The sequence below is a fragment of the Symphalangus syndactylus genome, chromosome 9, assembly GCF_028878055.3.
Source record: "Symphalangus syndactylus isolate Jambi chromosome 9, NHGRI_mSymSyn1-v2.1_pri, whole genome shotgun sequence".
NCBI classification, from domain to species: Eukaryota; Metazoa; Chordata; class Mammalia; order Primates; family Hylobatidae; genus Symphalangus; species Symphalangus syndactylus.
The window spans coordinates 18,356,897-18,425,575 of record NC_072431.2 but is presented as its reverse complement, the minus strand read 5'-3'; the positions used below and the strand labels follow the sequence as shown (position 1 = coordinate 18,425,575).

General features: G+C 38.9%; 1 pseudogene; it reads left to right on the top strand.

The window, feature by feature from the left end:
- Positions 1-7,968: 7,968 nt before the first annotated feature.
- LOC129489205 (RNA-binding protein EWS-like) lies at positions 7,969-39,283 on the top strand (annotated as a pseudogene).
- The last annotated feature ends 29,396 nt before the right edge of the window (positions 39,284-68,679 follow it).

Here is a 68,679-nt window from a genome sequence, read left to right as displayed (position 1 = left end):
TGGGATTACAGGCATGAGCCACCACACCTGGCCTAGAAAATCTTTATTTTAAAACTATGATTTAGTACATTTATTTTCAAAACTTTAGTATTTATATCTTATGTAGTATTCTACCATAATACTAAGATTCATAAAAGCATATGCTTATCTATGACTAAAATGCTATAAAATATATTTTGTTATTGGCAGTTTGCCATTACATGTCTGGTCATAAAGTTTAATTTAGGAAAATTGTTAGAAACTCCAAAATGTTGTGTAGTGGCTGCTGCTGCTCCTGTGTTTATGATCAACTTCTGTCTCAGGATCATTTCTGGACCTTTATTGTCACAGCTCCTAGTTTTTCATGTTCAATCCATCCCCTCCTGCTGTTTCCCATTTTTTAAAAAGAGATACTAAGTATCACTAATGCAATTCTTCAACTAGTAATTATTGGCAAATAGTAATGGCACATTCCTGATTTGTCCCCTTTTTCACTGTTCATATTGGTGGGCTGGACACAGTACTTTTTGCAGCCTTCTTCATGTAAAAGTTGTTCTGATGTATGCATTACTTGGAACACCAGTTGCAGAACCATGTATGCCTCATTAATAATTATTTAAAAAGAAGAAAAACTTCCAAAGATTCAGGAACAGTAGAAAGATTGAAACCTTTAATATGGCAGCACAACTAGCTGTATGTGTGTGTGTGTGTATATATATATATATACGTATATATTATATATATATACGTATATATATATAATTATATATATATATACGTATATATATAATTTTTTTTCCCATGACGCAGCCTCAAGAGGTCCTGAGGACATGTGCCCCATATTTAGGGTACAGCCAAATCACATATTTTTGATGGTCTTGTGCACTTTAATTTCTGTTACAATAAGAGTTAAGAAGATGAGGAAAAAATCTACTTCACACCTAGAGAAGTTATCTGTTTTTTCTTTTTGTTTTTGGACCTAGTAAATCCAGTACAATACAACTGAACTAAAATGAATTTCTCTTATAAGAAAATGGATGTAGGATAGGCCGGGCACGGTGTCTTACGCCTGTAATCCCAGCACTTTGGGAGGCCGAGGCGGGCGGATCACGAGGTCAAGAGATTGAGACCATCCTGGCCAACATGGTGAAACCCCATCTCTATTAAAAATACAAAAATTACCTGGGCGTGGTGGCACGCACCTGTAGTTCCAGCTACTTGGGAAGCTGAGGCAGGATAATCACTTGAACCTGGGAGGCGGAGGTTGCAGTGAGCTGAGATCATGCCACTGCATTCCAGTCTGGTGACAGAGTGAGACTCTGTCTCCAAAAAAAAATAAAATGGATGGATGTAGGATGAATTAATACATTACTTAGGATTTATGTAGTTTCTTGCTAAACTGGAATGCAAACTATTTTAGTTGCTAAAGATGAGGAAATATAAAATATTTTAAAAAGAACATGAATGCTCAGAATGGGGTTAGAGAAAAATGAATGTTCCTTATGTTGTCTATGGATGAAGTACAGGAGTTGTGGCTGGTGTGTCAGTTAGGGTTTAACAGGGGTAGTTCCCCACTGGTCATTGTGGGCCAAAGTCTTGCTTTTTATTTCATAGGTACAGAAACTTGAACTTTATATGATCTGTTACGGGCTAAACTTTGTCCCCCCAAAATTCATATATATATTTATTTTATTTTATTTATTTATTTACTTATTTATTTTTTGACACAGAGTCTCGCTCTGTTGCCCAGGCTGGAGTGCAGTGGCGTGATCTTGGCTCACTGCAACCTCCGCCTCCTGGGTTTAAGTGATTCTCCCGCCTCAGCCTCCTGAGTAGCTGGGATTACAGGTGCATGCCACCATGCCCGGCCAATTTTTGTATTTTTAATAGAGATGGGGCTTCACCATGTTGGTCAGGCTGGTCTCGAACTCCTGACCTCATGATCTGCCTGCCTCAGCCTCCCAAAGTGCTGGGATTACAGGCGTGAGCCACCACACCCGGCCCAAAATTCATATATTGAAGCTTTACCCCCCAGTACCTCAGAATATGACTATATTTGATGATAGGGGCTTGAGAGAGGTGATGAAGTTAATCATGTCTTTGATCTTAGATTTCCAGCCTGCAGAACCGTGAGAAAATAAATTTCTGTTATTTAAGCCACATAGTCTGTGGTATTTTGTTATGTCAGGCCTAGCAAACTAATACGTGCCCCAAAGTGACAATTCTGGAAACGTTAGACTGGTTAATTTACAGTGGATTAAAGTGTACACCAACTGTCAGTTTAATAATTTACATTGGGATTGCATTGGGATTATTTACTGGGATTCCAGGTGTGAGCCACTGCATTCGGCCCAAAATTTATAGTCTGGATGTTCTAAAACTGTTATGTTGCTACTCTTTGTGAAAAATATGTCTGTTTAGTGGTAGAAGGCTAAAATTTCTTTGCTGTTAAACTTGAAGCTAATTTGTTCTCTTTCAAGACACATTTTATTAAAGGAAGGTCAAGAGAAGAAGTTATGTAATAACAGTCTTTAGAGTCTATTTTTTTCTTCCTTTTCTGTTTTCCCATTTTTAATACAGGTTTGAGGTGGTGACCTTGCCAGAAGACTGTTGCATTCTCTTGAGAGAATTATCATAATTCTAGTTCAGAAGTAGGCCACATGGTTGCATTTTATCTCTGCTAGTAAAGGTTACAGAATGATGTTAAACTGCTGAGAAAACCAGACCCTTAAGCAGAGGCTAAATGACATCGGCTGTTAGAGGGATGTTGAAATAAGTATCATATTTCATTTATTATTGAAAGATTTTGAAAATGGCATTGTTAATAGCAGAGATAGTAAAGTGCTTGAACTTGTTTGAAGTTAAATGCGTGATTTCAGTGTATTATGTTTAGGTATATCTATGGTTAATTGCACTTATTAAGGAAGTTTTTTTTTTTAAGACTTCAGCTACTGTTTAGATGTTTCATTGACTAGTAGTTTTTGATTTGAACCTTACACTCCATGGTGTTAACTTATATTTTACAAATGTATTTATATATGTACATATAATAACAGATTATCCACTACACAAGGGCCAACTTGCTTTGGGTCTTTCCTGCACACATTTGAGCTACACTGTCTCTCAGGCCTAAATGCTCTATTGGGCATCTTAGGTTTCTCATAGAGAGGGGAGCCCAAGGGTGTGCACTCGCCCTTCCCTTCCTTTAGAGCTTTTCTTTCCCTCCTCCCCTGTGCACCTGCCCAAAGAAATTCTCAGTGCAGGTCATGGCTCATGCCCACTCTGTGCAAGGCTGCCAAGGGGGGAGACTCAAGAAGGTGAAGCTGCTGCCAGCCTGGTGCCTTCTGTGACCTCTCCTGGATCTCTGGATTTGCTCTTTTTGTACCTCCATTCTGAAGATTTTAAAAGATTCTGTAAGATTCTATGTTTTATATTGATTGTTTTTCTGCCAGGTAAGTAGAAAAGGGTACAGCAGGCCTATTATTTACACTAAAGGAACATTATATGTATTCTCCTATACCTCTGATATGGTTTGGCTGTATCCCCAACCAAATCACATCTTGAATTAATTTTCTTGTGTCGTGGGAGGAACCTGGTGGGAAGTGACTGAATTATGGGGGAGGGTGTTTACTACGCTATTCTCGTGATAGTGAATGAGTCTTACGAGATCTGATGGTTTTAAAAACGGGAGTTCCCCTGCACAAGCTCTCTCTTTTTGCCTGCCACCATCCATGTAAGATGTGACTTGCTCCTCTTTGCCTTCAGCCATGATTGTGAGGCCTCCCCAGCCATGTAGAACTGTAAGTCCTTAAACCCCTTTTTCCTGTATAAATTACCCAGTCTTGGGTATGTCTTTTATCAGCAGCATGAAAATGAACTAATATAACCTCTCTTTTTATTTCTTTTTAAACATATGTTGTTGGTTGTTGTTTTTTTGTGTGTGTCTTTTCCCCCCAATCACTGAATATTTCTAGTGCATGTTGATGATCTTTCCATAGAAGTTCCCAGAGATCTACTTTGTTCTTGTTAATGACCACATGGTATTTATTTTTATGGAATAACCACATAGAATTCTATGGTGTGGAATGCCAGCACAATACTAATGAGCATTGAGGTTGCTGTTTTCCTTCCTTCTTTCCTCCCTCCTTCCCTTTCTTCCTTCTTATTAAACAAGGCTGCAGTGAACACTCTTGTACATATATCTTTGATGCTAGGAAAGAGTATATTTGTAGCATAAATTTCCAGTAGAATTGCTGGGTCAAAAAATGGTAGGGAAAATTTGTATTTGATTAGATATTGCCAAACTTCCCTGCAAACAAATTGTACCAATTTGTGCTCCTACTAACAGTGTATGATGATGCCTGTTTCTCCTAATCATCAGAAACACTGGGTTAGTTAATTTCTAGGTCATTATTGAAGATCATTCTTCTACCTTCTCTTTGTTTTTCTCTGAGCTGCATGTTAGGCCATCGTTCTACTCCTTTTAGAAGATTTCATTCACTCATTGGCTTCAGCTACCAATTAGGTCCTAACAAATTCTAAATTTAAGCCTCTACCCTTACCCGAGTTATATATTCAAATTGCTCATTGGGCATTTCCATCTGTTACTCTCAACACATTTACAACTTAATATAAAGAAAACCAAATATTATCTCCTCTGCACGTTCCTCTCCCAGTCTGGAATGTACTCTATTTGTGCTTCCACCCTTGATGCACACAATGACTCACACAAATCCAGACCTTGGAGAGATTGTGGCAGGTGGCTAAACTCATGAATTTTGGAGCCAGATTAGCTGGATTTGAACTCTACCATTTATCGGCTGTATGACCTTGGGTAACTTCTTTTTTTTTTCTTTTTTTTTTGAGACGGAGTCTCGCTCATGTTGCCCAGGTTCAAGTGATTCTCCTGCCTCAGCCTCCCAAGTAGCTAGGATTACAGGTGCGCACCACCACGCCTGGCTAATTTTTGTATTTTTAGTAGAAACAGGGTTTCACCATGTTGTCCAGGCTGGTCTTGAACTCCTGACTTCAGGTGATCCACCTACCTCGGCCTCCCAAAGTGCTGGAATTACAGGCATGAGCCACTGCACCTGGTCAACCTTGGGTAACTTCTTAACCTTTTTGTGCCTCAATTTCCCCATCTGAAAATGGAAATGATACTTCATAGGGTTGTGGTGAGGACTTAATGAATATATGTCAAGTGTGTAGAACAGGGCATGTTACATGATAAATCCTGTGTAAGAGCTGTTTATGAATTTTGACTCCTCCTCATATCTATGGAATTAGCTAGTCCTGTAGATTCTAACTCTGAAACGTTTCTAACTGAAAGCATTCTCTTTTCTCTATTCCCACTGGTGCTGCCCTAGTTCAAGCCTCTGGTATATTTTACTGAAATAATTGTGATGGCCTAACTGGGTCTCTCTCTTTTTATTTTATTTTTATTTTTCTCTTTATAGCAAATATTACATTTCTAGAACCCAGGACTGATTTTTTTTTCCTCCCAGCTTTAAATCTTTTTTTCAAATCTTTTGCTTACCCAGAACTTCAATTCTACTTTTTCCAGGAAATGCTTCTTCCCTAATCTGACTGTGTGGTTCTAATGAGAACACCCCTTTCTCTAATACTCCACAATTCTTGGTCCTAGTTGAGTGCAGTAGGTGAACGTGTAACTCAGCCTGCCCCAGTTAAAACCCTTCTCTTGGATCTCTTAAACTATAACTGCAGGAAAAAGTATCAGTCTCCCTCTTATGTTGGAACTGGGACAATAAAGTTTGGAAATTATAGGCAATTACATTTCCTGCCCCGGGGAGACAGCTGAAGAGATGAGAGGTGGATGGGGAGTTCCTTGGCATTTAACCTCGTGCTATGAGCTGACTCATGGTCCATCTGCACTCCAGTCTTCCTCATGTTAACATGGGTCTTCTAATAAATTCCCTTTTTCCAAATGATTTTGAGCTGGATTTCACACCCTTGCAACATTTATGATGCATACTTAGAGCTTCATATTCTGTTGATATCCACTTTGAAAATCATAACAAACTTTTATAATTTTACCACAAATTCAAAGAATTAAAAAAAAAGGTATTCATGGAATTACAAATATATGCATGAGAAAGAGAAAAGCAGTCCCTGACAACTAGGAACTGCCTGATAGGCCTTGGTGTTCTGTTGAACGTAAACAATCTCACGGAACACCAACATCACGGCCACTCTGTGACCGTGAGGAAGTGGGGTCAACGCCCACCCCAACAACATCTTGTCTAAATGTAGACAAACACAAAGTCAGTCTGCAAACCACAAAAAATGTGAAACATTCTCCTATTCTGGCTAATGTGAATGACTTCTGCTTCTTTACCAATTATAGCATTAGCCTCACTTCATACTACCTGCTTTATAAGTAAAACTCATTAAGATACTAAATTATGAGATTGCCCCCACTTCCTGACAGCATTTTATCCAGAGCAAAGCCCACTTCCTCGAACCCTTCCAAAAATCTCCCAATAAAAGCCTAAATCCTATAAGTCCCTTTTAACACCTTCTTACTCAGACATCCACAGTTCCCTATGGTGTGGTTTCTCCCTCCCTGAAATGAGCAAGAAACCCAACTTGTGCAACTGCAGGTGTGTTCCTGGTGGCCTTTGGCTGGAAGGCATTGACACATGGAACATTTAAAACAGTTTGCTGTAAGAGTTTTTTTTTTTTTAAACTAGATTTAGACAATGATACAAAGTACATTCTGGACACAGATCTGGGAACTTCCAGTACATAATTAAAATGGCTGATAAAAAACAGACTTTAATTTTCAATTACACATTATTGAAAGAATCACAAAAGACAAAAAGACAAGGCGAAAGGCATTTCCTGAATGCATTTTGTACTGCAATCTAAATTAGATAGTACTTTGCTTCTAAAGCCAGAAAATAATATTAATATTTCTACTATATTAACCAGGGACTATCACCTGGAAATGTAAAAGCTACAGTCTCAGTGCATTTTCATTAGAACCTGAAGGTGGCAGTAAATTCCTACAAGACTTAGGTGCCTAGGTTAGAATTTGTATTTTTCCTCCTAATTATTCAAAATGGTATAGTGAGACTTCAATTGTATTTAATCCTATTGCATACTAATTAAGAGATGTTTAGGAAGAAGATAAAGTTCTACACAAGGATTATATTATTATTACTCTTTATTAGCTGAAAAAAATTCACCATGTAAAAGGCTTAGGGACATTGCAACTGATTATATGCTTTAGAGTTACTGTAGAAACAAAGCATGTAATTAAACAAAAGGGAACATGAGAGCTTGTAATACAGATCAAAGTCCTCTGAAGGGATGTGGTAATAAATATAATCATCCATCGGTATCCTCAGGGGATTGGTTCCAGGATCCCTGCAAATACCAAAATCTACAGATGCTCAAGTCCCTTATATAACATGGTATTTGCATATAACCTATGCACATCATCCTTTAATTCATCTCTAGATTACTTGTAATTCTCAATATGATGTTGTGTAAATACTTGTTATACTGTATTGTTTAGGAAATAATGACCAGAAAAAAAGGACTGTACATGTTCAGTACAGATGAAACTATTCATTTTTTTCTGAATATTTTCTATCTGTGGTTGGTTGAACCTAGCTGATGTGAAACCCACAGATATGGAGGACTAACTGCATAGTTTATATTTATCTATTAAATCAATAACCATGTTGTAGATTTTTGCCCCACATTTCTCCCAATTTTGTCCTCAAAATTCTTAAAATAGAATTTTGTATGGTTGTGTTTTTACCTAATTATCTACTATAATCAATATAATCTCTGGAATATTATTAATCAGGGAAGGCTTAGCTGATAATTTAATATAGACAATTTACAAATAGCAAATTAATAAATATTAATTCATACTAGAAAATGAGTTACTTTGTTGATCTTTTATATAAAGATCTAGAACTAGATTGTTTCATAGTTTCTTTTCTTAGAGAGTAAACATTATCATTGGTCCACTGAATTATATCCAAAGTTATAGTAATGTTTTAGTGACCTCAATGTATAGGCATGAGATTATTAGAGCTTTGAAAACTGGGAAGAAAAGGATTTCTATAATCTTTTTAGATAAAAGTTAAATGGGAGCGAGAAGGAGATGGATGTTGAGAGAACGAGGAGGAAGGAGAGAAAATGGCGTCAACGGATTACAGTACTTATAGTCAAGCTGCAGTGCAGCAGGGCTACAGTGCTTACACTGCCCAGCCCACTCAAGGACATGCACAGACCACCCAGGCATATCGGCAACAAAGCTATGGAACCTATGGACAGCCCACTGATGTCAGCTATACCCAGGCTCAGACCACTGCAACCTATGGGCTATGCAACTTCTTATGGACAGCCTCCCACTGGTTACACTACTCCAACTGGCCCCCACGCATACAGTCAGCCTGTCCAGGGGTGTGGCACTGGTGCTTATGATACCACCACTGCTACAGTCACCACCACCCAGGCCTCCACGCCGCTCAGTCTGCATATGGCACTCAGCCTGCTTACCCAGCCTATGGGCAGCAGCCAGCAGCCACTGCACCTACAAGACCATAGGATGGTAACAAGCCCATTGAGACTAGTCAACCTCATTCTAGCACAGGGGTTAACAACCAGCCCGGCCTAAGATACGGACAGAGTAACTACAGTTATCCCCAGGTGCCTGGGAGCTACCCATGCAGCCAGTCACTGCACCTCCATCCTACCCTCCTACCAGCTATGATCAGAGCAGTTACTCTCAGCAGAACACCTATGGGCAACCGAGCAGCTATGGACAGCAGAGTAGCTATGGCCAGCAAAGCAGCTATGGGTGGCAGCCTCCCACTAGTAACCTATCCCAAACTGGATCCTACAGCCAGGCTTCTACACTGGAGGAGACTTCTGCATCAAGTTTTGAATGACTGATGTGTAAGTGCTCACCAGGTGAGGAGGAGCTCAGGGAACAGCTGGTAGAAAGGCTTAGAGGTATATGGGAGTTGGGATGAGTTTGGGGAGCAGCAAATTGCCTGGGGTGCAGGAAGGAAATGGTGAGAGATGAGAGTAAAATGAAAGTTGCTAGAACTGTGAAGGGGCTGTCTTTGTTGTAGATAGTGAACTAGGTGAATTTGGATTACTGTACATGTGTTGCTGAATATTCTTGGTGATAGTTTTCTCCCCTTGTTGATGTTGAAGCTGATAGTGATTGAAAAGATTTAGTTTGTTAAACTTAGTTAATAACTTTTTAAATTTTTAAAAAATTTTTTCAGAACAATTTGAACTTTTTTTTTTTTTTTTTTTTAAAGGAACAGGATCTCACTCTGTTGCCCAGGCTGGAGTGCAGTGGCATGATCTTAGCTCGGTTGCAGCCTCTAACTCCTGGGCTTAAGCAAGTCTCCTGCCTTTGCCTCCTGAGTAGCTAGGACTATAGACAGGTGCCACCATACATGGCTAATTTAAAAAAAAAAAATAGTAGAGATGGAGTCTGGCTGTGTTGCCTAGGCTAGTCTCAAACTCCTGGGCTCAGGCGATCCTCCTGCCTCCACCTCTCCCTCCTAACGTGCTTGCTAGGATTACAGGGGTGAGCCACTGGCCAGGCAGACCTTTTTTTTTTTTTTAAATAATAGAAACGGGGTCACACTATGTTTGCCAGGCTGGTCTTGAACTCTTGGGCTCAAGTGATCTTCCAGCTTCAGCCTCTCAAAGTGCTGAAATTACGGGTGTGATCCACTGCACCTGGCCAGCAGAATATTTTTGATAAGTGTTTTATATCAAATGTTTTGCACTTATACAGTGGTGAATGAATTGAACTTATATATTCCTGGGGATTCTTGCAAAAAATTATTTTAAAGTTATACTTGCTCACAAAATGTTAGCTTTATAAATGTAGTACCCTCTACTACTACTGTTTTATTTCATTATTCTATATTTTTTAGTTTTTACCTAAAACAGCTCAATGACCAATGGCACTGGTGTGTCTATAGTGTTTGAACAACAATATAGAAGGTGGCACTTCTATGTACTTTTCCTATCATCAGGAAATTTCAATCTGAAATACATTGCACTGTAGTTGTATGTTTGTGTTTGTGTGTATGAGTATGTATGTCTATAGATGTGTTGTATTATTTTAGACATTTTAAAACATACAAAAAAGTAAAGGGACTAGAATAGTGAACGCTGTGTGGCCATCATGCTCATTCAACAATTACCAACACTTCACTATGCATGTTTCATCCATCAGCTCTCCACTTACTTATATTAGGAATATTTTAACATAACAATAGTATCAGAAAGCTGATAATATCACAAAACTAACAACAATTTTTTAATATATTCACTCCATATCAAAAATATCCTAATTTACTTAGCTCTATAAAATACTGTTTGGTAAAGTAAGGACTCAAAAGAGATTTATACCTTGAATTAAACTTTCTTTAACTAAAGTTTCTTCAAAATGGCTGCACTCCAGCCACCTGGAGTACAGTGGCATGACCTCAGCTCACTGCAACCTCCGCCTCCCAGGTTCAAGTGATTCTCCTGCCTCAGCCTCCCGAGTAGCTGGGATTACAGGTGCGAGCCATCATGCCCGGCTAATATTTTGTATTTTTAGTGGAGTGGGTTTTGCCACATTAGCCAGGCTGGTCTCAAATTCCTGGCCTCAAGTGACCCACCCACCGCGGCCTCCCAAAGTGCTGGGATTACAGGCGTGAGCCATTGTGCCCGGCCAAAACAGTTAGTTTTAATATAACAATTATTCTCAATAATTATAAATGACCAGTCCATTTCATTTTCAATTAGTGTATAGATTTGTTTTGTTTGTAATACTTAAAATCATGTAGCAAAAGCTGTCTTTTAACAGTAGATTCTGTGTAACTTAGAGCTATTCTAACTTATGGGGTGCCATTTCCATTTTGTCAGTTGGAGAACATGATAGTAAATATAGCATAACTCCCTGTGTATCAGTTTAAAACTTAGTACGTACTTGGCCGGGTGCGGTGGCTCACGCCTGTAATCCCAGCACTTTGGGAGGCCGAGGCGGGCGGATCACGAGGTCAGGAGATCGAGACCATCCTGGCTAACACGGTGAAACCCCGTCTCTACTAAAAATACAAAAAAAAAATTAGCCGGGCGAGGTGGCGGGCGCCTGTAGTCCCAGCTGCTCGGGAGGCTGAGGCAGGAGAATGGCGTGAACCCCGGGAGGCGGAGCTTGCAGTGAGCCGAGATCGCGCCACTGCACTCCAGCCTGGGCGACAGAGACTCCGTCTCAAAACAAACAAACAGACAAACAAAGAAACAAACAAACAAAAAAACTTGGTACGTACCAATGAAGTCTGCATGATTTTGTAATTACAGACTAGTGGCGGTGAACACTGGCTGCCAGCAGAGGGCACTTTGAGGTTTTATATGTTAGAATTTCACGCCAATGGTGGTCCAAGATTCTAGACTATTTGTCTCCAAACTGTTTTCCTGAGAGTAAAGACAGTTCTAACATTTATCAATTCCTCGTGATTTCCTGTCTCAATTTACAAACTCCTGTGCTCTCTGGGAAGGGATAAGGCCACCTAAAAACAAACAAACAAAAACAAAAAACCCAGCCGCAGTTCCCAGCTGTCACCATGAGCAGGTGTGAGAGATGGTCCTGTATGTTGAAATCAGAGAGGCGGCTAACTCCCTGGATTTCTTTTCCCAGCCTCATTCAACTCCAAGGCCACTGTTAGCAGTTGTGCCCTAGAGATCTGAAAGGAACCCGGGAATAAACACCTGCAGTTTTAAAATGGTCTAATTTAGTCGATGAAAAGGTCAACACCAAAGGAAAAAAAATGAAGCTGAAGAGAGCCAATCGGCACCAAGATAGCCTTCTGGATTACGTAGAGCAATACTTTTCAAAAACTTTTTGGCTGGGACATGTGTTTGAATACATACACGTGTATGTACACACACGTGCACGTGTGTGTACACACACATACACCATATATTCACATCTAAAACAAGAGTCTCTTAAAAATATTTACTCTAACGATGTATGATAAAGGTATATATAACTTTAAGTACTTAGATGAAATACAGAAAATAAATTTAAATTGTAAAAACAAAAACATTTTAATGTTCATGTGTGCATGCCTGATCACAAGTTTTATTGGGGTCTGGGACATATCAAGACAATCTATACATACATAAGTACATTATTGAGCCTATTTATTTTTTGCCCCTTTTTTTAAAAAAAAAGATGGAACTCACTGCATGAAAGTGAACTGATTAAAATCTTTGATCCAGAATGCAGTATCATTACTATTGGTATATGTGTGATTATTTATTTATTTATTTATTTAGAGACAGAATCTCGCTCTGTCGCCCAGGCAAGAGTGCAGTGGCGCGATCTCGGCTCACTGCAAGCTCCGCCTCCCGGGTTCATGCCATTCTCCTGCCTCAGCATCCTGAGTAGCTGGGACTACAGACACCCGCCACCACGCCAGGCTAATCCTCCTGCCCGGGCGCGGTGGCTCACGCCTGTCATCCCAGCACTTTGGGAGGCCGAGGCGGGCGGATCACGAGGTCAGGAGATAGAGACCACGGTGAAACCCCGTCTCTACTAAAAATACAAAAAATTAGCCGGGCGTGGTGGCGGGCGCCTGTAGTCCCAGCTACTCAGGAGGCTGAGGCAGGAGAATGGCGTGAACCCGGGAGGCGGAGTTTGCAGTGAGCCGAGATCGCGCCACTGCACTTCAGCCTTGGCGACAGAGCGAGATTCTGTCTCAAACTAACTAAATAAATAAATAAATAAATGAAAGATCACACATATACCAATGGTAATGATACTGCATTCTGGATCAAAGATTTTAATCAGTTCACTTTTATTCAGTGAGTCTCATCTTTTTTTAGAAAAAGAGGCAAAAAATAAACGGCTCAATAATGTACTTATGTATGTATAGATTGTCTTGATATGACACAGACCCCAGTGAAACTTGTGATCAGCCATACACACATGAACATTAAAATGTTTTTGTTTTTATAATTTAAATTTATTTTCTGTATTTCATTTAAGTATTTAATGTTATATTAAAAGATTAAAAGATCTTTTAAATTTACTCATAATATAATAGATTTAAAGGACACTTTTATCCAATTCAAATTTACTCATAATATAATAGATTTAAAGGAAACTTATCCAATTCAAGAATTAGAAAATTACCAGTAACCTATATCTACTTTTACTTTCTTTCCCATTCTGTCCTCCTGCCTTCTTCTGGGAGGTAAACAACCAATTTTGTCTATTATTCTCTTTCTTTTTAAAAGTGTATACACACCATAAACTGTCTATATACACACAGATTCTGCATTTATATGTACATTACATATGTATATATGTCATATATGTACATCTATACATGTATTTCTTTGTGTATATATCCATGTATATATATTTAAACGTTTAAAAATAGTTTTTGAAGTTTTCAAAAAATATATATATATATTTTTGCAACGGAATCTTGCTCTGTCACCCAGGCTGGAGTGCAGTGGCGGGATCTTGGCTCACTGTAGCCTCTGCCTCCTGGGTTCAAGTGATTCTCCTGCCTCAGCCTCCTGAGTAGCTGGGATTACAGGCACATGCCACCAAGTCTGGCTAATTTTTGTATTTTTAGTAGAGACAGGATTTCACCATGGGAAACCAGGCTGGTCTTGAACTCCTGACCTCAGATGATCTGCCCACCTCGGCCTCCCAAAGTGCTGGAGTTACAGGCATGAGCCATTGCACTCGGCCCATATTTACCTTTTTATATCATACTAATTGGCTGCCAAGAGGTAAAGTACTAAGCGAGAATATATGAACTCTTCTAGAAAAGACTATTTTCAATAATATTGCTGGTTGGGTATCTGAGCTTCTCTTCTTTTTGTAAATGATTAAAAATGCTGCAAAATTATTTTTAAAAATCTTCCCAAAATATTGAAGAGCTGGCAAGATAGTAAAGGATTTACCAAAAAATAAATTTATTTAATACAAATTTCTTCAAAAATATTTAATGGTGAAATAAAGACATATATTCAAGGTGTACAACATGATGATTTAATATACATATACACTGTATAATGATTACCACAATCAAAGTAATTAACATATCTATCACCACTCATGCTGTACATTAGATCCCCAGAACATGTTCACCTTATGTAATACATTTTATAAAGGTCTTCTAAAAATTCAAAGAAAACAAATAAATCTTCCATACAATGTATAAATAGGAAGACTCAATGTCATAATATAAACTGCAACTCAAATTGCTGAATAATTTTGATGCAGTTTCAACTAAAATTCTAACAGGGTTTTTCAAAGGTACTTAACCAACTTGATTTGGAAATGTATACGGAAGAACAAAGGACCAAACACTTCCAAAGAAGAATAAGGTAAGGAGATATTTCTTTACCAGATATTAGAATTTTAACAAAGATTCAGTTGTTAAAACAGCGAGATACTGGCACAGGAATAGGTGATTAGGCCAATGGGGAATGGAGGGTCCAGAAGCAAACCCATCACACTTGTGCATCTATGAACACTTGATGTACAACAGAGGCAGGATTGCAAAGCAATGACAGAGTAGACTTTTGGAAAAATAGTTATTATAGGGTTTTGGAAAGATAGTTATCCAGGTGGGAAAACATGGAAATTGGGCCTCTACCTTTATACAAAAATTAACTTTAGATGGAGAATTCTGGGGAGATGATGATGGCAGCAGCATAGTTTCAGTCTCTGTATTTCTCCACATAAGGTAGTTTTTCGGTCTCTTATTTTCTACATAAAAACTGTCAGATAAACTGAGAGACAGAACTAAAAACTCATGGACTCCGTTTACAGCACAATTAAATAGAAGGTTTCCCCCACAAACTCCAAACTACAAATGAGTGGGGCCCAAAACACCAGTAGCCATAAAACACAAGCAGCAACTGTGCAGGAGAAAGAAGAAGGAAGAACAGAAAAAGAGCAGAACCCTAAAGTAGCCAAAAAGCATTCACCGGAAAGCAAGGTTAGAGAAGAGCAGCTGAAACCTGGAGGGAGGGGTTTTGCTTTCTTCAGCACCAAGCGAGTGCAAGGGTTCTGCAGTAATGACGGAGAAAACTAGAGAAGTCTATCCCTGAGTAGTTCTCAAAACCGACCTGACCGTTGACCCTTCTGGGTAAGAGGTCCACACTGAGAAACTCATGGGAGCGGAATCAAAATTGAGCAGGATAGAAACAATAGAGATGGAAGGAAAGAGATGCTTCAGATTGAAGTGGAGTGTGGAAACAGAGCCAAGAAAGCTCAGAAAGCAAGCTACCATCTTACTGGGCACCAACCACACAAAGAGGGAACTCTGTGATGATAAGAGGTTTCCTGTAGCCTGCATATTCTAGGTGTCCAGAAAAACTATTTTCACATGAACTAAGCAGTTAAAAAAGGTTATGGTCAAATCTCATACAAAGTTATTATAAGAAAAAGAGGCTGGGCACGGTGGCTCACGCCTGTAATCTCAGCACTTTGGGAGGCCAAGGCAGGCAGATCACGAGGTTCAGAGATCGAGACCATCCTGGCCAACATAGTGAAACTCCGTCTCTACTAAAACTACAAAAATTGGCTGGTTATGGTAGTGCACGCCTGTAGTCCCAGCTACTCAAGAGGCTGAGGCAGGAGAATCACTTGAACCTGGGAGGCAGAGGTTGCAGTGAGCCGAGATGGCGCTACTCCAGCCTGGCGACAGAGCGAGATTCCATCTCAAAATATATAAATAAAAAAAAATAAAATAAAAAATAAAAAAAGAAAAAGAAAAAGAGGTACAGAGAATAATATTTCTATGACAGAAAGATCAAAACTATGACCTACTATTTCAAAACAACTAAAAGATATGAAGAAAATGTTAGACACGACAGAAAAAATATATCACAATTAGAAAAACTCAGAAATGAGGTGGCAGAATTCAGCAAAGAATAAGAAACAAAAGAAACAATAATTTCAAAATGAAGACTAAACTAGAAGGAACATAAAAGTGAACAAACTCTATAAATACTGCCATAAAAGAAATAGAAGGTGCAAAATAGGAAAATTAAACATAAAATATAAATGTGAAAAGACACTAAAGGGATTCAAGAGGAAGTGATAAATATTAAAGACAGGCAGAGAATATATTGACTACATGGATTATAGGGTCCCTGAAGAAAACCAAAGTAAAGGAACAGAACAAATAATAAAAACTGGAATATAGAAAACTTTGCTGAAATAAAAAAAGATTCCAAATTATGTATTGAAAGTGTAACTGAGAATATCCAATCAGAAGGACCAATAACAAGACATATTCTAGTAAAATTACTAAACTTTAAGGAAAAAGAAAAAACCGGTGAACATCTAGAAAAAAAGAGCATGTGACCTATAAGGAAAAGAAATAGAGATTGTTGAATTTTTCAACAGAATGCTTTATACTAGATAAGAATGGAGTACCCTATTTAAGATACGCAAGGAAAGAAAATGTGAGCTAAAGATTTTATATTCAGCAAAACTGAGTTTCAGAGATGAAGACCACACATCGTTGTCAGCAAACAAAAACTCAGGGGCGGTATTCCAATGAATACTACCTAAAGAATCTACAAGAGAATGAGCTTCAGACAAACAGTATGACTAGAGACATCAGAATATGGACTGGTAAGCATTAAATACATTAACTGTGTAACTAAGACTAACTGAGGGGTAAGAGCAGCACTGCGTTTTTTTTTTGTTTTGTTTTGTTTTTTTTTAGAAATGACGTACATTTTAAGTTGGAATACCTTGTTTTTCAGCCTGTACCTATAACTTTAGTGTGAGATGCTATTTTTTTGCAAAATCCACTAACAGTTTTAAAAATTATCTCTGCAATAATACTGTCACAAATATCAGACTATGAATAAATGCGTGACTATTATCTGATTCAGTAAAGAAGTTGCCCATGTCATTGATGAATGATTCCTTCTAACATGAATGTTGGTTGATATTTTTATGTTAATGAGTAAGACAAATGTGAAACAATGAAGATGTATATCAGAAGTTCACAAATTTGTCAAAGATATAAGGGACTTCTTTGATGTATTGGATAATAGTTTTTAAATATTTACTATTTTTTTGGATGCTATCTAAAATGTAATGGCTATACACACAATAGACTCAAGTTTAATTTGTATTATTAATATTTTCTTTATCACTTTCTTATGTCAAGGCAATCATGAAAAAGAATAAAACAAGTCCTGATTTGTAGCATTGGCTAATTTCTATGGTATAAATATTTCCACCATGCTAATTTCAGGATAGCAACTTGATGTCACTGAATGTTGAGTTGAGAAGTGATGCACTCATCACACCATTATATAGTAATATTTATACACCATATATAGTTATATAGTATATAATTTAATTTAAATAATGGATGTGCTTAACAACCAGCTTGCAAAGTTCCTGAAAATTTAACAATTGGCTTTCCTGAGCTGGTATGAACTGACTCCAGCACACCACTGGTTAAGAGGGAGTGAGTAAACCAGGTACAGCGGCTCACGCCTATACTCCCAGCATTTTGGGAGACTGAGGGAGGAGGATTGCTTGAGCCCAGGAGTTCGAGACCAGCCTGGGTAACATAAGGAGACCCTATTTCTATGAAAAATTTAAAAAAGTAGCCAGGTGTAGTGGTGCACACCTTCCCAGCTACTCGGGAGGCTGAGATGGGAGGATCACTTGCTTGAGTCAGGGACATCGAGGCTGCAGTGAGCCGTGATCATGCCACAGCACTCCAGCCTGGGTGACAGAGCAAAACCCTGTCTCCAAAAAAAAAAAAAAAAAAAAAAAGAGGGAGAGAGTGTAGTATATAATGGTTCTGACAAAGTAAATATAGTACAACTATTTTCTCTTTTATCGATATATAATATTTTATATATTTATGGGTTAGACATGAGTGTGTGTTAGGTACATAGAATGTATAATGATTAAGTCAGGGTAATTGCGGTATCCGTCACCTTGAGTGTTTATTATTCTTATGTGTTGGTATCACTTCAAGTCCTCTCTTCTAGTTGCTAAGTGTAATCACCCTAGTTTGCTATCAAACAGTAGAACTTATTTCTCCTATCTAACTGTGTGTTTATACCCATAACCAACCTCTCTTCATCCCCTCCTCCTTCCCCCACCTACCCTTCCCAGTTACTGACCATCTATCTATCATTTAATTCTCCATGTCCATGAGATCAAGGTTTTAACCCCCATATATGGGTGAGAACATGTAGTATGTGTTTCTGTGCTTGGTCTGTTTTCTGCAACATACTGACCAGTTCCATATATGTTGCTGCAAATGACATGGTTTCATTTTTTTTCTTTGTGATGGAGTCTCACTCTGTCAACCAGGTTGGAGTGCGGTGGTACAGTCTCACCTCACTGCATTCTTCGCCTCCTGGATTCAAGCAATTCTTGTATCTTAGCCTTCCAAGTAACTGGGATTACAGGCGGGTGCTACCACACCCAGCCAATTTTGTATTTTTAGTAGAGACAGGGTTTCACCATGTTGTCCAGGCTGGTCTCGGACTCTTGCTCCCAATTATCCACCTGCCTTGGCCTCCCAAAATGGGAGGCCAAGTGCTGAGATTACAGGCATGAGCCACCAAGCCCGGCCACGAGTTCACTCTTTTTACGGCTGAATAAGTATTCCACTGTGTATATACAGTACATTTTCTCTATCCATTCATCCATCGATGGATACTTAGGTTGATTCCGTATCTTTGCTATTTTTTATTTTGTTGTTTTTTGAGATGGAGTTTCACGCTTGTTGCCCAGATTGGAGTGCAATGGCATGATCGTAGCTCACCACAACCTCTGTCTTCCGGGTTCAAGCGATTCTCCTGCCTCAGCCTCCTGAGTAGCTGGGATTACAGGCATGCGCCACCACACCTGGCCAATTTTGTATTTTTAGTAGAAAGGGGTTTCAGCATGTTGGTCAGGCTGGTCTCGAACTTCCAACCTCAGGTGGTCTACCCGCCTCGGCGTCCCAAAATGTTGGGATTACAGGCATGAGCCAGTGCACCTGGCCATCTTTGCTGTTGTTAATAGTGCTGTGAAAAACCTGCAAGCACAGGTATCACTTTGATATACTAATTTCTTTTCCTTTGGATAGATACCCAATATTGTGACAACTACTGAAACTAAAATTAATACTTTTAGTTTCCTGAGAAATCTCCATACTGTTTTTTATAGTAATTGTATTAATTTACATTCCCATCAACAGTGTATAAAGACCCTTTTCTCCACATCCTCACCAGCATCTGTTATTTTTTGTCTTTTTAATAATAAATAGCCATTAGAACTGGGGTGAGACGATATCTCGTTGTAGTTTTTATTTGCATTTCCCTCATGATTTAGTGATGTTGAGTATTTTTTCCATATACCTATAGGGCATTTGTATGTCTTCTTTCAAGAAATGTCAATTGATGGCCTTTGCCCATTTTTTTTCATGATCTGTGGTTTTCTTTTTAATTATCTTAACTCTTATGATCACACATAATTTTAAAATTTGGGTATATCTCCTCTACTTTAATCCTTTTAAGTTGGCAAAAGCACCATTCCCAATCACAAACACACAGCACTTTCTACAGTTTTATGTTTCTGAATGGCTGTTTAAAGACAATCCTAAATGATAACTTAGTTTGACTTAGATTGTAAAGAATTCAAGAGTGAAGTTTAACTTGCTACTATTTTAAAAGTATGTGACCTTATAGATCTATAAAATGTGAGAAGTGTTCAATAATCTTTGATATTACATATAAACCCCACACTAAAATGTCTTTCAGTAAGTAAAAGGAACCATTTTAAATACAGGGAATTCTAATTGGATTGGCAAAGTTAAGGCCAAAAATATAAAGTAGACATTGCTACCTTATTAATCTTCAACCCTTGCGTTTGAGGCAAATGAACACAAAACACAGGTGAATCTTGCTTTGTTCTGAGAGAGTGAAGAAATTTCCCCAGTATTTAAATATATTTACATAAACAGTTATATAAATGTAAATAAAACCAGTCTCCAATAAGTTTTAAGATGGCACTCACCATCTTTGTGAAAAGTTGAACATTACTAACGAAGTCTAATCATATCTTTGGAAGGGGTAAAGAGTAATAGCATTTACTGAATTGGAATTACTATTAAATTCAAAAACTGAACATACTCATTTAACCACAAGCCAGTCTTAGTTTTAAATCAGGACTGCCCAACAAAATATTCTGTCAGTCATTCATGATCTCAATTCTGGTGTATGAGATCTATTAAAGTATGGTACACACAGAAAAGTCATGAGACATTTCTGTTTCATAGTAAATAAGGCCTTTGCCCATTTTTAAATGAAATTATTTTTTCCACTGTTGATTTGTTTGAGTTCCTTGTGTATTTTGTATATTAGTCCCCTTTTTGAGGAGTAATTTGCAAATATTTTCTCCCATTCAAGAGGTTGTCTCTTTACTCCATTGGTTATTTCTTTTGCTGTGCAGAAGCTTTTTAGTTTAATATACTTCCATTTGTGTGTGTTTTTTTTTTTTTCTTTTTTTTGAGACAGGGTCTCATTCTGTTGCCCAGGCTGGAGTGCAGTGGTATGATCTTGGCTCACTGCAGCCTCTGCCTCCTTGGTTCAAGCGATCCTCCTACCTCAGCCTCCTGAGTAGCTGGGACTAAAGGTATGTGACAAAACACTTGGCTAATTTTTGTACTTTTTTTGGTAGAGATGGGTTTTTACCATGTTGCCCAGGCTGGTCTTGAACTCTTGGGATCAAGCAATCTGCCCACGTCGGCCTCCCAAAGTGCTGGGATTACAGGTGTGAGCCACTGTGCCCAGCCTATTTTTGTTTTTATTGCCTGTGCTTTTGAGGTCTTAGCCATAAAAATCTTTGCCTAGACCAGTAAGTATCCTGAGGAGTTTTCCCTGTTTTATTCTAGTGGTTTTATAGTTTCAGGTCTTACGTTTAAGTATTTAATCCATTTTGAGTCAACTTTTGTATATGGTGAAAGATAGGGATACAGTTTCATTCTTTTTTTCTTTCTTTTTTTTTTCTTCAGGTTATGTATCTGATAGCCAGTTTCATTCTTCTCAGTATGGTTATCCCCTTGCCTCAGCACCATTTATTGAAGAGGGTGTCATTTCTCCAATGTATGTTCTTGGTGGCTTTGTTGAAGATCATTTGGCTATAAATATGTGGATTTATTTCTGGGTTCTCTATTCTGTTAGATTGGTCTATTTGTCTATTTTCATACCAACATCATGCTGTTTTGGTTACTTGCAGTCTGTTTTGAAGTCAAGTAGTGTGATACCTCCAGCTTGGTTCTCTTTGCTTAGTATTGCTTTGGCTATTTCTGTTCTTTCTTGGTTCCATACAAATTTTGGAATTGTTTTTTTCTATTTCTGTGAAAAATGATATTGGTATTTTTGATAAGGATTGTACTAAATCTGTAGATTACTTTGGGCAGTATGGTCATTTTAATGATATGATTTCTTCCAATCCATGGGCACAAAATGTCTTTCCATTTATTCGTATCCTCTTCGATTTCTTTCATCAGTGTTTTGTAGTTTTCCTTGTAGTGATCTTTCACCTCCTTGGTTAAATTTATTTCTAGGTATTTTTTTTGGTAATGGGAATTGCCTTCTGGATTTCTTTTTTGCCTATTTCATTATTGGAGTATAGAAGTGCTACCAGTTTTTGTGTTTTTGTATCATGTAATTTTACTGAATTTGTTTATGAGTTCTAGGAGTTTTTTGGTGGCATCTTTTGTTTTTTCTAGATACAAAATTATGTTGTCTGCAAAGAGGGATCATTTGACTTCCTCTTTTCCAAATTACATGCCTTTGATTTCTTTTTCTTGCCTGATTGCTCTGGCTAGGACTTCCAGTACTATGTTGAATAGAAGCAGTGAAAGTGGGCATTCTGTTTTTTTTTTTTTTTTTTTTTTTTGAGACGGAGTCTTGCTTTTTCACCCAGGCTGGAGTGCAGTGGCGCGATCTCGGCTCACTGCAAGCTCCGCCTCCTGGTTTCACGCCATTCTCCTGCCTCAGCCTCTCCCAGTAGCTGGGACTACAGGCGCCCGCCATCACGCCTGGCTAATTTTTTGTGTTTTTAGTAGAGACGGGGTTTCACCGTGGTCTCGATCTCCTGACCTCGTGATCCACCCACCTCGGCCTCCCAAAGTGCTGGGATTACAAGCGTGAGCCACCGCGCCCAGCCGGGCATTCTTGACTTGTTCCAGTTAGTAGAGGGAAGGTTTTCGCCATTCAGTATGATGATAGCTGTGGGTTTGTTCTAATATTGCCTTTATTATTTGAGGTATGATTCTTCTATGCCTAGTTTGTTGAGCATTTTTAATCCTGAAAGTGGTGTTGAATTTTGTCAAATCTTTTTTCTGCATCTATTGAGATTAACATATGGTTTTGCCCTTCATTTTGTTGATGTGGTATATCATGTTTATTGATTTGCATGTGCTGAACCATCCTTGCATTCCTAGTATAAATTTAAATTGATCATGGTGTATTATCTTTTTGATGTGCTGTTGCACTTGGTTTGCTAGTATTTTGTTGAGGATCTTTGCATCTGTGTTAATCAGGGATATTGGCCTGTACTTTTCTTTTTTCGTTGTGTCCTTGTCTGGTTTTGGCATCAGAGTAATACTGGCCTTCTAGAATGAGTAAGAGATGATTCCCTCCTTTTTAAGTTTTTGGAATAGTTTGAGGAGGATTGTTATTAATTTTTCTTTTTACATTTGGTAAAATTCAGCTGTTATTCCACCTGGTCCTGGACTTTTCTTTGTTGAGAGGCTTTGTATTACTGATTCAATCTTGCTACCTGTTATTGGTCTGTTCAGGTTTTTTATTTCATCCTGATTCAATCTTGGTGGGTTTTGTTTCCAGGAATTTATTCATTTCCTCTACATATTCCAGTTTGTTATCATATAGTTAGTTATTCATAATCACCTCTGATGATCTTTTGTATTTCTGTGGTATCAGTTGTAATGTATCCTTTTTCATTTCTGACTTTGTTTATTTGGGTCTTCTCTCTTCTTGGTTAGTCGAGTGGTTTATAAACTTTATCTTTTCAAAAAGCATATATATATATTTGCTCTTTGAAATATTTGCTCTATTTCACCACTTCTCCTCTGATCTTTGTTTTTTTTTTTTCTTCTGTGAATTTTGGGTTTGTTCTTGCTCTTCCAGTTACTTGGGGTGTAGCATTAGATTGTTTACTTAAAATCTTCATTTTTGTGATGTAGGCATTTATTGCTATACACTTCTCTCTTAGCATTGCTTTTGCTGTGTCTCACAGGTTTTGCATGTTATGTTTCTATTTTCAATTGTTTCAAGAAATTTTTGATTTTCATCTTAATGGTCATTCAAGAGCATGTTGTTTCATTTCCATGTATTTGTATAGTTTCCAAGTTCCTCCTGGTATTGATTTATATAGTTTTATTCCATTGTGGTCTGAGAAGATATTTGATATAATTTTGATTTTTGAAAATTTGTTGAGACATGCTTTCTGGCCTAATGTATAGTCAATCCTGGTGAATGTACCATGTCCTGATGAGAAGAATGTTTATTCTGCAGTTGTTGGATAAAATGTTCTGTAAATGTTTATTAGGTCCATTTGGTCTAAAGTCCAGTTTAAGTCTAATGTTTCTCTGGTAGTGGGGAGTTGAAGTCTCCCACTATTATTGTATCAGAGTCTAGCTCTTTCTTTAGATCTAGTAATACTTGCCTTACGAATCTGGGTGCTCCAGTGTTGGGTGCATATGTATTTAAAATTATCGTATCCTCTTGCTGGATTTATCCCTTTCTCATTATATAATGACTGTCTTTGTCTTTTTTAAAAAATGTTTTTGACTTAAAGTCTGTTTTATCTGATATAACTACTCCTTCTCACTTTTGATTTCTCTTTGTGTGGAATGTCTTTTTACATCCTTTTACTTTCAGTCTGTGTCTGTTTTTACAGGTAAAGTGTGTTTCTTGTAGGCAGCATATAGTTCGTTCACTTTTTAAAAATTTCTTTTTTTTTTTTTGATTTATGTCTTGTGAGTCTTTTTTTTTTTATTATACTTTAGGTTTTAGGGTACATGTGCACAATGTGCAGGTTTGTTACATATGTATGCATGTGCCATGTTGATTTCCTGCACCCATTAACTTGTCATTTAGCGTTAGGTATATCTCCTAATGCTGTCCCTCCCCCCTCCCCCCTTAAGCCAGTCTGCATCTTTTAAGTGGAGAATTGAATCCATTTACATTCGAAGTAATTATTGATATATGAGGTTTTATTTGCTTTATTGTTAATTATTTTCTGATTGCTTCCTTTCTTTCTTTTTTTTTTCTTATTGTTTGTCCTTGTGGTTTGCTGTTCTCCTGTGGTGGTACCATTTGAGTCTTTTCTCTTCCTCATTTGTGTGTTTGCTTTATAGTGAGTTTTATAAGTTTGTGTATTTTCATGATGCTAACTGTCATCTTTTTGCTTTCAGGTTTCAGACTTTCTTGAGCATTTATTGTAAGGTCAGTTCAGTAGTGATGAAATCCCTCAGCATTTGCTTGGGAAAGACTGTATTTCTCCTTCATTTATGAAGAATAATTTTGCTGGATGTAGTATCCTTGGGCAGGAGTAGTTTTTTCTTTTAGCACTTTGAATATATCGTCCTATTCTCTCCTGGTCTGTAAAGTATCTGCTGAGAAGTCAACTGTTAGTCCAATAGGGGCTCCTTTATAAGTGACCAGATACTTTTCTCTTGCTACTTTTAGAATGTTCTCTGTCATTGACAGAGAAAGCAGATCTAGCCTATCACTGAAGCTTTTAAGTGTATTTTTTATTTCATTCCAGGAGTTCTCCAGTCCCAGAATTTCTATTTGGTCCTTTTTAGTGATATTTATCTCTTTGTTACATGTCTCATTCGTATTCTGAATTGTTTTTCTTATTTCTTTGTATTGTTTTTCAGAATTCTTTTGTATCTCACTGAGCTTATTTAGTATCACAGTTTTGAATTCTGTTTTCAGAATTTCATGAATTTCTTTTTGATTGGGATCTGTTGCTGGGAAATTATTGTTTTCTTGAGGTGTCATATTTCCTTGCTTTTTCATGTTTCCTGCATCCTTAAATTGATGTCTGTGCATCTGGTATAGTAGTAATTTCTTTCAGTTTTTAAAATTTGCTTTCATATGGGAGGACTTTTTCCTGAAGATGTATCAATAGTGTTGCTTGGATAGGGCCCTTTGGACTTTGATTCTGGGCTTGTGCAGTAGTGTAGTCTCTGCATGATTTATTTGACTGTAGATGGCGTGAATGATATCTGTGATTTCTTTGGTTGTTTAGGGTGCATTTATTAGTAGAGGCTTTGATGAAGCTTTGCTGGGGACAAAGCTGCCAGGTGGGCCAGTCTTCAGGCCGCAGTGGTGGCAGAAGTGGGCTGAGTATACTTGTTCTTAGCCTCAGGGTGACATTTGCTAGCACTGGTGTTAGTGGGACCAGGCAGGTCAATTCTTGAGCTTCCAGGTGGCTTGCTCAAATACTGGCAGTGGCAGTGGTGGGCCAGGAGGGTGAATGAGTTCTGTGATACCCGGGCAGCTGGCGTGGTATGGGTGCTGGCAGTAGCAGTGGCAGGATGATTCTCTGGGTCTGAGTAGTGTGCACTGGTGTTGGCAGTGGCTGTGATATGAGGTCACCATCCACAGCCCCAGACATGTAGCTCACAGGCTTGCCTGCTCTTGGTGGCAGCAGCACCGCAGCACCACATAGAAGTGGGAAGGGACCCTGTCTTTTGCACATAAGCCTGGGCATGAAAGCCACATTGCCAGCTGGGACATGGTTGCCACTCACAGCCCCAGACAGGCAGCCTTTTGTCTTGCCTGTCCTAGCTCCTGGTGGCAACAGCAGTGGCTACAGCTGCAGCAGTGTGACAAAGGGGAGAGAAGGTCCTGCTGTCTATGGGCAAGCCTGAGCACAGAGGCTGCTCTGCTGGTGGGGGTGGGATCACTTCTTTCAGCCCCAGACTGTCAGCTCTCAGGATTATCCACCTCAGCTCCTGGTTGCAGCAGCTGCTGTGGCAGTATGTGGAGGTGGGGAGGGGTTCTCACTGTCTGCTTGTAAGCCTGAGCACAGAGTTTGTGCTGCTGCTGGGGGCAGGATTGCTTCTCACAGCCCCAGACAGGGAAGCTCTCAGGCTCTAGAAAGCATACACTTTATTTTCCTTTGTCCGGGACTGCCTTTTTGGTTCAGTGCAATTTTCCAGGATTTCATGGATTTCTTTTTGATTGGGATCTGTTGCTGGGGAGTAGTACTCCCTGTGAGCTAGAGTACTGGGGACCCTGCAGCACCTTTGGGGCCAGCCAGTGCTGTGCCACTGTAGCCCTCTGGGTGGACACTGGGGGATGTCAGTGAAGGCTCCTGGGATGTGGACAGATGGGAGCTGTATTTCCCAGGGCAGGATGCAGTCTCGTGATGGCCGTGCTCTCCCAGTAGTGCCCTGTTGCAGCTGCTTAGGTCTCAGGAGGTGTGAGTGACCCAGAATGAATTCCCTGTCAGCGTAATGTCCTTGCAGGGTCTGCAGGTCATTCCCTGTGCTAGCATCAGGGTTTGTGTGGTTAGAGGAGCTTCCCATGGCTGGGGTTACAGTAGGTTGTGGTGGGGAGAATTGGACCACTGTTGTTCTCTCACTTATCCTTCCCCACAATTGCAAGCACCTCTGGCTCCCAACTTCTCCTGACTGAGCTGGCCACTCGCTTCCTTCTCCTCTGTGCCTCAGGTGCTTGCTGAGACTTCCCTGTTGGACTCTAGTGCTCTCTCCTGGATGTTCTATTCGAGGTGTGCTTATCTCTTCATAATTTTGGGTCTTCTTTCTGGAGAGGGTGAATGTCCAATGTCTCTAGTCAGCCATCTTGAAACTGAATCCTCAATAGAGTGTTTCTATTTTAAGACTGGGGACAGTATATGGATTTTAAGAACTTTTTCAGTAATCATATTGGTGGTAATATTAATATGATTATTCTGAGACTTGTGTGTGTGTCGTATGAGGTAAAAACAAGTGAGTAATTATGGAATATACTAATTCCATGATGATCTGCATCTTTGAGAACCAGAATTCTCATATAGCAAAAGGAGATACAGATATAATAGAAAACAGGTTACATAAAATTGAGTTGAAATTGGAATGATCAATGTGGATGCATCAGGTATTTTATTTATATTTTCTAGTTCTGCCTACTGTATAGGCCTAAAAACAATGATCAACCCAGAAGGAATGAGTATCGTTTGTGCATGCACAGATTGTGGAACAATCTACAATTCTCACCACAATTTCTCATTTACAAAAAAGGGCTTGTTAGAGAAATGGCTGATTCCAGGACTTAGGCAAGAAATGAACATGACAAGCCTGGAATGTCTTATGTTATCAGAAAGAAAACTACTAGGGTCTCATTGTGTCTTACTAGGGGCATGTCAAAAGGATTCAGAGGACAGGTTTAATGGGCTTCTAAGCCAAAGATGGGACAATTTGAGCTCCAATAATGATAATAATTAAAACAGATTGAAGCCTATAAAAATATTTAAATTGAAAAGTTTATAATGATTATATGTGCGAGTGTGTGTGTCTGTGTGTGTGTATGTGAGACCTTTGGAGAATAACAAGGAAACAATTCATTATCTTGAAAATTGGTGAATAAAGGGAGGAAATCCAACACTTATCCTGCCTTTCCTATGTGAACTTGGTAACAGACAAGTAAATGAGAGTAAGTGTCTCACTAGAAAGGTAATCCAACAAATAAATGAAAATAAAATGATAGAACTTTAACATCACCATTTGGCAATCTCTAGTTAATGTCTATAAGCATTAAACATCAATGGCTACTAAGATAATAAAAAGAGATAATTAGAAATCATATGCCTCATAGTCTTGAACCTAAGTCTGAGTCAGTCTCTGGATCCAGCTGCCAATTTTCGGAAATTCAGAGGACAGATGAACTTCTTGGGTTGCACCAAGAATATGCGATCAGCAAAATCCAGAATGTGGGACACTCTATGGGTCAAATGGCCCAGGTTCTTTAACTGAAAAAGTATGAGGAAATGAGGGGATGGAGGAAGAGCTTACAGAATAAGAGACATTTACAAGACATGTAATTTTTTTAACCAAGTAAGACTAACAGATAATATGTAGGGATGCATATCTGAGTGACAAACTCTTTTTTTTCTTTTTATTTTTTTGAGACAGAGTCTTGCTCTGTCACCCAGGCTGGAGTGCAGTGGCACAATCTTGGCTCACTGCAACCTCTACCTCCCAGGTTCAAGCAATTCTCTGCCTCAGCCTCCAGAGTAGCTGGGATTACAGGCACCCACCACCACGCCCAGCTAATTTTTGTATTTTTAGTAGAGTCTGCATTTCACCATCTTGTCCAGGCTGGTCTTGAACTCCTGCTCTCGTGATCCACCCGCCTTGGCCACCCAAAGTGCTGGGATTATAGGCGTGAGCCACCGTGCCCGGTTGACAAAACTATTTTTAAAAAGCAAGAAAGTTATTATTATAAAAGCCAGATGGTGATTACTTATGTGGGAAGAGGAAGAGTTGTGACTGGGATGGGACATATGGAAGCAGCTTCTGGAGCTGCTGGCAATATCCTACTTCTTGACCAAGGTGGTGTTCACCTTATCATAATTTCTTGAGTTACGAATTTGTTGTAAATGATTTTTCTGTCTTCATATTTTGTTTTACAATAAAATAAGTTTAAATATTATTCCAGATGGATTTTTGGCTTGTATCAACTTTGCACCTCTAACCTATGTACTATTGTGTGCAATTCCTGATGAACAGCTCTGCTCTCACAGTCCCTTGATGTCCAATGGTCAGGTGCTCAGTCTCTATTAAGGGCCAATAGCAAGCCAGAAGCTGCTTTTGAAACAATGTCTCATTTTCTGCTGTTGTTCTGGAACACTGGAGGTCCAGTTCTTCTACTGACACTTTCCGGAGACTGCATAGCATCCCTCATCCACCACAGATACCTTTAGCACCACAGAATTTGCTGGCTTATAGCCTATGTGTCAGGGCTGCTTGTACCACACCCTAAATCTGCTGCAGATCTCTTTCTCCGGATGCTGTTCAAAACTGGCAGTCTTTGGAGTCAAATGGATTGACAAATGGGTTGGATTCCCAAATTTGCATATTATCTAAAAATCTGAAGAGGGCTACCATTCACTGTGCCTCTTTCTTAGCAGTAGGATGTGCGAGGTGCAATAAATTGTTCTTTACCTTGGATAGGATGTCTCTGCATGACCGAGGCCGATGGGACCCTGATAATTTCATTGATGGGACAGGTCTCTGAATCATGCCACATGGTCTCTCTTTCACTTTCTGATGCATGTCTATCTTGCCAGCACATTTAGAGTCCTTACCATTTAATGCCCCCATTTCCTACCACCAGGTTCATTAACAAGATGTCAATATAACTGACCAGTATCATGTTTTGTGGAATGTCCACACAATCAAAGTCTCTTTGGACTACATTGCAACAGAGAGCAGGAGAGTTAATATAGCCCTAGCACAAGACTGTTAATGTGTATTGATGTCTGTTACAAATGAATATGAATTGCTTCTGATCTTTTTTCCTGGTAAGGATTTAAAAAACTGCTTTCAGCCTGTAATTCCAGCACTTTGGGAGACCGAGGCAGTGGATCACTTGAGGTCAGGACTTTGAGACCAGCCTGGCCAACATGTTGAAACCGTCTCTACTGAAAATATAAAAAATTAGCCAGGCATGGTGACATGTACCTTTAGTCCCAGCTACTCGGGAGGGTGAGGCAGGAGAATCGCTTGAACTTGGGAGGCGGAGGTTGCAGTGAGCCGAGATCGCGCCACTGCACTCCAGCCTGGGTGACAGAGTGAGACTCCATCTCAAAATAATATTAATTAATAATAATAATAATGGTAAAAAGAAAGACTGCACTCAACAGATTAATAGCTACATACTATATGCCAGAAGTTGTCAGTCTATCCCATTAAAGACAGCAAATTGTGGTGCAGCAGCTCTGACTGGGGCTACCACTTAGTTAAATTTATAGCAGTCCACTGTTTTGCCCTGATTTGTATGATTTTTTTCAGAGACTCAACTGGTACATCACATAAAGATGATGAGAGCACCACCCTGCATCTTTCATATTTTTGAGTATGTCACTACTCTCTACCATTTCTCCCAGGATGTAGTTACTGCTTCTGATTTACAAATACTTTACTGATAAATTATTCTCTACCTTAATTTTCAAGTCATATGTATGTCCTATTGGAATTACTGTGAAGAAAATCTATTCCAGGCTTTAACCACTCTTAAACTTCTAAATATTTTGCAATACTGCAAATATTTGCAATAGTGCAGTATTGCAAAATATTTAGAAAAACTAAAGTTATAGTTTAAGTTTATTGGTTCATTTACTATAAATAGTTGAACATGCCATATTCCACAGTTCTAGAAGAATTTGTTTTGCACTTTGAACTATTCTCTTTTTTGCCACATATTGTGATATGATTGATAACTGTTTTTCTTTCTTGGAAGATATTTGAATTGTTTAAAAGTGACTTACTTACCAACCTGGCCAACATGGCGAAACCCCAGCTCTGCCAAAAATACAAAATTTAGCCAGGTGTGGTGGTGCATGCCTGTAATCCCAGCTACTTGGGAGGCTGAGGCGTGAGAATTGCTTGAACCTGGGAGGTGGAGGTTGCAGTGAGCCGAAATGGTGCCACTGCATTCTCAGCTTGGGCGACAGAGAGAGACTCTGTCTCAAAACAAAACAAAACAAAACAAAAAGCATAGTTTAACTGAAGTCCAAGATTACTGATTAGAGTGAATGCTACTCTTAATATTGCTATTTATCCCTCCAGATCCAGCATTTTTTGAATTTGAACACCTCTGAAACTTTTTATTCTATTATTCTTTTTTCTTCTAATAAGAAGGCTACCCATTTTAAGAAAAATTTGTACCAGTTCTGTCATAGTGTTACAAAGTGTTACAATAATAGAAAAATGTCATGTTTCCTAACATCCCTTCTGAAAAGCACAGTGAAAGTTTTTAATGAAACTTCTTTGAAAGCCTTGAAAATCCTAACATTCTTGCTAACAGTGGAAATGCTTCCATAGTTCTCTTTATAACTTAAACCACAGAACGTTCAACATTAAATCTCCCACTACAGTGATCAGATTGACCATCACATTTCAAAAAATCAAAAAAGATGTCAGTGAACAAAATATTGAATAACTTTCTCAGCTAATGTGTGTATTTATCACATCGCCTTCACTGTTTCTCTCAGACAGTTCACAGTAGTTGGCGTAGTAGTTGTTGCAATATGCACATTTCTTACTCAGAATTCTTGTTTTTTACTCTGAGATTACACAGTACATACCAGCTTCCAAGATGATCCCCAGTGGTTTTCACCTTTTGGTATTTGCATCCTTGTGTAAGCACCTCTCACATCGAATGGGACTGACTTGTCTAGCCAATGGGATATTACACAAATGAAGTGTGACTGCTGAGGCCAGGTAATAAAAAACAAAATAGCTTATATGCTAGTATCTCTTGGATCACTCACTTTGCAGGAAGCTAGCTGCTGTGTCATGCAGACACTCATGCAGGCCTATGGAAAGGCCCACATGGTGAGAAACTGAGACCTTCTGCCAAGAGGTCAACTTGCCAGTGTCGTGAGTCGGTGGTCTTGGAAGCGGATCCTCTAGACTCAGTCGAGTCTCCAGATGACTGCAGCCCAGTTACCACCTTGACTGCAACCCCACGAGAGACCTTAAGTCAGAACCATTCATTAAACTGCTTTAGAATTCCTGACTCACAGAAAATGTGTGAGAAAATGCATACTCATTTCTATTTTAAGAAGCTAAGTTTGGGGATGGTTTGTTCCTCAGTGATAGATAGCTAATACTGATTGTGGTGCCAGAAGTGGGGAGCTGCTATACTGAAAACCTAAAATGTGGGAGTGGTTTTTAAACTAGGTTAACGGGTAGAAGCTAGGACTGTCGGAAGAGTTGTAGTGAGACCTGAAATGCTTTGAAAAGTTTGTTAGTATTTGCCCGATGACTTCTGAAAAAGCTAAGGGTGAGGAATTAAAGAAAAGTGAGAAGAACATTATTAGAAATTGGAGAGAAGGGGATTCTTGTTACATAGTGGCAGAAAGTTGAGTAATTGTTGTCTGTGGTAACATAAAGATTAGACAACTGACTGGACATGGTGTCTCATACCTGTAATCCCAGCATTTTTGGAGGCTGAGGTGGGAGTATCACTTGAGGCCAGGAATTTGAGACTAGCCTGGGCAACATAGTGAGACCCTACCTTTAGAAAAAATAATGAAGATCAGTGGATGTGGTGGTGTAGGCCTTTAGTTCCAGCTTCTCTGGCTGAGGTGGGAGGATCACTTGAACCAGGGAGGTTGAGTCCACAGGAGCCATGATTGTGTCCCTGCACTCCAGCCTGGGTGAGAGAGCAATACCCTGTCTAAAAAAATGAAAATAAATGAAATTAAAAATTGAAGAAGTAGAAAACTTGTCTAATGAACTGGGTGATCTAGTTAAGGAGATTTCTAGGCAGTGTTGAAGATACTTCTGGCTTCTTTTTGTTGCTTATAATAACAAGAGAAAGGACATAAGCTAAAGGAAGGAACATTAGATGAAAAGGAGCCAGGACTTGATGTCTCCAGCCTTTCCAAAAACAAATGGTACTAAAATTAAGAAATGGCTTCTGAACAAAGATAAAATCTATGGCACTACAGATAAAGCCATGGATATAAGTTTAAAATCTTCTGTTAAGATCTCAGAAAGATCTAGAGAACTGTCTCAGAGAATTCCAAGGAGCTTAAGGATTTGGTACTTTAGCAGTCTCAGGAGAAGCCCCAGGTAGAGAAAGCTCATCTTCAGAGACTTGTGGGCGTAGCTTTGTCTAATAGAATGAATCCCACTAAGGCTTATAGGAGACCCACAAATATTTTAAGATAATTTTTTTTGGCAGAAGCACCTGAAAGAGGTAGAGACAGTACAAAAGGAAAAGAGGTCTTTGCATCCCAATTTCTATGACAAAAATCAATCTGAAGACACTTCAAATAGGGCTATCTTTCATAGAAAGGAAGGACGAATCTGAAAGCCAAGCTAAGGTCCCAGAGAGTGGAGCCAGGACTTGAGAGTTATTCTCAGGCAGGAATGGGATTGAATGCTAATCACAGAACTCCAAACATTTGCTTTGCTGGATTTTAGAATCGCTATGGGCCAGTCATTTCCACGTGCTTCCCATTTCCTCCTTTTTTGGAACAGATGTGTCTACATCACTTTTGGTACGCCTGTCCCACAATTGTGTGTTAGGTGCATGCAGGGCAGATAACTTGACTCTCTAGATTGAGAAGAACTATATTTGAGGAGCTGCGCTAAAGGAGCTACATCCAAAGATCCAAATTCTGGACTTCAGGTTGGTTCTTCAAAAGTAATGAAGGACTGCTTAAAAAAATTAAACTGTTGATTTTGAGATTCACATTCTGTAGTAAGAAATAATACAGAGAGATCCTATGTACCCTTCACCAAGTTCCCCCAATGGTAACATCTTGCCAAACTATTGTATAGTATCAGAACCACGATATTGATATTTTCATCACTATAAGGATCCCTTAGATTGCCCTTTTAGAGCCATACCTCTTCTCCTTTTACTCCATCGTCTCTTTAGCCTCTGGCAACCACTAATCTGTTATTGGTTTCTATAATTTTGTCATTTCAAGAATGTTCTCTCTATATATGTATATATAACTATATATATAACTATAAATAACTATATGTATAACTATATATATTTACTTTTTTTCTTTTTTTGAGACAGAGTCTCACTCTGTTGCCCAGGCTGGAGTGCAATGGCGCGATCTGGGCTCATTGCAAACTCTGCCTCCCGGGTTCAAGCGATTCTCCTGCCTCAGCCTCCAGAGTAGCAGGGATTACAGGCACTTGACACCACGCCTGCTAATTTTTGTATTTTTAGTAGAGACAGGTTTTCACCATGCTGGCCAAGCTGGTCTCGAACTCCTGACCTCAGGCGATCTGCCTGCCTCAGCCTCCCAAAATGCTGGGATTACAGGTGCGAGCCACCGTGCCCAGCCCTAATTTTTGTATTTTTAGTAGAGATGGGGATTCACCATAAGCTGGTCTCGAACTCCCATCCTTAGGTGATCTGCCCACCTCATCCTCTCAAAGTGCTGGGGTTACAGGTGTGAGCCACCTTGCCCAGCCAAGAATGTTACATAAATGGACTTATACAGTGTGTAACTTTTTGAGGTTGGCTTTTAAAACTCAGCATAGTTCTCTGTACCTTCATCCAGGTTATTGTGTGTATTAATAACTTGTTTCTCTTTTAATTGCTGAGTCATATTTTATGGTATAGATCAAGCTTATCCAACAGTGGCCTGCAGGCTGCATGTGGCCCAGGAAGGCTTTGAATGCTTCTTAACACAAATTTGTAAACTTTCTTAAAACATTATGAGATTTCTTTTGCGATTTTAAAAAACCTCATCAGCTGTTGTTAGTGTTAGTGTGTTTTATGTGCGGCCCAAGACAATTCTTCTTCTTCTAATGTGGCCCAAGAAGGCCAAAAGATTGGACACCCCTGGTATAGATGTAACACAGTTAAAAAAATTATCGTATTGGTTATTGTGAAGAAAGCTGCTATGCATATTCATGTACAGTTTTTTGTGTGAATATAAATTATCATTTCTCTGTGACAATGCCCAGGAGTGGAGTTTCTGGGTTGTATGGTGGTTGCATGTTTAGCTTTTTAAGAAATTGCCAAACTGTATTTCAGTGTCTGTACTATTTTACATTCTCACCAGCAATGTATCTGTGATCAGTTCCTCCACATTCTACTTGATGTTGTTTCTATTTTTATTTTAGCAATTCTGATAGATATGTAGTAATACTTAATTTTGGTTTTAATTTACATTTCCCTAATGACTGATGATATTGAAAAATAATTTGATTTATTTAAGATCTGTACAATGTCTCTTCATGGGTTTTGCCCATTTTCTAATTGAATTGTTGTTTTCTTTCTTTCTTTCCTTTCTTTCTTTCTTCTTTCTTTCTCTTTCTTTCTTTCTTTCTTTCTTTCTTTCTTTCTTTCTTTCTTTCTTTCTTCTTTCTTCTTTCTTTCCTTTCTTTCTCTTTCTTTCTTTCTTTCCTTTCTTTCTCTTTCTTTCTTTCTTTCTTTTTCTTTCTTCCTTCCTTCCTTCCTTCCTTCTTTCCTTTTTTTTTTTTTTTGGGACAGTCTCCCTCTGTAGCCCAGGCTGGAGTGCAGTGGCATGATCTTGGTTCACTGCAACCTCTGCTTCCCTGGTTCCAGTGATTCTCCTGCCTCAGCCTCCTGAGTAGCTGGGACTACAGGCACGCGTCACCACACCTGGATAATTTTTGTATTTTTAGTAGAGACGGGGTTTCACCGTGATAGCTAGGATGGTCTCGATCTCCTGACCTCATCATCCATCCACCTTGGCCTCCCTAAGTGCTGGGATTACAGGCGTCAGCCACCGCGCCAGCTGTTTTTTTTTTTTTTTTTTACTGTTGAATTTTGAGATTTCTTTATATGGTCTATGTATTAACTTGTCCCTTGTCTTATATGTGGTTTGCAAATACTTTCTACCACTCTGTAGGTTGTCTTTCATTTTCTTAATAGAGTCACAGAAGGAGAAAAGAAAAGAGGCTGGGCTGAACAAGTACTCAAAGAAATAACGGCCAAAAACACACCTCAAATTGGCAAGAGACCTAAACCTACAAATGCAAGAAGCTGGTATCCAAACAGGTTGGATCCAAAGAAATCCACACCAAGATACATTATAATTAAACTTCTGAAAGCTTAAGACAAATAAAAAAATATTGAAAGCATTCACAGAAAAATGATAACTTACTTATTGGGGTAAGAGGAAGACAGCAATAGAATAACAGCAAATGTCTCATCAGAAACCACAGAGGCCAGAAGAAAGTGTCACAATATTTTTCAAGGGCTGAAATAAAATTACTGTCGACCCCTTAGGATACTGTCACCCAGTGAAAATATTTGTCAAGAGTGAAGGAGAAATGAAGATATTCTGAGATGAAGGAAAGCTATTTGTTGCCAACAGATTTACACTAAACAGATTTACCCTAAGAGAAGGGCTAAAGAAATTTCTCTAAATAGAAAGAAAATGATAAAAGAAGGACCGTGGAACATCAGGAAGGAAGAAAGGGCGTGGAAGAAAAAAATATGGGGAAATAAAAGGCTTTCCTTCTCCTCGTGGTGTTTAAAATTATGTTTGATTGTTGAAGTAATAATTATAACACTGTCAAATGTGGTTCTAAAAGTATATAGAGGAAATATTTAAGACAATTATAAATGGGGGAGGGTAAAGGGACATAAGGGAGGTAAGATTTTTCTTCAACACCAGTGGATTGGAAATGTTATGTATATATAATGTAGTACTCAAGCAACCAGTAAAAAAAAAAAACTATACAAAGAGGTACATTGCAAATATTATAGATAAATTAAAATGGAATTCTAGAAAAAGGTGTGAGTAACACATAGTAAATCAGGAAAAATAAAACAGAGAAATAAACAATAAAGAGAACAATCAGAAAACAAAAATAAAATGGCAGACTTAAGCCCTAGCATATAAATAATTATGTAATATATAAATAGTTAAAATACACCAATTAAAAGACAGAGATTAGCAGAATGAATTACAAAACAGGACCCAATCTACTAAGCTTTTTATTTTGGTTATTTTTCGGTTCTAAAATTTCCATTTGAGGCCGGGCATGGTGGCTCACGCTTGTAATCCCGGCACTTTGGGAGGCTGAGGCAGGTGGATCACTTGAGGTCAAGAGTTAGAGACCAGCCTGGTCAACATGGTGAAACCCTGTCTCTACTAAAAATACAAAAATTAGCCAGGCATGGTGGTGTGCACCTGTAATCCCAGCTACTCAGGAGGCTGAGGCAGGAGAATTGCTTGAACCTGGGAGGCAGAGGTTGCAGTGAGCCGAGACCATGCCACTGCACTCCAGCCAGGGCAACAGGGCAAGACTCTTGTCTCAAAAAAATAAAATTTCCATTTGATTCCTTATAACATTGATTTCTTTGCTGAGGCTTTTTTTTTTTTTTTTTTTTTTTTGAGACGGTTTCACTCTTGTTGCCCAGGCTGGAGTGCAATGGTGTGATCTCGGCTCACTGCAACCTCCACTTCCCGGGTTCAAGCGATTCTCCTGACTCCGCCTCCCGAGTAGCTGGGATTACAGGCATGTGCCACCACGCCCGGCTAATTTTGTATTTTTAGTAGAGACAGGGTTTCTCCATGTTGGTTAGGCTGGTCTTGAACTCCCGACCTCGGGTGATCCGCCCACCTTGGCCTCCCAAAGTGCTGGGATTACAGGCGTGAGCCACTGTGCCCGGCCTGAGGCTATTTTTAAATTTGTTTCAAGTGTGTTTTTTAACTGGTCAGTGAGGCATTTTTATCATGGCTGCTTTAATCTTTGTCAGACAATTCTAACATCTCTGTATCTCAATGTGGGCATCTGTTGGTTATCTTTTCTCATTCAGTCTGAGCTTTTCCTGATTATTGACATGATGAATGATTTTCTGTTGAAACCTGGACATTTTCATATTGTGTTATGACACTCTGGATCTTATTTAAACCTTTTATTTTAGCTGATTTATGATTATTTTTGTTTTACTAACACTGCTCTGGCAGGGAAACTGGGGGACACTGTGTTATTACTGCCACATAGGGGTAGAAGTCCGAGTTTCCCGCTTGGCGTTTGTTGACACTTGTATGGGGGAGCTCCTCATTACTGCTGGGCAAGGGTGGGAGTTATGGCTTCTTACATAGTCTGCACTACACCACGGTAGGAGTGGCCTCATTAGTGCCGGGAGGTGGTGGAAGACCTGACTCTCCACTAGGCCTCCTGTCACTCCATCCCTGTGGGAGTACTGAGGTGCTTTGTTACATTTTCTTTTCTTTCTTTTTTTTTTTTTTTTTGAGACAGTCTTGCCCTGTCACCCAGGCTGGAGTGCAGTGGCGTGCTCATGGCTCCCTGCATCCTCAAATTCCCGGGTTCAGGTGATCTTCTCACTCAGCCTCCCTAGTAGCTGGGACTATAAGCATGTGCCACCACACCCAACTAATTTTTTGTATTTTTTTGGTAGAGATGGCATTTCACCATGTTGGCCAGGCTGGTCTCAAACTTCTGGGCTCAAGCGATCTGCCCACCTTGGCCTCTCAAAGTGCTGGGATTACAGGTGTGAACCACCGTGCCTGGCCTGTTAAATTTTCTTGAGAATGGAAGTCTAGGCTTTTACTAGCATGGGTTGGGGTGGGGTTACAGCTTTTTCTGTGGTGTTTGGTTAAAGTATAGTGGTTATGGTTTAAAGCTGTCTTGCTAGGCTGCATTTTTGCTGGTCCTTTGGCAAGAGAGAGGGTTTTTTGGGGCTTTTCTTACCTGTACCCATTGGCAATTGTGAGTTGCAGTTTCTTCAGCTGCAAGTCTGGGATATGAGGCACAAAGGAAGACCCAAGAAATTCACCGTCATGTTGCTCCTCAGATTCCAAGAACTTGGTCTGTCTTTTTTTCCCCACATTTCAGAGTCGTCTTATGTTTGTTTTAGATACAATGTTTGAAGTTTTCAGTTGTAGTTAGTGGGAGGAATAGGAAAAACTGCATCTACTCTAGTTTCCTGGAAGTAGAAGTCTCCAGGGCTGAACTCCATGAAAGGAAAATGAGTTTTTATGATGCACCTTTATACATTTTTGTCTTTTTGGTTTGAATACTTTGGTTGCAATACAAAGCATGTTAATCTTTACTTATTTTCTCAATTCTTGCTATTCATTAAAACAAATAAGAATAACTATAACTCAGTTAAAACAAGTGGGAATACACTAGTTCTTTGGATGGTCCATGTTATTTCTGATTGTTTTCATATTTATTTGTATGGGTTCAGAGAAGAGGATGAGTGTCTGAGGGGTATAAGCGGTCTCATTCTGGCTCCCAAGGTACTTTTAGGAACCTTATACCTAGCAACAAGTCTTTTCCTCCACTAAATTATATCCCCAAAGTCTTATCAAATGTATTTTCTAATTGAAAAGTTTAACATAGGCTTCACCTTATGAATGACTAGCAGGTATTGGGAACCTCAGAGATATAGATAGTACAGGCAGCTTTTTCTTTTTTCTTTTCTTTTCTTTTTTGAGACAACATTTCTCTCTGTTACCCAGGCTGCTGTACGGGGATGTGATCACAGCTCACTGCAGCCTCGACCTCCTGACTTCAAGTGATCTTCCTGCCTCAGCATCCTGAGTAGCTGGGACCAGAGGTATGCACCACCATGCCTAGCTAATTTAAAATATTTTTGTGAAGACGGTATCTGACTATGTTGCCTAGGCTGGTCTTGAACTCCTGGCCTCAAGCAATCCTCCCACTGTGATCTCCCAAAGTGTTGGGATTATAGGTGTGTGCCACCACAGCCAGGCAACTTTTCTTAATTTTAGATAAAGTCTTCCAGTTCCATCCTGAATGGTGTGTGGATAGGAGATGCCTGAATTAGCACAGAGCCCAAACTGAACCAGTTATTCATGCTTCACACAGGGTGTAGAGAAGCATTGCCCAAACTGTGCAATGAATTATTGTACAATCAGAAGTGCTCACTTTTAACTTAAAAACACATTCAGGTTAAGCATAATTTCTTAGATCCTCAAAGTCAGTATTTAAATTTGATTCTCTCTTTGTCACATCTAAAAGAAAACAACATCAATGTTAACTGGATTGTGGGCTTTTGCCCATAGTCATTTGAACATCATCAATGTCTCCTTCTTGCTTTTATCTTTATTGTCCAAAATATGAATGATATTTTTGGTTGTAATTTTCTTTGATCTTCCTATGCTTTCTATTCTTTTAATATCTTAAATTAAGAACACTTCAATATATCTAATTTTCTGACCCCACCTTTATCTTAATGAGCTTGCTTTCACAGTCACTAGCACTAGTGACCGTGAGTTTCTATGCAGTCATTTGTCCCCAGAGCTATCTTCCTTCGGTAGTAACTGCAAAATAAGCCAAAGAACAAACTGTCCTTATTCTTCTAAGGTTCTTTTAGGGCTTTGGTTGCTAGTATTATTTTCTTCCACCTAGCCCACTTTCTTTCCCTTTTTTCTATTTCATATGCATGTTTACCTGCCTTGATTATCAAGATATGTTACCCCTAGACCTATCTAGTATAACTTTGATCTCTTTGCTTCTAGATCTTTGACTTTTTCATGGCAACTGTTACTTCAGATTCCCTTAGCTAAACTGATCTGTTTCCCATTTTAAGGCTTACTCAAGATCAAGATTCTGTAGACTCCCTAGTGTCTGATTCCTTAGACTTTTGGCTTAGTTTGGACCATCTACCTAAATTATCAGCTTTTGGACTCTAAGTTTCTGATCTTCACCCTAACACATATAACTGCATATGGCAACTTTGTGAAATGTAAACTTTTTTGCCAGGCTTGGATCTAGGATGCTGTCCAACTCTCTCCCAGCCTTAATCTCCACCTGGAAAATCTGACTTTCACATCCAGCTGATCATGAAGCCCTGCCAGTTTTGTGTCTTAGAAACTTCTAAAATCTATCTTCTCAGCATTAGGCAGGACCATTTCAACTGCAAATTACAAAAACCCAATTCAAGCCAGTTTTGCAAAACAAGGGAATTCATTCTTCCTCATTACTAGAAATTGAGTAGGCTTCAGAGTCAATTAGTTCAATACATTCAAGCAACGTCATCAGGAACCTACCTCTCTCTATCTCTCAGCTCTGTTTCTTCTGTGCAGCCTTTGCTCTTCAGCAAGCAGAGTTTTTCTGTGGTGGGAAAGATGGCACTGTGCAGCTCCGGACTTACACAGTGCTTGTGGCACATGACTTCTGGGTAAGGAAATTGGGAGGCTGGGGCACACGAGTGGGAAGGAGACTTACTTTGGCAGGATGTGGTCTTTTTACCTTGTGGTCCTTACTAAATAAGTGCGCCGATGTATCATTACAAATTGTATTACAAAGTGAAAATTCAATCCGTGGAGATATGGGCTCAGTAGAAAATAAAAACCCTGTTACTAAGGTGGCAGGTGAGGAGAGTATTGTCAACAGTACCAAATACTGTCTAAGGGACAAGCAGGAGAAGAGCTGAAATGTGTCAGTTTGATTTAACAACATGGAGGTCAGGGGTGAATTTGACAAGAGAAGTATTGTTGAGACCAGTAATCAGAATATGGTGGGTTGTGAAATGAAAGAGAGATGAAGAAAAGGAGAGGAGCAGAAAAGGGAGGAGACTGTAGGAGGGGAGATGTTGGAAGGCTGATGGGAAGGAACCAGCAGAGAGAGGCAGTTTGAAGATACAGGAAAGAGAAGAGACATGAACAGAGTAAGGTACTTGAGAAGGCACAAGAGGTAGGCCACTTGTTCCTCTGAAACAAGAAAGAAAGCCAAGAAGATTCATATATAGGTAGGTTTGTGTTATCGTCCTGGTGGCAGGAATTTGAGGGAGTTGTTCTGATGGCTTTTGTTTCTCTTCTGAAGACAGAAGTCAGATTGCCTGAGATTGCCTGCTGAATGATTTGGCAGGATAGGAGGTGGCAGAATCCAAAAGTTTGAGAAGAATAGAGATTTAGAGAATAAGAAAGTACCATAACTAGAAAAACATAGTTCTGTAGTTGTCATTCAGGGCTGAGAGCCCATTTGAGGTTGATGACCATAAAATTGTATTAGATTCCATCTACTTGACTGTTTGATTTTTCTCCAGCAAAGCTCAGAGGATGAGTGGATGAGGCAGAGGGTGGTGTCACCCAGGGTTGGAAGGGCAATAGGACAAGGGCACTTAAGGCTCTGCTTTTAATACGTAGTCAATTCTGCTTTAATAACTTTTCCATTTTTTCTATAGTTTTCGATCTAATGGGTATGTTTAATTCATGCTTTTTCAGAAAATTCTGTATTTGATATATATATTTAAAGTTTTAGCAGAGTTGCTGATAGTATTTTGTAAAGAAAAAACCCCTGCCATGTCTATGACTATAGCTTCCATTTCATTCATTACTTTCTGGGTATATGTGTTCTTTTTTCTTAATTAGCTAGAGGTTTGTTCAGGATATACTTTCATTTTCAGAGAACCATGTTTTAGATTTATTTGTCAATTTAACTGTTTTTAAGATACTTTTTAGCATTGCTCCTCTGTGTGTCTGCTTCTTACATTACAGAGTAGGCCCTAGTGGAAAGGAACACATTTCACCTATCCCTGCATCTTCCATAGCAGTTTTCTCGAATGTTTTCTACAACATGGGATTCAATTCATTATTATGGGATTGACTTAAATATTATTTTTTGATAATTTTATTTTAAATGTTATAAAAGAACCTAGGGATTTAATTAGATTCACCCTACTTTCTTTTAGTTTAGGACTTATATGTATGTGTTTTTCCACCCCCCCAAAAAAATCAACATTTTTACACATTGTATTTTATGAGTTAAAAAGCTGTACTTATTGGGGGACACTTGGGATAAGGAGGAAATGTCAGGAAGCTCTAGTTGTGATGTCTGAAATTGGCATTAAGAGCTGATTTTTGAAATGTTTTTCAACTAGCAACTTGGTGACCTGAGGTAGAGCTTTAGCACACAGTGCTAAGTGGTGTGAATACAATGTAAGTGACAAGGTTAATTTTTCTTTCTGCAAAAATGTTTTGGTGGAGGGTGATATGGTTTGGCTGTGTCCCCACCAAAATCTTATCTTGAATTGTAATTCCCATAATCCCCACAGGTCATGGAAGGGACCTGGTGTGAGTAGTTGAATCATGGGAATGGTTACTCCCATGCTGTTGTTCTCGTGATAGTGCATTCTCACAAAATCTGATGGTTTTTTTGGTTTTTGGTTTTTTGAGATGGAGTCTCACTCTTTTGACCAGGCTGGAGTGCAGTGGCACAATCTTGGTTCACTGTAACCTCCACCTCCTGGGTTCAAGCGATTCTCCTCCCTCAGCCTCCAAAGTAGTTGGGACTACAGGCATGCACCACCATGCCTGGCTAATTTTTGTATTTTTTTTTATTTTTTTTTTTTAGTAGAGACAGGGTTTCTCCATGTTAGCCAGGCTGGTTTTGAACTCCTGACCTCAGGTGATCTGCTCACCTTGGCCTCCCAAAGTGCTGGGATTACAGGTGTTAGCCATTGCACCCAGCCAAGACCTGATGATTTTATAAGGAGCTTTCCCCCTTTTGCCCAGCACTTCTTCTTCCTGCTGCTATGTGAAGAACGACATGTTTACTTCCTCTTCTGCCATGATTGTAAGTTTCCTGAGGCGTCCCCTACCCTGTGGAACTGAGTCAATTAAACCTCTTTCCTTTATAAATTACCTAGTCTCGAGTATGTCTTTATTAGCAGCATAAGAGTGGACTAATACAGAGGGTTAGTGAGTGGATGGGCATTTGGGCATTCTTGTGTACTACATGGGGAAGTGAATATCATTATGGCCTGTATGGAAGGCTGTTGGCAATATCTAAAGCCTTAAATATGCACATGTCCTTTGTCTCAGAAATACTCCTGCTAAGAATGTATTTTATGGCACTTATATAAACAAGAGGGCAAAGGTATATATATATATATATATGTACATAGATATTCATTGCATCATTATTTAGAATAGAAAAAGGAAACAATTTAAATTTCTAATATATTAGTTTGTTTAGATTTTGATACAGCTATACAATAGCTGGCATACTTTGCAGGTAACTTGTTAAAAAAATGAATGTGAGGTGTGTGTGTGTGTGTGTTTGTGTATACATTAACAAATCTGGATAGAGGTAGTAGCCAAAGTAGCAGCAGGATACAGGAAGCATACTCAAATTGAATAACTTGACTAGGGTTCAATATAGGGACTATCTATAAGGTACAGGCAGAATATAGAGAAACAACAAGGAATAGTATAGAACCTGAAGTTTGTATGAGTGTGGGGCATAGGATGTTCTTACCATGTCTAAGCCTGTCTGAAGGAGCCAGAGGAATTAGGCAGGAAGATTTATGTGGGAGAGGGCCTTTTGACAGGACTTGTGACTTTTTGTAAAAAGATGTAGCCCTCTCACAGCAATTCTACAGCGTGGTTGCTGGGAAATGAATGTCTTGGCCTCTCTCTCCTTCTTCCCCCTTCTTTCTCCCTGGTGTTTTTCATTGACTAAGCCCTACCAGAAGTCAGACCTCAAAGGGATTCTTTGATGAAGGCCATGTAATTTGTCTCCCAAGGCACAGAGCAAGGTGGAGAGGATTGGGACTAGCACTAAAGGGACAAACAGAAAATATCAAGCTCAATGTATGTACACAACATGTTAATGGAGGTAGTTCTTGACAGTGGGGTTTTGGGTTAATATTTTCTTCCTTAATTTCATCTTCTAATTTTTGAAAATGAACACATATGACATGTAATTTTTTAAAAGTTAAATTTTTTTTCCATAGAAATAATTTGCCTCAAATTATCTGAAAATTATGAATTTGCTTGGCCAAAATTCAGTTGTTTTGTGTCTACACAGCTGAATGCCCTCTTCTAACCTTTAATCCTTATTTACTTAAAAATATCCTCAGGGTTGCTTTACTTAGAAAATAAGAAGTTTTCCTAATTACAACCAATATTAGCACTTGGGAGTGGGGTAGGTAATTGCCTTTATTTAGAAATATTTATTACCTTGATAAAATTTTGGGGACCACTGTGACCATCAAAGCCATATTATAAACACAAGCACTCTGAGTTCCTCAGGAGAAAGGAGCTTTAAAAGCCCAATATCATTCTATAACCCTGGTAGAATTTAAAATATAGAATTTAGTTGGATTAACAGCATTTTCTTTACATAAATTATGAAACCAGATTAAGGTAAATAGCCTATTATATGTCCTTCAGTGTACATATAGAAACGTTTCTATTACTGATCTGTGAACATTTCTTCTCCATGGAGCAGCTTTAATATATATCTTTTTTCCGGCCAGGCGCGGTGGCTCACGCTTGTAATCCCAGCACTTTGGGAGGCCGAGGCAGGCGGATCACGAGGTCAGGAGATCGAGACCATGGTGAAACCCCGTCTCTACTAAAAATACAAAAAATTAGCCGGGCGTGGTGGCGGGCGCCTGTAGTCCCAGCTACTCGGAGAGGCTGAGGCAGGAGAATGGCGTGAACCCGGGAGGCGGAGCTTGCAGTGAGCCGAGATTGAGCCACTGCACTCCAGCCTGGGTGAAAAAGCGAGACTCCGTCTCAAAAAAAAAAAAAAAAAAGCTATATATATATATATAGTTTTTTTTCTTCCTTTATTATGAAATCTTAGGTTATCAATAATAATGTATAATCATTCTAAAGATGATGTTATATTGACTACACTTAACTAAGAGATGAGAAGGGTCCTTTTAAGGCCTATCTACAACCTTCAATAGAAAGTGTTTGCTTTATGAAATAACCTACATATGCATTGTTGAACTTTCTTCTTCTTTTTCTGAGCTATTGCTTTTTCCTTTAGTGGCACAAAACATTTTAAAATTGCATTTTCTATTAGTATTTTTTTCTGGGGAAAAGATAGGAATGTGTGTATGGCATGTAAAAATGCTATGTATCAAAATCAATGATAAAAAAAATCTTAAAGGTAGCCAGAGAAGAAAAAAACATGTGTTAATTTCCTATCACTGCCATAGAGATTATCTCAAACAGAGGCTTAAAACACAAATTTATTATCTTACAATTCTCTAAGTCAGAAGAAGGACATGGGTCTCACTGTGCTAAAATCAAGGTGTGAGCAGTGATTCAAAGGAATCAAGGCTTCATTCTTTCCTGGACACTCTAGGAAAGAAGGTGTTTCCCTGCTTTTTCCAATTTCTAGAAGCCACCTACCTGGATTCCTTGGCGCATAGCCCCTTCCTCCATCTTCAAAACCAACAGTAAGGCATCTATTTCTCTGATTCTGCTTCCATAGTCGCATCTTGTTTCCTGACTCTCTTTTGTCTGTCTCTTCCATTAAAGACTCTTGTAATTACACTGGACCCAGCCAGAGAATCCAGGATAATCTCCCTATTTTAAGGTAATCTGATTAGCAACCTTAATTCTATCTGCAGTCTTAGTTACTTTTTGCCATGTAACCTGACCTTTTCACAGGTTCCAGGAATTAGGATGTGCACATCTTTGGCAGGCCATTATTCCACCTAGCATAGTCTGTCTTCTGGCCCCTAAATTTACCTATCTGTCTTGAATGCAAAATACATTCACCCCATCCCCAGATCTCCAAAGGTCTCATCCCTTATAGCATCAATGCAAAGTCAAAAATCTGAACTATTCACTAACTCAAAAGTCTCAAATCTTATCATCTCAACCAGGCGCGGATAATTGTTTTGCCTACCACATGCATGTTATATATGAAGGAACAAATATAACAATGACAGTAGATTTCCCATCTGAAACAAGATAAGTGAGAAAGCAGAGAGGAAACATCTTTCAAGCAGTGAAAAAAATTTTTAATTTTGAATTCTGTACTCAGCAAGAATATATTTATTTTATTCAGTGAACCCCGAAGAAGGCAGAAAAAGTGGAAAAAGGGAAAAGAACAGATGAAGATATAAAAAATAGCCATATGATAGATCTAAACCTAACCGTATCAGTGACAATATTAAATGCAAATAGTCTGAATACCGTAATTGTAAGGCACAGCTGATCAGATTGGATTAAAAAAAGCAAAATCCAATTTTATGCTGTTTACAAGAGACACACTTTAAATGTAAAGACACAAACAGGTAAAAAGTAACAGAATAGAAAAAGATATTCCATGCTAATATTAATTAAACAAAAACTAGAATAGTTATTAATAGCAAACAAAGCAGATTTCAAAATGACATTAGCAGGGATGAAGAACGTGTTATCATAATGAAAAAGCAGTGAATTCATCATGAGCAAAAAACAATCCAAAACATTTGGGCACCTAATAACAGAGATTCAAAATACACAAACCACAAATGTACAGAATAGACAAATCCACAATTACAGAGATTTAAAAAGCTTTTTTCCAATGACTGATAGGACAACTAGACAGAAAATCAGCAATGGCATAAAATACTTGAACAACTCTAGTAAACAACTTGATCTAATTGACCTTTTTAGAAAACTCCAACAGCAGCAGAATGCACATTTTTTTCACATGCACACAATACAAGATAGACCATATTTTGGGGACATGAAATATGTCTCTGTAAGTTTAAAGGTATTTATACATAAAAATGTGCATTCTCCAGTCATAATGGAATTAAATTAGAAATCAATAAGCAAAAGATCTTTGGAAAATTCTTAAATATTTGGAAACTGAAAAGTGCATTTCTAAGTTCTAAAGAACCCATGGGTTAAAGAAGAAATCAAAAGAAAAATTAGAAAGCATTTTGAACTGAATTGAAATGAAAACACAGCACATCAAAACTTCTAGAATACTGCTACTATACTAAGCAGTACTTAGTGGGAAATTTATAGCACTAAATGACCATACTAGGAAAAAAACAAGGCCTCAAATAAATGACATAAGCTTACACCTTAGGAAACTAGAAAAAGAGAACAAATGATACATAAAGTAAACAGAAGAAAAAAAAACAAAGAGCAGAGTAGAAATCAATGAAATAGAAAAAAAAGGTAGAGAAAAATCAATGAAACAAAATTACGATTCTTTAAAGAGATCAATTAAATTGATAAACCTCTAGCCAGAGTGACCAAGAAAAAAAAGAGAGAAGACATAAATTACCAAAATCAGGCATGACAGAAAATCACAATAAGTCCTACAGCTGTTGAAAGGATAACGGAGGATTATTATGAGCAAATCAAATCAACAATATATATAAAAAGGATGCATTGTGAAACAACAGAGCTTATCTCAGAGATATGAGATTGGTTTAACATTTGAAAGTCAATTAATAAAAATCAGCAAATTAAAAAACTAAAAAAGAGAAATTATATATTCATCTCATTAGATGCATAAACAGCATTTGACAAAACCCAACATCCATTCCCGGTAAAAACTCTCAGCAAGAGTTAGGAGAATTGCTTGAACCCGGGAGGCAGAGGTTGCAGTGAGCCAAGACCATTGCACTCCAGCCTGGGCAATAAGAGCGAAACTGTCTCAAAACCAAAAACCAAACCAAACCAAACCAAACCAAAACAAAACCAACAAAACTCTCAGCAAGCTAGAAATAGGAAAGAACTTCCTTAACCTGGTAAAGTGCATCTGTGAAAAATCTAGAGTTAGCATCATGCTTGATGGGCAAAGATACAATGCACTTTCCCTAAGGTCAGGAAAAAGGCAAGGATGTTCCTTTTCACTATTTCTATTCAACATTGTATTGGAGGCACTAACCAGTGCAATCAGGCAAGATGTAGAAAATCTGAAGGATTTTACAAAAATGATATGAAATATGAATTTACCAATGTTGCAGAATGTAAGATAGTCAACTGTCTTATAATTATATATTTTATATATTATGAAATTAACTCTTGAACAACATGGGTTTGAATGGCACAGGTCCACTTCTATGTGGATTTTCCTCCTCCTCTGCCACTCCTGAGACAGGAAGACCAACCTCTCTTCCATTTCCTTCCCAGTCCACTCAGTGTGAAGCCAGTGAGGCTGAAGACTTTTATGACAATACGCTTCCACTTAATAAATAGTAAATACACTTTCTTTTCTTGTGATTTTCTTAGTAACATTTCCTTTTTTCTAGCTTACTTTATTATAATATAGTATATAATATGTATAACATATAAAATATGTATTAATTGGCTGCTTAGGTTATAGGCAAGGCTTCCAGTCAACAGTAGGTTATTAGTACTTAAGTTTTGAGGGAGTTAAAAGTTATACACAGGCCTGGCGTGTTGGCTTATGCCTGTAATATCAGCACTTTAGGTGGCCAAGGTAGGATGATCCCTTGAAGCCAAGAGTTTGAGACCAGCCAGTGTAAATAGCAAGATTCCAATCTCTACAAAAAAATAAAAAAAAAAATTACCTGGGCATGGTGGCACATGCCTGTAGTCCCAGCTACTTGGGAGGCTGAGGTGGGAGGACTGCTTGAGCCAGGAGGTGGAAGTTGCAGTGAGCTATGATCACACCACTGCATTCCGGCCTGGGTGACAGAGCAAGACCCTGTCTTTAAAAAAAAAAATTAAGAAAAGTTATACATAAAATTTCAACCCTTAATCCCTGCACTGAGGGTCATATATATATAATATATATAATCATATTGTAATAAATTTTATTTCTGAATGCTAGAAATGAACAATTAGAAATTGAAATAAATAATTCTATCTATATAGCATTAAAAATATGAAATACTTAGGGATAAGTTTGACAAAAGATGTGCAAAACTTATATACTGGAAATTGCAAAACATTGTTAAGAGAAATTAGAGACCTAAATTAATGGAGAGGTGTAGGATAGGAAGACTCTATATTGTTAAGGTAACTCTTATGAGAAAAACTTTGGACAGTAACATATCCCCAAAAAAGGGAAGAAGCCAAGAGACAAAAGAATGACTTGGACAAGTCCAGCTTGATGAGTAGATGAGTTTATTAGGACTTATATACAGGGCACTCCTGGACAGCGGCAGGACAGCTCTAGAGATCTGTGCCACTTCCTGTCTCTAAACTGCCTTTAAGCTAATTTTCTGGCTTTTTGGCTATTGTGTTTGAGTGATGAGACTGTTTTTCTTAGTAGGTTCTTGGATACTCTTTGGGATATTTGGGTTCTTGGAGACACCTGCTCCTTGGCTGGACACCATGGACTTGACTCACCACCCAGCCTTCAGGGTTCAGGCAGTGGACATACACCCTTAAGTAACCTGGTGGGGACCTGTCACGCTACCATCCACCTTGTTCCCCAGCTCTTACACTCTTTCCACCAATCTTGCACAAGAGTCCCTGAATGGAGTATTTGGGTAGAAGTTTATGGGCCTGTTATGTATAACCATGGCTGTGCATACAGGCCACATCTACAGTATACAAAACAGCATATAAAGCAGAAAGTAACTACAATTATGATGCCTATTATTAAGTAGGTAAGGTGTGTAACCAATCTGAGAATGACTCAAAGAAACCTGATTGGGTTATATCATGGATCTGAGTTGGAAAATGATTTAAAGCATCTGTGACTGTATTAATCCGTTATCACACTGCTATAAAGAACTACCCAAGACTGGATCATTTAGAAAGGAAAGAGGCTTAATTGACTCACAGGTTCACATGGCTGAGAAGGCCTCAGGAAACTTACAATCATGGCAGAAGCTGAAGAGGAAGCAAGACATCTTCTTCACAAGGCAGCAGGAGGGAGAATGAACACAGGAGGAACTACCAAACACTTATAAAACCATCAGATCTCATGAGAATTCACTCACTATCACAAGAACAGCATTATTCAATTACCTCCACTTGGTCTTTCCCTTGACATGGGGTTATGGGGATTACAATTCAAGATGAGATATTGGGTGGAGGACACAGCCAAACTATATCAGTGACATTATTCTCTTCATCAGGGTTATAGGTGCAACAGGTAGTGCCTATAAGGGCACATGTTGTTGGGTGTCCGTTGAGTCGGTAATCAGGCCTCCAGGTGGATGCAATCCCCAGTGAACCTGGGTTGCATTATCGCTGCTGTTGAACCAGTTCACTCTAGTTATGTGGGGAGAAAGGCAGAATATTCCAAGGCATATCATTCTTATTGGATACAGGGAGGTATACTTATCCCAGTAATCAGACTAGTTGCTGACTGCTGCAGTAGTCACAGCTCAGTTTAGAAAAACATTACCAGCTGCATGTAAACTAGTTCAACCATTGTGGACGACAGTGTGGTGATTCCTCAAGGATCTAGAACTAGAAATACCATTTGACCCAGCCATCCCATTACTGGGTATATACCCAAAGGATTATAAATCATGCTACTATAAAGACACACGCACACATATGTTTATCGAGGCACTATTCACAATAGCAAAAACTTGGAACCAGCCCAAATGTCTGTCAGTGATAGACTGGACTAAGCAAATGTGGCACATATACACCATGGCATACTATGCAGCCATAAAAAAGGATGAGTTCATGTCCTTTGTAGTGACATGGATGAAGCTGGAAACTATCATTCTGAGCAAACTATCGCAAGGACAGAAAACCAAACACCGCATGTTCTCACTCATTTGTGGGAATTGAACAATGAGAACACTTGGACACAGGGCGGGGAACGTCACACACCGGGGCCTGTCGTGGGGTGGCAGGAGGGGAGAGGGACAGCATTAGGAGAAATACCTAATGTAAATGCCAAGTTAATGGGTGCAGCACACCAACATGGCACATGTATACATATGTAACAAACTTGCACGTTGTGCACATGTACACTAGAATTTAAAAGTATAATAAAAAAATTAAAAAAAGAAAGACATTACCAGCTGCCATGGGTAGCAGGAACAACAGCCTATGGGCATAAACACTTGTTTAGTAAGGACATTCATGAGTGCATTCATTATTTATAATGTTATTACCATTGTATTTTCTGCCATTGGCCCTATTAGGGAGGCAACAACAGGCTTCAGGCCTGGCTGACAGTACCACATAAGGCTTCCTTTCCCAGGAGCAGGCATAATAGCCAATTGATAAGTTTCTGGCCTTGCCCATGCTACCTATACTGTGATTGCTCCAGCAGGTATCGGTGCTGCTGTGTGTGGATGTCTAAGGCTCTTGGACCTCCATCAGGGAGCACAGCTGGGACCACCTCCCCTCCCGCAGTCTTCATGACACTCTCTGGTGCCATAAAACTGACCCAATATGGGGGCGCTTTCCAGCTCAACTTCATGTCCATGTAGCCATCACTGCTTGGCAGATCCACGCATGTTCTCAGGAGCACAGCCTGGCTGTCTGCTTCAGGAGCATGTCTCAGTGTGTCAGAGATAAACCTGAGAGTTTGTGGGGCCTGTTTTACAGGTCCTGCCAACCATTCATAGGGAGTGACGCCATGTGTGGTAGTGGTTGATTCATCTAAAGTTTGTATGGCGGCCGGGCATGGTGGCTCACGCCTGTAATCTCAGCACTTTGGGAGGCCAAGATGGGTGGATTACTTGAGGTCAGGAGTTCCAGACCAGCCTGGCCAACATGGTGAAACTCTGTTTCTACTAAAAATACAAAAAAATTAGCTGGGTGTGGTGGCCCACACCTGTGGATCCCAGCTACTCGGGAGGCTGAGGCAGGAGTATTGCTTGAACTTGGGGTGGTGGCCAAGGTTGCAGTGAGCTGAGACTGTGCCACTGCACTTCAGCCTGGGTGACAGAGTGAGACTCCATCTCAAAAAAAAAAAAAAAAAAAAAATTGCATGTCTTCAGGGAGATTCTTACTCCAGGACCTTAACCATCTGTCCTGGGATAGTGCACAGAACTGGGTTTTTTACAGGCCATTCTTTTTTTCTATGAGGCCTGCCCCTGTTGGGTTATAGGTAAATGGAACCACCATTTTATGTTTTGTTCTAATGCCCAGATACGTTTGCTAGACCCCTCAGTGTACCAGGCCCCAGCAGGTGTTGGTAGGGTCCCCTCATATATGGTGGTTTGGCCTGGGAGGTGGCTCTATGGTCATGTCAGCTCCTTCCACTTGTTCACAGTGGGTGGGTCTGAGCACCTCCTGCAGTGCCTGACTTTAAGGACTAGTGGACAGGACACCTCTCTGTGGTGGACAGGCATGCCTTTTCTGGAGGATGTGTGATTGTGCCATCCCAGTGGTGGGCTTGGCTAGGAGGCCTTTCATTCACCCTTTTATGGGGCAGATAGTTTTTATTGTGACGGTCTGTTTTGTGATGATGGCCTCTGCTTGTCGCAATGCCCTGTATATGGCCAATAGCTGTTGCTCTAGGACTCTGTAGTGGGATTCTGCCCCTTTCCATAATCAAGATGAAAACCCTACAGGTACTATTCTTGTTGGTTGCTTTTGCCACAAACCCCATTCATCCCCAAGGCATCTCTAGCAACTTCTAATATAGAAAGGTGCTGCGGCAGTGGAGTTCTAGGGCTTGGGCTTGTTTCACTAATATTTTTGTTTTGTCAAATATCTCTTGCTCTATGTGTCCAATGTCATTTTCTTTTTTGAGACGGAGTTTTGCTCTTGTTGTCCAGGCTGGAGTGCAGTGGTGTGACCTCCGCCTTCTGGGTTCAAGCGATTCTCCTGCCTCAGCCTCCTGAGTAGCTGGGATTACAGGTGCCCACCACCATGCCTGGCTAGTTTTTTGTATTTTTAGTAGAGATGGGGTTTCACCATGTTGGCCAGGCTGGTCTTGAACTCCTGACCTCAGGTGATCCACCTGCCTTGGCCTCCCAAAGTGCTGGGATTACAGGTGTGAGCCATTGTACCTGGCCTTTTTTTTTTTTAACCATTTTTTTACTAGGGTGTATAATAGGTGGAAGGCTTGTGCCAAATGAGGAATGAATATCCTCCAGTAACCCAGTAAACCTGGGAAAACCTGAAGTTGCTTTGCTGTCTGGGGAACAGGCTACTGTGCTATCTTATCAATGACAGTTCTAGGTATGTTTTGTGTCTTACCCAACCAGGTAACTCTCAGGAATTTGATGGCTATGCCAGGACCTTATTTCTTCTTGGAGTTGCCTTCCCATCTTCTGTCCTTTTTTTTTGAGATGGAGTCTCGCTCTGTCGCCTAGGCTGGAGTGCAGTGGCACGATCTCGGCTCACTGCAACCTCCGCCTCCCGGGTTCACGCCATTCTCCTGCCTCAGCCTCTCCGAGTAGCTGGGACTATAGGCGCCCGCCACCACGCCCGGCTAATTTTTTTGTATTTTTTAGTAGAGACGGGGTTTCACCGTGTTAGCCAGGATGGTCTCGATCTCCTGACCTCGTGATCCGCCCGCCTCTGCCTCCCAAAGTGCTAGGATTACAAGCGTGAGCCACCGCGCCCGGCCCCATCTTCTGTCCTTTAGGACATCCACAATGGTTTGTAGAGCAGTGATATGGTTTGGCTCTGTGTTCTGTCAAATTTCATGTTGAATTGTAATTCCCAAAGTTGAGGGAAGGACTTGGTGGGAGGTGAGTGGATCTTGGAGGTGGATTTCCCCATCCTGTTCTCGTGATAGTGAGTGAGTTCTCACGAGATCTGATGGTTTAAAAGTATGTGGCACTTCCCCCTCATTCTCTCTCTCTCCTGCCACCCTATGAAGAAGGTACTTGCTTCCCCTTTGCCTTCTGCTATGATTGTAAGTTTCCTGAGGCCTCCCAGTCATGATTCCTGTTAAGCCTGTGGAACTGTGAGTCAAACCTCTTTTCTTCATAAATTACCCAGTCTCAGGTAGTTCTTTATAGCAGTGTGGAAACAGACTAATATAAGCAGTCTCCAGATCTGCAAGAGACTCTGAGGTTAGCATGTTTTCATTAGTATAGTGAAACAGGGAGCTTGGGACTGGCAAAGAGAGTCTAGACGGGCCCTGTGCAGCCATACTGTGGCAGATGGTGGGGCTAGGCAGGTATCCTATGGTAGCACCTGGCAAGTCCATTGTTGGCTGTCCTAAATGAAGGCAAACTGGTCTTTTGAATCTTCTGCTAAAGGAACACTGGAAAAGGCATTAGCCAAGTCAATCACAGCATGAATGTTCCTCAGCTTAAGGATCACTTAGTCTAGCAGGTGAGCAATATTGGCTACAGCTGCATGGATAGGGGGCACCACTTTGTAATCCACCATCATTTTCCAGGTGCCATCTGGCTTCTTCGCAAGCCACATAGGACTATTATAGGGACTCTGGTCTGGCCTATCTGTACCTTATTTAATTGCTGAGTTGTTTGGATGATTTCAGAGTGTCCTCCTGGCGGGTGGTATTGCTTCACGTTCACTGCCTGCCTGGGCTGGGGCAGGTGTGCAGGCACCCATTTTGGCCCATCCTCTTTTTGCTCCTTGATTACTTTCTGGACTTTGTTCTTGTTCTTATCCAGCTCACTGAGGTCTGCCTGTGCTTCCCTCATATCATAGATTTTATTTCCCATTAATGGACTCAAAAGTGTAACCAACACCCCACATCCTAGCCCTTTTTAAGTTGAAAATGACCCAGATATTTAATGAGTATCTAAAATAATTTTAAGATTTAAAACTACACAAAAATTTCCTACAAGCATTTACCTCATTTATATTTACATAATTTATTCATTTTTAGTAGTTTATCTGAATTATTCATGAGAACCAAGACATTGGACAAAGCTAATTATCATTCTAAGTTACTTCCTTCTTAACCATTTTCATAGCCTCTGAATATCAGGTGTTCACCTAAGCAAGAAACTTAAACACATTGGAAGTTTTGCTGATAACTCGGAAAATTTAGCTGTTTTCATTGAACTCACAGTATTAAATTAGCCTTGTTTGTCAAAAAAATTACACAAACAGGCTGGGCACAGTGGCTCATGCCTGTAATTCCAGCACTTTGGAAGGCTGAGGCAGGTGGATTGCTTGAGGTCAGGAGTTCGAGACCAGCCTGGCCAACATGGTGAAACTTCATCTCTAATAAAAATACAAAAATTAGCTGGGTCTGGTGGCGCACACCTGTAATCCCAACTAGCTACTCAGGAGGCTGAGGCAGGAGAATGGCTTGAACCCAGGAGGTTGAGGTTGCAGTGCGCTGACATTGCGCCACTGCACTCTAGCCTGGGCGACAAGAGCGAAACTCCTCAAAAAATAAATAAATAAATAAATAAATAAATAATAATAATAATAAAAAAATACACAAAGATCATTCTATATTTGGCTGGGTTTATCATCTTTTAACTTTCACGTCAAGCCCTGATATCTTCAAATATTTTAGCAGAAGCAAAGTATATTGCTGAATAATATAGTTGCAGAAGAAAATATAAAACTCATCTAATCAGTAAACGCAGACAAAAATGCATGCTGACAATTCTGAAGACATTTCTATTTTTATTTTACCAATAATTTTAAAGGCAACTTACTTATGTTTTACATCTTAGCTAGAACTGACTGAACTGTATAGAAAAACAAAATCTCCAAATGGCCTTGAATTGGCAAGACCATAAACAGTGGGTTTCATCTCAATACCAGTAGCTTAATAACAGGAGATTCAAAGCAGGCAGAAAAGAAAATAGCGTTAGAAGACTCGACTTCACTCTGTAGTTGCAGGTTAACCATTTGAGCCCTGATTTTTTTTTTTTTTTTTGTAATTTGCCTGCCAGTTTTTTTATTTTTATTTTTATTTATTTATTTATTTTTTAATATTTTTTTTTGAGACGGAGTCTTGCTCTGTCGCCCAGGCTGGAGTGCAGTGGCGCAATCTCAGCTCACTGCAAGCTCCGCCTCCCCGGTTCACGCCATTCTCCTGCCTCAGCCTCCCGAGTAGCAGGGACTACAGGCGCCTGCCACCACGCCCGGCTAATTTTTTGTATTTTTAGTAGAGATGGGGTTTCACTGTGTTAGCCAGGATGGTCTCGATCTCCTGACCTCTTGATCCGCCCGCCTCGGCCTCCCAAAGTGCTGGGATTACAGGCGTGAGCCACCGCGCCCGGCCGTAATTTGCCCGCCAGTTTTAAAATGTGCAGAAGAAAGGGCCATAATACACAACCAGCTAGAGTTCTGGAAAACCTGGCATGGCTTTAAACTTCGTCAGGAATTTCTACCCTTCCTCCCGTTTCTACCCTTAGCGATTTCTTAGTACCCAGCCTTATTGCAACAATAGTGTGTTTGCTATCCCTATAGTACTTTAATGTCTTAGCTTCTTGGAGTACATGCTCAGTCCCACCAGTATTTTCTGAGTGTCCCCGTACTCATGTGGTAGCCCACGGGGTTGAGCAGTTGGGCAACTGCACCCAACATGCATGTTGCTAACTACCCTGGGGATTCTCCCTGCCAACACCCTTTCCTGACTCATCGTTTGGTCTCCGGGATCCTGTTGGTGATGTCAATAGCTATGAGAAAAATTTGGAACTGTAACATCTCCCCCAAACAGGGAAGGAGTCAAGAGACCAAAGAATGACTCAGACCTAAGTCCAGCTTGATGAGTAGATGAGTTTATGAGGACTTATATACAGGGCACTCCTGGACAGCGGCAGGACAGCCCTAGAGATCTGTGCCACCTCCTGTCTCTAAAATGCCTTTAAGCTAATTTTCTGGCTTTTTGCTTACTGTGTTTGAGTGATGAGACTGTTTTTCTTAGTAGGTTCTCAGATACTCTCTAGGATGTTTGGGTTCTCAGGGACACCTGCTCCTTGGCTGGGCACCATGGCCTTGGCTTGCTGCCCAGCCTTCAGGGTTCAAGCAGCGGGCATACACCCTTATGTAACCTGGTGGGGGACCTGTCACACTACAATATCGAATCTCCCCATATTGATTTTTGAGTCAATGCAGTTGCTGTAAAAATCTCAGCATATCTTTTTATAAAAATCAACAAGTTAATCTTTAGGTTCATACGGAAATCAAAGGATATCGAATAGCTAAAACAATTTTGGAGAAAAACCAAAGTCATAGGCTAATATGAACTTTGTTCAAGGCTTATTATAAAGCTGTAGTAATCAAGACAATATGGCTTTGGATAAAGATAGATGAATAGATCAAAGGAACAGAATAGAGTTCAGAAACATACACATACTTTCATAGATAACTGATTTTTGAAAAAAATCAGTGGAGAAAACTTTTTAACAAATGCTTCTGGAAAAATTAGGTATCTATATGCAAAAAAATGAAATTTGATCAATACCTTGTATTGTCTATACAAATTAAAAAAAGATGGATTAGAGATCTAATGTAAAACCCATAATTAATAAAACTGCTAGGAAAATATACGAGAAAATTTTTGTGACCATGGCTTAGGCAAAGATTTCTTAGGTACAAAAACAAAAGCACAATCTACAAAATAAAAACCTGATAAATTGGACTTCACCAAAATTTAAAATTTCTTCTCTTCAAAAAACACTGTGAGAGTATGAAAAGACAAGGTACAGGCTGGGGAATAATATATGCAAAGCATACATCCGATAAAGGATAAACAGTCCAATTTAAAAACAGGCAAAGTATCTGACCTGAGACATCACCAAAAATGTATATACAGATAGCACATAAACACACGAAAAGATGCTCGATATCATTAGTAATTAAGGAAATGCAAATGAAAACCATAATAGGATATCACCTTACACCTTTTAGAATGGTTAAAATTACAAAGACTGGCCCGTATCAAGAGCCGATGAGAATTTGGAAGAACTAGAACTCTCATATGTAAAATGAGAATGTAAACTGGTACAACCACTTGGAAAAGAGTTTGGCAGTTACCGAAAATGTGAAATGTACTTCTACCATATGGCTGAGACATTTTGTTTCCAGGTATTTACACAAGAGAAACAAATGCTTATGTGTATACATAGACTCGTATATGAATGTTCTCAGCAACTTTATTTGTGATAGCCCAAAACCTGGAAACAACCCAGACATCCATCCACAGGCGAATAGACAAAGAAATTCTGTGATATCCATGCAGCGGAATACTACTTAGAAATAAAAAGAAATGATACAGGCAACAAGACAGATGAATCCCAAAATAATTTTGCTAAGTGAAAAAAGCAAAGCCACAAGTTGTACCACTTAGGTAAAATTCTAGAAAATGGAAACTAAAGTGACACGATGTAGATCAGTGGTTGCCTGGGATTGGGGGAAGTAGGGCTGGGGAGAGACAGGAGAAGGGCATACAAAAGGGAATGAGGAAAGATTATGGTGGTGATTGCATGGCTATATGCATATATCAAAATTCACCAATTTTATACCTATATATAATCAGTTTATTGTATATTAATTATATCTTAATATATTATTTTTCTAAAGATGTATATTCATTCTTCCTTGTTCAAATAGTAATGGGTTGTGATAGGAATGAAGAATCCCCAGAATATGTTTTTAAGCTAATTTTTATAGGTAAAATATTAGCTGGGGAGGCACAAAAGGTTAAGGTCATAAAACCATTTTTCCCCCAGTGCTTTCTTTTCAGTTATATGCTGCAGTGTTACTATGCAATTATCTTTTGGTTATTACCCAAGGAGTACTAATGAAGTGTTTGAGACCAATAACAAATTGCAAAACCTCCTTTTTCTTTCAATGTTGCATAAATAATAGTGATAAACACTTTCCAGTGTTCACTTTTTTTTTTTTTTTTGAGGCAGAGTCTCACTCTGTTGCCCAGGCTGGACTTGCAGTGGTGCCATCTCGGCTCATTGCAACCTTCACCTCCTGGGTTCAAGCAATCCTCTCGCCTTAGCCTCCCAAGAAGTTGAAATTACAAGCATGTACCACCACACCTGGCTAATTTTTTGTATTTTTAGTAGAGACAGGTTTCACCATATTTGCCAGGCTGGTCTTGAACTCCTGAGCTCAAGTGATCCACCTGCCTTGGCCTCCCAAAGTGCTGGTGTTACAGGCCTGAGCCACTACACCTGGCTCAATGTTCACTTTGACAGAATGTGAAAACATCTGAAATTGTCTCATTATCCTCTGACTTCTCTCCTTGCAGATCCTTAGCAGGCAGTGTGCGTGTCACACAATTCTAAAAAGCAGCACCTTGAGGTGGTATCTGGGCTGGTTGGGTTCTTGGCAGTATCATGAAGTTTTCATACATACAAAAAGTAAGCTTTTAGAAAGAAACTACAGGTTTGTTTCCTGTGGTATCATTAAATATGTTTTTCCCTTTGATGCAAATAATGTGGCATTTTTTTCAAAGCTCAGGAAGCAAAACATGTCTCTGGAAGAATAAATGTTTGGGAGCCTTGGAAATTCTGGATAGCAGAGATTCTTCATGAAATTTGTCTTTGAAGGATATTGAAAGTTTGAGAGTGTTTTTTTTTTTTTCCCTCTGGTTTTTACCCTTGAGTTAAAAAAGATTAGCCAAGAGACTGAGTCCTCAAAGATTGCGCCACAACCTTTCTACCAGAGCATTTCAATCCGGAAGAGTGAAATCAGCCTCTTTTACAGTGTGTTTTATATCAGTTTTTATCTGGTCTCTCTCGATTGCTGATTGTCTCTAATTTCAGCTCAATATGGTGTCTGACATAGTATCTAAAATAATTGTATCGGTCGCTTTTTGTGTATTTTTTTTTTTAGAGACAGGGTCTTGCTATGTTGCCCAGGCGGAATTCAAACTCCTGTGCTCAAATGATCCTCCCCTCAGCCTCTGGAGTAGCTGGGACTGCATGTGCGCTTGTCTTGTATTACATATTAAGAATGCAGGCATTAAGGAAGTCTCTAAAGGTGAAGTAGGGTAATGGATACATCACTTTCTTTTTTTTCCACCTTTAATCGATTATGGACATTTATGGCACATAATGAGCACATGTGGCTGATATTTCTAGTTAGAGCCAATTGAGACAGGTGATTTGTCACTCTTCAAGAGAGCTATTAAGTATCTCTGCTTTTCAGCCCTGACTGCAGTGTCCTTGGCTCAACTGATATCTCTGCATTTGTTTGGTTTTCATTTCTCCAGAACTGGAGTTCAGATTATATGAGTGAAGGTCTTGCACAATGCTTATTTTATCCTTTAAAAACAAGACAAATATGTTTAACAAGCTAGTCTCTGTGTGTGTATATATAGATATAAAAACAATCGTTTTGATAGTAAGCTATACAAATGCAACATAAATTTTATCAACAAATTCTATTCTATGCCTTATTTTTCAGGTCATACAATGCTGCATATGTATACCCTATTGGCGTCATTATGAAGTAATTAGTTTGCATGTGTGAGTTGTGGCATAGGACTCAATGCTTGGCAAGCTGATATTCATATATTTTGTCTTATTTTAGCTCTTAGAATAAGCCAGATATTTGACATATTTGTGGCACTTTTCTTTTGAAAGGTCAAAACATTTAAAACTATGTACTTTGAGTATTATGAATTTAGTTCTACAGATAAAGAACAAAACTGATAATTCTCTAAAGTTTTATTAAAGTCAATTTATATTTAAGTTATATGTATATCTCCTAAACATTTGTGAATCTATCTTAGTCCAGGATCTTATAACTTTTCACCAGAACTATTGAAGTATCCTTTCCATTGATTCCTGCTGTGGACAGACTAAACGGCTGTAGGATGACTCCAATTATTCTACCCCTGGTGGTCTGCCCTGGGTAACTCCCTCCCCTCAAATGTGTGCCAAGCCTGGGACTTGCTTCTCACCTACAGAATATGACAAAGATGAGACTTTTCAGATATAATTAAGGTTCCAAATCACTTTTTGAGTTAATTGAAAGATTATCCTGGGTGGGCCTTACTTGATCAGGTGACAGCCCTTCAAAGACAGACTGGGCTTTCCCTGAGGTGACATTCTCTCTTTCTTGTTGGTTTTGAATAAATAAACTGTCATGAAGTAAGTGGCCTTACTGAAGAAGCCCATCTGGCAAAGAACTGTGAGTGACTTTTTAGGAGCTGAGAGTGGCCTCTAGCAAGGAACTAAAATCCTCAGTCCTACAGCTGCAAGGAAGTGAATTCTGCCAACGACCTGGGGGAGCTTGGAAGATTTTTCCCCAGTCCAGTTAGCCTGAACTTTCTGAATGAAAATTTTGATTATATTTCTCCTCTGCTTAAAATGCTGCAATAAGTTCCTGTGGTCAAAAAGATGAAGTCTAAACATTCTGAGTGTGTTCAGTCTTCATGATTTGACACTCGCCTGCCTTTTCTTCTCCTCCCCGCACTTTTCTCGCCCTGTGCATTCTGTGTTTTCATCATTGAAACCACCATGAACCACCCGCACCAAGCACATTTTCACCTCCATTCCTTTGCGCGTGTCCTTTTTCCTGGGGTTACTTATCCTCTCCAATCCTTGGGAGGTGTTAGGGTGATTCCTCAGTTTCCTGCTCTTTGCCTTCTGGGTATATTGTAGGAAGGCATTGCCCTTCCCCGTTAAAACTAGGTATGATTGTGTGACTTGATTTGGCAAATGCAAATGGTGCAGAAGTGACACGTGTCTTATAGGTAGAGATGCAAAGAGCCAGTACGTGATCCACCACTGCCCCTTTCCTTGCTATAGCCACCGGTGATGCACCAGATGCTGGAGGCTCTGACATGGGAACCAGAGTTCCCACGCCAGCCTAACAGGTTTTGCAAGCAAACTTGGACATTTATTGTCATAAGCCATCAAGATTTGGGGATTTTTGGTTAGCGTGGCAAAATTTATGTTATACAAGCTGATACATCACTTCCCTCTTGTTGACACAGTTATCCTACAGGACTCAGCTCAGATGTCTGACCTTTCTAGGCAAAATGAAGTGTTTTCTTCTTTGTGTTCCAGTAGACCCTTAAATGCATCTTTTTAGTATCTATCTCATAGATTGCTGTGAGGATTACCTGAGTAAATATATAAAGTGCTTATTAACAATGACTGGCACACTGTAAGTGCTACCTATTATTATGATTTTATAGCACTTCTCTTGTTTTATTGCGATTATCTATTAAATATTCGTCTTCTTTTAGACTGTGATTATTTGGATGGCAAGATCTATGTTCTCTTTCATCATTGTATCATAGACACCTGGCTCAGTGCCTAGAACATAGAAGTCACTTGCTAAATATTTGCTGATAAATGTATATTTAACATATACCGGAAATCTCTATTCCTAAGTTTCTCCATGTAGAACTATAATCCCAATATATATTTTGTTACCATAATTTATAGACAGTGTTTAAGAGAAAGTTATGCTTTTCTTGTTTCATAGCTGTTAAACAATGAGGAACAGTTACTACACTATGATATTAAAGATTTTAGTAGACTTGAATTCTGTATCTGTGACCTTGGACACAACAAGCTTCTTTTTCCTCATTTGCACAATGGATACTTACCTCGTGATTTTTATAAGAAATTAATTAAAATCAGTTTTGTGAAATAGCACAGTGCTTGACAGATGGAAAACATTTAGTTATTTATTATTTTTATATATTGGCTATTATGTAAAAGTAATTATTTGTTCTTACTTTACCTTGGGCTTTCCCTGGCTTGCTTGATCTACATGTTTTAGTGTCTGTTTACAAAACAAGGAGGCTGATCCTTTCTTTTTCATAAAAATGATGTAATTTATAATTTTTGCCACATGCCTTGAGTTTCATACTCTAATTCTAAGTAACATGAAATAGTATTGTACACTTATAACCATTTGAGCTAAAAACAAAACCGGATGTTGTTGTCATTGTATGAGGAATTCACTAATGTATTTAGCATTCTCAATATAATAAAATCCTACAAATTATTCTTACCCTAAGAGAAAAGTGAAAAGCACATCTTACATATTTTTCCTGCCAATGTCGCAATTACATTGTTTCTATCTCAAAAAAAACAATCATTACCTGCATTAAATCTAGATGTACCACTTTATACAGATCCTTGCATCTTTTTAAAAAAAATTTAATTTAACTTAATTTTAAGTTCCAGGATACATGTGCAGGTTTGTAACATAGGTAAAGATCCTTGCATCTTTAAAGGTAGCTGCCAAAAATACTCTCGATGTGTAATCTTTAACTCATTCCAGAAAACCAGTCCAATTCTTTTCAAATGAAATTGCAATCTAGTCAAAACTAAGTATCCCTTTAGAAACAGAATAGAGGAGTAAAGAAGATTAAAAAATAAAACGGTCCAAAATGTGACTCATTCCTCTGGTTTGAGGTTTTTAAAAAGACATGCAAGGATGAGTAGAATATAGATTTTCATTTTGTGGTGAGTAAAAAATTACCTTAGTGGTAAAGTGGGTACCATTTTGCATGAAATACTGCAATTTCTTAAAAAAGTAATCTAAAAACTTATTTGGGTCATTGTTAACAAAGTTCACACCAAGTTTCTTCAAAACATAGCTCCTAATCTTTTTCTAAACTTTTCAGAGTAACTACAGTGGTAGAATGAAGAAAATATTTTGATATCAGGAAATGTTTCTCCAGCATTGTAATAAAATGCCCAGTTCATTATCTTAGCAAGACTTACATTACTATAGTTAATTGTTTAGTCCTTTTTTCTTTCATATACCATGTTCTAAAATTAATTACAATACTCTAAAATGTAAATTGTGGAAATGAGTATTTAGAATCCATCTTTTATCTTGTAAAATGTTTTTAAAGTTAGAAGTACCCTTCAATGGTTGGGCCAGATATATTTTTTAAATTTACTTAACTTTTGGAAGAAATTAAAACATTTTGTTTCACCATCTATTAAGACCTTTCTTTGTCTCCTTGTGAAGTGGGAATAGAGCTCATCATTATTAAGAAGAATGTTTGAAACATAGGATTCTTCGGGTCTTGCTCTGTTGCTCAGGCTGGAGTGCGGTGGCGTGATCATAGCTCACTGCAGCCTCAACCTCCTGGGCTCAAGTGATCCTCCCACCTCAGCCTCCTGGGCAGCTGGGACCGCAGGCATGCACCACCAAGGCCAGCTATTCCTTTGATTTTTTTTTTTTTTAATGGAGATGAGGGTCAAACTTTGTTGCCCAGGCTGGTCTTGAACAACTGGGCTCAAATGATCCTCCCACCTCCACTTCCCGAAGTGCTGAGATTACAGGTGTGAGCCATTGCACCCCACCTGAAAATATGATTCTTATAAATTCTTAATAAAATAAAATTATTTAAGAAAATACTATTTTATTTATATATCTGTTATTTCCATACCAGGAAAATTTCTAGATTAGAAAATTCATATGTAGACTTGGCAATTATGTATTTATTTGAATACAAAAATAACGTCACTTTCACCAGTATTTTCTGGTGTCATAAATGTTAATATTAAATATTTAGAAATCTGTTGACAAATCATGATGTGATTGGCTGGTGTATACAACACTTACTGCACTCATATGAACAATAAAATAAGAATAGAAGCAATTTCTTCTAGGGTGTAATACTTCCTTTTTTACAAAAGTAAGTACTGAATAAGAAAAGCAATTTAGAAAAATCCTTTTATGAGCAAAATGTGCCGTATTTCAACTTTCTAATTCAGGACATGTGCATTTTTGAAGACATAAATTGTCAGTCATGATAAAACCACCACAGTCTAATCTGGGGAAAAAGACAGCATTATCGCCATAACAATCCCTTTTATAACACAGCGTGCATCATGTGCATGAGTTTGGAAGGCAGACAGACCTTGGCTTCTTCCCTGGCTTCTCCCTTTCCTGCTGCGTAGCAGTTAAGTGACTCAGTGTCTCTCATTGTCAGGTTTATCATTTATAAAATAGGGATAATAGCATCTATCTCCCAAGGTTATGTGAGGTTTAAATAAACCCTTGTAGAAACCCTTGTTTCACACAGCTTGGTACAGGTAAGCACTTAATATCTATTACTATTATTATTGCAAGTGTAGTACTTTATTTCTTAAAATGTATTTTCACATAGAATCTCTCATTTGAGATCATAAACTCCTGGATGACAGCACAACTTTTATTACAGAAGTATATACAAGTGTTTAATAAGTGTGATTGTTACTGAATGTGTTCAGATGAAAAGACAGCAGATTACATTCACTGTGCTTTCATGTAAGATCACAATGTGTTGAAGATATTATTTTTGTACTTATAGTATCTGACTTCAAAACCATTTAAAGACATTATTTCATTTATTCACCCTTGTCAAGCTTTATCCCACAAATCCATCTTTTATTCCCACTTTACAGATGGGGAAGAGAAATGTGAAATAACTTCCCTAAGGCCATTGGGCAATCAGCTCTATAATGAACTCTCTCTTTATGATGGAATGCTCAGAATGTGGTATCTTCTGTTCTGGATGTTGATACATCCTGAAAATTCCAATCTTGTTTGTAAGTGTTTGAATGCAGAGAAGTGAAAAGAGGGCATTAATCAGTTGTGGTGTGAAGTCTTTGGTAGCAGTCTTGCCATCCAGTCATGGCTATTTATGCCTTTAATCTCTCAGTGACCAGCAAGTGTTAAATCCATTTTTAAAAGTACCTTGTAACCTCCAACCTTAAGAAGATGAAAAATGGTTTGGGGAGCAGTTAAAAGCCCCATGATATGTGGAGTAATTTTTTAATGAGATTTCCTGCAAGTACTTACATTTTACCCAAAGGTTGAGAATTCTTTTCCCTCTTTGTCTGGATGGAGTTAGCTTCTTGCCAGGAGGAAGCAAGGTAATGTTGGTAATAGTCTCAAAATGACCTATGAGAACATTCTGCTTTAGGGGCTATTTCTAGGAGGCAAATGACAATTGCTGCCATTCTGTCACACCAAAACATGCTAGTGGTAGTGGGGACCAATTTGTATACTCAGCAAAGAGGTCTGGTTGCAATTGAGCTAATTGACAAATTTCGGTTTTTTTCTTGGGCACAAAACATGTTCTAAGAGCCTTGTGGGAAAAGGCGATATATGTGGAGCTCCTATAATTCCATTCTGATTTATGTGCATTGCTACTTATGAATGGCTTCCTTTTAATTAGGTGTTTAATTTAAAACAGAACCTGTGACTATAATAACCCCCAAAGCACAAACTTGGAACATTAACCATTTGGGGTTGCGGGAGAGGTGGGAATTCAGAAAGCCATTCCATCACAAGGCTGTAACTGATGTACAGCACATGAAAGAATTCTTTATTATTTTATAGGACCATTAAGAAAACATTATGGAAAACAGCTTACACTGCTAAATAAAAATTTAATTTGTTTCCCAGAATTATGAGTTTTGTAAAAAATTATGTCTCAATGAATGTATTTCTTTTTAACTTTTGAGTAAAGCAGGTTGGAAAGGGTCTTTAATTTGGGTGTTTAACCAGAAAACCTTTTTTTTTTTTTTTTTTTTTGAGACGGAGTCTCGCTCTCTCGCCCAGGCTGGAGTGCAGTGGCACGATCTCGGCTCACTGCAACCTCTGCCTCCCGGGTTCACGCCATTCTCCTGCCTCAGCCTCTCCGAGTAGCTGGGACTACAGGCGCCCGCCACCACGCCCGGCTAATTTTTTTTTTTGTAATTTTTAGTAGAGACGGGGTTTCACCGTGGTCTCGATCTTCTGACCTCGTGATCCGCCCGCCTCGGCCTCCCAAAGTGCTGGGATTACAAGCGTGAGCCACCGCGCCCGGCTCAGAAAACCTATTTTGAAGAAAAACCTCTTTCTTAATTCCTTGTTGCTTTGCAGACAGTATGTAAATCTGAAGACAGGATTTAGGATGAAAGCAAATGAAAAGGGACATTGAATAATTAATGTCATAGGAAAGAAAGAGCACTCAGTGGAGTCATCACTAAATTCCTATAAGTCCAAGACTCTAACACCCTTAAGAAAGCACACACACACACACGCGGTAAACGATGCTTTAAGAGTTTATTTAACAATTCTATACCCAGCTGAAAATTAAACCAAAAGAATTTCATGGAGTCATTCTGAGATGCTCATAGAAGTATTAGCAGAAAGGAACTAATCTGTTTTATACTTCATGTTCACATTTTAGAATAGCATTCTGTGATCATTTTTAATGGGAAAATAAAATATAGGTGACTTCTCCAGGAATCAATATCCTTTTTCTCCGTTCTTGGTATTTTGCAGGCTGATTAATTTGCAGAGGTTGGCTTTGATTGCTGCTGAAGTAGAAAGCATTATAGATTCTCTGTTATTCTACAATCCACTTGGATGAGATCTGTGGTGCTGTCTCTATATATTTATCTACCTTTCTGCATCGTGCTTAGTGCCGTAGCTCTGTGCCTCTCCTAAACACATTGTGAAAATCTATTGTGCTGAACTCTCCAGTCTCTTGCTGTGAATAGGTAACTACTCTTTTTTCCCTCCCCCAGGAGAGCTGTTCTGTTAGGTAAAGGTAAATGAGCCAGACAAAAACAGGCATTTAGAAAACAGCTTTTTGTGTGTATATGAAGGATGTTGCTGGCTAAGTTTGAAAGCAAAAAGGGAAAGCACTGAAGGTCAGAAGATTTATATAATTCATATAGCAATTAAAGAAATAATGACCGAGAAAACGTGCTCAACGTGGAATGTGGGGTATTTTCCAATGCTTGAATGGAAGAGTTCGATATTTCCAGTCTTTGACACCCATTGGTGTAGTGTCTTGGTTATGGTTTTTGGCCATCAGTCAATCCTGGATAAACCTTTTTTCAGTTTCTAATGAATCGTTAAATGAATGGTATCATAAATAGTCTCTAAATCACCTCTTTTCAAAAGTTCGAGATAGAAATAAAGCATAAAGATATGTTTTTTTTAGGTCTAGTCTAGCTAGGAATGTTTCTGATAGATTACTTCTTTGATCAAATATTTCTTTACATTTGAAATATTTCATCATTAAGTGGTGGAATTATTGTACGCTCTTTGGCTTTTAAAGTATAGGTATATTTGAAGTTGCTTAAATGTGTACATTGGGAAAAACTGGGTAAAGTTTGCATAGATCCAAAGGTTAAATTAGTTTAAATACATACTGAATCAAGTATTATAATATAAAAATCTTTAAATATATTTGATCGATTTTTTAGTGTTTGATGATAACTTATACAGCTTGTTCAAGTGACTGTCAAAACCATTTTAAAAATGCATTTAGAAGGATGATATAACCCAATTATATGTTAAATATACTCCTTATGCAGAGATTTATGCTTTAATAATTATGGTGATCTTTAAATAATTAGTAGTTGTTGAAAATATTATTTAATTCATTATAT